Genomic DNA, 72,089 nt, shown 5'->3' on the forward strand with positions numbered 1-72,089 from the left:
ATAATTTTTTGTTATTAACTGACACGAAATATGGGATGAAAAATAATAAGTTATGTTTATTAGATTGACTATACACACAGTTTATTTAGGAGATTACAAGAGAAGAAATAGGAAACAAGAGACATAATAGGAAACTAACTTATTCCAAAACTAACTTATTCCTAAATCATAAAACTATCTATTTACAAAAATAGGAAACTAACATAATAGGAAAATAATTCTCCTATTCTATTTACAGCTTAACATTAACCATAAAACAGGTTTTTGTATATTCAGTGTACACTGGTGGTTCCTTAGTTGTGTCATTTCCTTTTGAAGAATACCTGATGACATTTATATCTTTCTTATTTCCATATTAATATTGATCATTAGATATTGTAATAATTTGATGTATTTTATTGTTGTTTTCCTTCATTGTGTGATTTGTGTCATTTAGTGAAATTTATATTTCTTTTTCCTTAAAATATTGATACTCCTCCCCACTTTTTCCTGAAGGCTCTCTGGGACAAAACTCTTGAGTTTAGATTCTTACTTCAGAAAGCATTCTCAAGTTCAAATAGACTACCTCAGGTTTGCTCTGGTTACATTTTATTTGCATCTATAGCTAATTGTAGCCCTATTTTACTTTGGAACATTATGGTCAGACATTATGAATTGTCTGCAGGAGCCAGATAGGTCTTCATTCTGTGACTCTGATGAGGGAGTCAATGTAGCATATTCAGATTTGATTACCTCATCTAAGAAGACTTTAGATTCTTTATTGGAGTTACAGGAGGTATGGTTGTTCAAAAAATTTATTGTCTATGTCATCTTGCTCAATGTTAGGTTAACTTTCTAATAATTTAACATGAAGATAATGCATGCTTATTTTTACTGAAATTACATGACTTCCAGTCTCATCTCTTTGCCTTGTGTAATTTTTCTTTTTTTTTTGGCAGGCTTTGCTGGATAAAAATCCATCAATTACTCAAGCCACAAATGGTATGGCTCAGACTTTGCCATAGTTTGTTATTCTGTGATCTGTTTATCAGGCAGTGTTCTCTTTAGCTTTTAGCATATCTCAGTCAATAAAATTAGGTTGGGATATCTTTTTCCTTTTTCCTTTTTTCTTCTTTTGTTCTTTTGCCTCCCAATGAAAATTTCAATGTTCTATGGCTATCTGGACTAATTTATTCATGGAAGTTCTTTAGAATATATTCTTTCAAGTAAGCTGATAATAGCTTGGACATATATTTCTACTTCTGTTGGAGACTCTTTTCCTCTCTGATTGGATAGAGCTTTTATAGTGTGTGTGCATTGCTTCTTCTGCCTCTAGTCTGGTGTAGACAGTTTTAATTTTTATACAGCATTATACATTTCTACTTTTTGATCAGCAATTGTACATCTTGGAGGGATTGCTGGTTCTTCTTTGTATTTATTATTCAATGAAATGAATATGTTTATTTCTGATAAAAAATAATAGCATGGAAATGCCTAAAGAAGTAAAAACCTGTGGGTGCACTCTTTTCTTTCTTCTGGAATTCTGCTGCCTTAGTTTCCTTAATCTTGCCTACACAGCTTGTCATTCTTCTTATTCCTAGTGACATTTCAGAATTTTTAACTTCCTTTCCAGTGTGCTGTTTATCAGTCTCCCAAGTCTAATCCATGATGTACAGTTGGCATGAAGAAGAGAATGAATGGAAATTTAAATTCAGATTTGAACTAGTCAGTGAAATCAGTTTTGATGTGTTTTCTTGTCCTAACATGTTTCCTGCTCTTAAGGTAATCCTGGGCAATCTTCCAAGGGTTTAGAAACTTCTAAGAACTTGGATGTGAAAGGTGATGAGGAATGGCAACAGATTTATCAAATGCATTCCAGGTGAAGTTATCATCCCCGGGAAAATTATATATTCATAAGTTTTTCGCATATTTGTAATCACTTCATTAGAAAAATTACATATGCACTTTGGCATCTCCAAAGAAAATTTCTGGGTCTGAATCTATTAGCTAAAACGCATTTTCTTGCATATGCAACACATTGGCATTAGAAGTAGGTATATTCTTGAATCTCCCTACATATTGCCTTCAAGTTTACACTTTGGCACTCTCAGTTGGATGCTTTGGTGCATTTTGTTCTGTTTGTTGTCTGAAAATGTTTGACAAACAAAAAAGGGCTTTTACATAGAAACCATACAGAGTGGGCAAGATGAGCTTCTTTGAGATTAATGAATAATGAGTTCACTTGGTCTTGAAATGAATGGTTGGAAAATGCTGCCACCTGAGTTTGAAAACAATTTCATCTGTTTAGCATTTTCTATATTAGAGTTTATGCCTGCATGCATTTTTAGGCTTATGCAATTAACGTTTCTTAATTTTGGCAGTTTGAATTAACTGAGTTGAATGCTGGTATTTGTAGAATAGCTCCTTTCAGGGACAAATCGATAGACAAATGGCAGAGAAAGACAGAGGTGTCAACTGGTGCTGCTGCTATTAAGGGCAAATTGCGTGCTTTTAATCAGGTTTGCCCCTATTACTGAATAGGTGTCCATGTCCTTTGAGCTGTACAACAGGACTCACCTGATTCTCCTTTCCAATCACAGAATATCAGTGAACAAGTTGCTGCTTATATGAGGGATCCCAGTAGAATGATCAAGCAAATGCAACTGAGAAGGTCAACAGTTGGCATATTTGGGGCCGTAAGTTCATATATATCCCAATTTGCTTAATTTGATCAGTAATACAGATGTTCTAACAATTTGAATATGAATGATTTAAAATTTGTGCGTTTGCTTATTACCATGATTTGTTAATCAGCAGGTCCCTGATGATGTGGGCAGTTCTAGAGAAGAGGTAATTATTCTGTGCCTATGGTTGACTTTATTTGAACTCTGGTTTGTTTTTAAATCCAATACCCCACCTACATCAACCAGAAGAATGGAGAAAAGAAAAATGAGAATGCGACAATTCACATGACAATGGTCCACACATGGATTCTCCCTCCTTTGGCAATTTGCATAGCATTTGAAGGCACAAATTCATTATTAATGATCCATCACCATGACTACTCTATTTAAATTGCTAGTATCATTTGCATTGTCAGATCTGTTTTTCTTCAACAATGTTATTTTGGTCAATAGTTTTCTACCTTCTGATGCAATGTGAAACTAGAGTTGCCACGGTGGCAATTCTTGGTGGGCTTGAAGGCAACCTGAACCCAAGAACTTAAAGATTTGAACAGGTTTTACAATTCTACCTCAGGGTGGAGGTGTTCAACCCAAGCTCAGATCGGGTCATGTTGCCTGAGTTGGGTCCCAACCTTGGGGTGGTGGTGTTCTCAACCAGAGCTCAAGCTAGGTCAGGCTGTGTTAGATTTGTTTAAGTTGGTGATTGCCTTTTACATCTTACAATTGTCTGTTGATCAAAATAACCTTAACCTATCGCCATGGTGTCACTAGATGGAAGGTTGAAATAACCTCGAAAAACAATAAAAAAAACTTGCAACAAGTTATCATGAAGTAGTATAGTTTTATGTTGTAAGTGATCTGAAACCAATTAGAATTAGGAAATACTTTGTTTATAATTTTATATCAGATTTTTTTCCATAATTTTAAAAAAATGCCAGATGGTATGGCCAGCAATTTCTCTTGGCTTTACTTAAATAGCTTTTTAACCTTAAAATCTCATCTGCTTTGAAGCATTTTAGTGTATAACCAAACACAATGCAAAGCAGAGCTTTTAATCAGTCCAGAAGCTGTATCAAACGAGGCCTTAGTAAAGTGTGTTTGGAAGTCCGAAGTCCTATGGAAATTGGATATATGTTAATAAATTTTCTGTACCATTATATTCCTGTGAGAGTCACTTTAGAACCATGATCACATGATGGTAAAAAATTTGAAATTGCAGGATTCCATCAAATCCTAAAAACTGATTGTAGTTCTGGTGATGGCTTCAGTTTTTTTGGATAACCCAATTTTTAATGATGTTTCTTTGCCTTAAAATGCTGTATAAAAGAAAATGAAGCCATTAAATTCCACTGGACTTGGAGATGAGGCTCATAGCTTGGTGCTAAAATGTGATGGCCATTATTAAATATCATGCCATCCCTTAGATCTTTCCTGCTTTTTCAATGAAGTGTGAAAAATGAAAATATGTTATTTACAGAATATGATGTCCATCATCAATTACCAGACAAAATATTGAATTGTTTTTCATCAAGAATACTAGATATTTATTTGATCCTCTTAATCCTGATCAGGAAGTGCATGCTGATGGCGACCCTGAACTGCTGGATGATTCTGAATTTTATCAGCAATTACTGAAGGAATTCTTTGAGACATTTGATCCAAATTCATCTGGTAACATCATCTGGCATCTTGTATATACACATGATTTGTGCTTTGTGACTTGAATGTGAGAGTACCATAGCTTTCAGAAAGAATCAATTTGGATATCTCTGGATTACATAAGTTTAGCTAGGTATCCTGGTTATCGGGCTTTTATATGGTTAACTGGTTGGACAATGAGAGGGGCATTTTTCACCTTTATTGTCTACATCTATCTGAAGAACAGTGAAGGGTGTTCCTCCACTATACTTTTCTATGGGCTCTCTCAATTTTGGGTTGTTGAGATGTTTTTAACCCTTTACAATGGGTTGTGATTGTTGAATGTTTTCTCATTGCTTCATCTGCAGAGACAGCCTTTTATGCTTTGCAGAGGCTAAAAACCAAGAAAAGGAAGATCGTTGACCGGCGTGCCTCAAAGAGCCGCAAAATAAGGTAATGTTATTTGATAAAGACCCTCGTCTCTACTTTCCTCATGTTCTAAAACCTAGCATTTTATGATGCAAATGAATGATACATATATATATATATTTTGCAGGTACCATGTTCATGAAAAGATAGTAAATTTCATGGCTCCTCAGCCCATGAACCTTCCTCCAATGGCTCCTAAATTATTTGACAACTTGTTTGGCTTGAAGACCACCCATCAGCCTGCTTCTGCAGTCTAGCAGTTGTCCGGCATCAAAAACACATTTGCTTGAAATTTTGTAAGATGTTAGAAGTTGATGTAAACAAACATATATATTTCAATGGTAATTCAACCAAAGATGTACGAGTACAACACACATCATTCAACATGTTATAGGGATTTTATTCACTCTCCCCTTGGTGTAAGATGGGGGTAATGAATTCCCATTCCCATTCCCATTGGCAATGAATTACATGTCTTCACTTTTAATTGAATTCCCATTATTATTTTTATTATTACATGATGGAAGAAATAATTCAAGCAATTTAATTGAAAAACATATATTCATATGAATTAAATTTGGGTACTCACAGCCAAACCGCCATGTTTTTTTTTTTCATTTATGGAAAGAAACTATAAATTACGAGTATTTACACATTTGATCGAAAGTAATACCTGTTTAAAACTTCAAATAAGTAATTTTTTTCTTAAATTATTTTATATTTTACTTTAATCGCATCCCAGTAGTTTATAAAAATGATTCTAAATTTTTTTTGATGAGAGTGAGTTAATTTTTAAAAAATGTAAAACATTTTATATTTTCATACTTAAACTTTATTCATATTTTCATTTCTAAAAGTGACGTATTTCATTTTTACTATTAATTGTTACACTTTCATAAAAGTAATTGGGAAGGAAAATATAAAAATAGATCAAAAATTTATATTTTTTAATATTCTTTATTATGAAAAATATTCAAAAATAAAAATTAAAAAATTATTATCATATAATAAATGAAATAATTATAGTAATTTAATTGGAAAATAATCTAGAGCTGTGTTCGGGCAATTGATCATGGAGGAACAAGCCTTTTTCACAGAGCCAAACAATCTCCGCCTGGGCTCTGAAATGTCAGTAAAGCCCTGCTAAAACCCTAAACCCCTCCCAGAGCCCTAAGCCACCATGCCCTTCCTCTCCACCATCACCATCACCTCTCTCTGCACCTATCTCTCCCGCCAACTCAGCTCTCTCCCAAAGAACTCAAACCTCTCCCACATCCCCTCTAAGCACAGATCTCAAGCCGTCCTGCTTGCCCAAAAGGCCCTCACGGACTACTTCCACTCCACCAGGTCCTTACCCTTCCTCTATGCCGAGCACATTGGCAGGAATTCATTTTATTCTTTATACGATCCCATTTCGAAGGTCGAGTTTTCCCTTTCCTCCTTCGCCAAGAGCTTTGAGAGGTTCCTCAGGTACCATCCCATCAACGAATTTGAGTTTTTCTTTGAAAGCATTGGGATAACCCAGAAAGAAATTTCTGGGTTTTTGCCTCCCAACAAATTCTTCTTTGCGGAGGATGGAAGGATCTTGAATGCGGCTGGTGCGCTTTCGGGTTTCGGGTTTCCATGGAACAAGCTCGGGATACTGTACAAGGCGGAGGCGTCGATTTTCGATAAGGATTCGGATGATTTATCTCGTAGGTTGTGTCGGTTTAAGGATTATGGGCTTAGTAATGTATCTGTTATTGGAATTTGTTTGGCTTTTCCGTTTGTTTTGGGTGGGAAGGGTGATTTAGGTGTTGAAGCTGGTGCATTGTTTGATGATTTGAAAAGGGTTTTTGTGGATTTTGATTTGGGGAGTTTTGTGGAGGAAAATGTGGATGCTTGGTATGAGATTTGCAGGAAAATTAGGCTATTTTATGATCTTGGTTGTGAGAAGGGTAAGATTGGAGAACTAATGGGGAGGAGTAGAAACATTTTTCTCGAGTACTCGGAAGAGGTTTTAGTTAGAAAGATGGATTTCTTTTGTAGGTTGAATGTTAGGAAGGCAGGTATTGGCTTGTTGCTTCTAGAGTGCCCAGAGATTCTGAGTTTTGATTTGGAGGCACCAGTAATTTCAGTGATGGGTTTTTTGAAACATTTTGGATTGGGGTTACAGAAGTCGAAGTCTGTTGCCCGAATGTATCCATATGTTTTGGGAAGAAATAAAATGGCTAATTTGCCTCATGTGATGAGAGCATTGGATCTTCATGAATGGTTTTTTGGTATGATGAAGAATGGGAATCATCGGCTGCTGGGTAATTATGTTTTGAGTCATCCTGATGAAGACTTGGATGAAGATTATAGAGTTGGCTTAGAGAAAATTCAATCGTCAAGAACCCCAGCTCACACAATTAATAAGCTGAACTTCTTGCATGGAATTGGGTATGGGGAGAATCTTTTGACCATGAAGGTCTTGGAACATGTGCATGGTACTAGCAGTGAGTTACAGGAGCGGTTCAATTGCCTTCTCCATGCAGGACTTGAATTCTCAAAGCTCTGCACAATGATAAGCTTTTCGGCAAAGATCCTAAACCAAAAGCCAGAAATTCTTGAAAGAAAAGTGAATTTTCTCATCCAGGAAATGGGGTTATCTTTGCAGTACCTTGATGTTTTCCCAGCATATTTGTGTTTTAACTTAGATAACAGGATTAAGCCTAGATATAGATGCCATGTGTGGCTTGCAGAAAATGGTTTGTGTACAAAAAATTACTCACTTGCAAGTATGATTGCAACTAGTGAGAAAAGCTTCATAGCTCGCCTTTATGGCATTCATCCAGCTGTTCCCAAACTTTGGTTAGAGTGTTTCTCGCCCCAAAAAGACCAATGATAGTTGGCAAAGGACATTGGCCTTACAATCCTTTTACCAGTTTATTGTGAATGATGAACTTATTATTGGTCCGTATGGTCTAGGAATCTCACTATGACAATTCAGGACCATCATTGTGAAACGATACTGGGAGATAACTTGTTTCAAAATCATTTCATATTTGAGATTATCACAAGATTAAGTGACCTGTCATCGAATATGGTGGATCTATTTCGGATCTCCACCAAGAGTAGCAGCTTTTATTTCCTCTGCTCCTGCTTCTCAGCCAATACGGGTATTGAATTTTAGCATTGTCCTATCTGTTTCATTGAAAACCCCATAAAATAGCTCATTCTTAGTGTAGCATTTGAATGATATAATGACATGTGTTATCAGGACTAGGTTTTGTATATCATCTGTAAGCATTTGTACTTATGACCCCAGCCATCAAATGTAAAAGATGCTTGTTGAACACAGGAGTATGAATTTGTAAATGGATTTTTTTTTGTGCATTTATGAGTATCTGCTTGTCAAACTCAGGTAGCAGTAGGTTCTTCACGATGAATTTGTAGAAATTTTAGCGTCATCACAAACATATCCATTTTAGTGTAATGTCCTATTATGTTATTTATTTATTTTGGATTCCTTTTCCAGTCAGTGAAGAGTCAGGGGGTGTTTGAACATAGCATACTAAATAGGATTTGTCCTCTTTCTTTTTTATATGATTTTGAAGGCTGTTCTTGAAGGAGATCCTGAAAAGGATCTAGCTTTCAGGGGCTATATAAGCAGAATGGGATTCTTATTGATTTCATTTCCATGTCAATTCTGATCCTATGATTCCAGAATTCTGAACGGCTTCATAGAAAATTCAAATTTGGTTTATTCACTACCCTGTGTAGCAGTGGATTAGATCAGTGGGCTCTTAAAACTATATATCTGAATACTGGATTATGGACTAGGAAATAATAATGAGAAGAATGTGAAATTGGGTTTTTGTTGCATTTTAACTTTGCTACTGTTGCCTCTATGGTCTGCCATTTCATTATTTGATAGCAAATGGATTGTCAAACTAGGAAAAAAATGTAATTGAAGCAGAAACTACTTAGAAGATTTTCATGCATCTTAGACAACGATAACCCCAGTCTTGATTATGAGGACTATCTTGAAGATTTACAGGTAGTCCTTGGGAAATGATTTATTTCGGTCTCACCATGGAAAACAATGCCCTCATTTTCTTCACTCATCACATCCACCAGGCCAGGTCCTCTTGCCAGCAAGATGAGCCATGGCCACAAGCTCTCCTCCTTTCTTCATTTCTTCTTTTCCTTTTTTTCTTTTTCTTTTAAAGAAACCCAGCCTTGAAAGTCGTCATCAATTTTATAGTTCAGAAAATTGTAGGTGTTGGCTGATCCTTTGTTGTTTAGTTGCCAAAATCTCAATCCTTTTTGTTTTTTTTATGTTTGGTGTAACTTCTTGAGGCATTACCAGGTAGCTTTTGGCAAAGCAGAAGGTGGATGGATACATATATTTTTCAGATGATACAACAAGCTAGTGCTCAACATTCAGTGTAAATTTCCTGCCTTCAAAATGTTTATTTTCCCACATTATGGTTGTTGTGAAGTGTTGCAGCATATAACAGGATTCTGGGGAAGACAGCTCTTTGTTCTAATTATTTTCTAGTGGGAAACATTCTAAGGTTTTTGCAGAAGTGCATATCTTGAATCTTAGCTTTAGTCTGAAGCCATGCATATGGTAGAAAAAGTACACAACCGTGAAGTGTAGGCACCAGTTTTTTTATTTTCAAAAAAATTCATGGTACTGTTTGGCCGTTGTTTCTTGTTTTCAGCTTTAAAAAATAAAGTAAAATAGAAAATAATTTTTAGAGAACAAATAGAAGTTGTTATCAGGTTTTTTTTTTTTAAATAAAAGAACATAGAGAAATGAAAAAAATTAAATAAAATCTGACATATATTATTCTTTTTCTCCTACGATCCAATGCCGATACTGGTTTTTTAAAATTTCTTTTAATTTCTCTAAATTTTTTCATTAAATAAATAAATTCAAAATTAAACTACTGGATATATAAAATTTATTAATTGTTAAAAATAATTTGAAACTCAAAAATTGATTTAATTAATAGTAAAAAGTTGTGGAGCTAAATTATAAAAGTTAGGGTTATGCTAGGGCACCGAAAATCACTTTTCGGTAGCATGCCCACTTTTTTTGGCTAATAGGATTAAGACACATGGCATGCAAAAAAAAAGAAAAAAGAAAAAAAAAAGAAAACCAATTCTTAATCCCATGCAACACACATTTTTATACTTATTACAATAACCAATTATATTTCAATGACCAATTATAAAATCATGTTTAATGTAATTATTTTGTTTGGGGAATTTCTTTTATGAAATAGAAAAATAAAGAAAATTTTGGAAAAAGAAATTGCAGTTTATTTATTTTTGTAATATAAAGTGATTAAACCCAAGTGGTAAAGATAAAAATTAAATTTAAAATAAACAAAAAAAAAATTGAAAATAATTTGGTGATATAATTTATAAATTAAGGAAAAGTAAATTTAATTTATTTTAACATCAAATAATTTGTTGACAAAATTTGATGAATAAGTGTGAAAATCAATATAATTGGTTTATGAAGTGAAAAAAATGGGAAGAAATAGAAAGAAATTTTATAAAATATATATTAATTTAAAATTAAATTAGTTGTGTACTAATTATTAATTGAGAATAATGACTAAATTATTTCTTAGTGTTTAAATTGAATTACACGACAAAATTGGTTGAAATATTGAAAATACGAAAAATGTATAATCACTAACAATATGGAAAACCAAACCCTTCATTGATTTTTTTTTCATAAATTTCCATTTTGAATTTTTTTAGGTTCCATTTAACACTCTCAAAATGTATTAAACTTATCTAAACAATATCTAAGTGATATGAAATCCCAATTTAAAATAAAAAATCAAAAATCAAAGAAGTGGATAGTAGGGGAGGGCACGAAAAATGTGAGATTCCCTCACTAATTTGTTAGTATTTATAGATTTTGATTTTTTTCAGCCATCATTTAAACACCCACTAAGTGTAATGAACGGATTTAAACAATATCTAAGTTATACGAAGTCCCTAAACATTTTTAACACATTATATAAGCGGAGAATGGAGAGGGTTCCTCACATTCTTCGTACCTTTGCTAATTTTTGAGTATTTTTGGATTTTTATTCTTCTGAAAATCATTTGACTACTTCCTAAGTGTAATGAACCTATTTAAATAGTATCCAAGCCATATGAAGTCCCCAAAAATTTAAAAAAGTTTAAAGAAGTGGAGAATGGGAAGGGTACGAAGAATGTGAGGATAATCCTCACATTCTTCGTACCCTTGCTAATTTTTGAGTATTTTTGGATTTTGATTTTTTCGGGCAACATTTCAACACCTCCTTAGTATAATGAACCATTTAAACAATATCCAAGCCATATGAAGTCCATTTTTTTTTGAAAAGTTCAAAGAAGTGGAGAATGAGGAGGGTACGAAGAATGTGAAGATTCCTCACAACCTTCGTACCCTTCCTAATTTTTAAGTATTTTTGAAGTATGATTTTTTCAGGCATCATTTGAACACCCTTTCAGTGTAATGAACTCATTAAAATAATATCCAAGGCATATCAAGTCCCAAATTTTTTTTTTAAGTATGAAAGAAATGGAGAAATGGGAGGGTACGAAGAATGTGAGACATTCTTCGTAACCTTCCTATTTTTTTTTATAGTATTTTTGGATTTTGATTTTTCCGAAAATCATTTAAGCACCTCCTAAGTGTAATGAACCTATTTAAACAATATTCAAGCCATATGAAGTCCCCAAAATTTTTAAAGAGTTTAAAGAAGTGGAGAATGGGAGGGGTACGAAGAATGTGAGGATTCCTCACATTCTTCATACCCTTGCTAATTTTTTAGTATTTTTGAATTTTGATTTTTTCGGAGATCATTTGACCACCTCCTACATGTAATGAACCTATTTAAACAATATTCAATCATATGAAGTCCCCAAAATTTTTAAAAAGTTCAAATAAGTGAAGAAATGGGAGGGTACGAAGAATTCTCGTACCTTGCTAATTTTTTAGTATTTTTGGATTTTGATTTTTTCGGAGATCATTTGACCACCTCATACATGTAATGAACCTATTTAAACAATATTCAAATAATATAAAGTACCCAAAATTTTTAAAAAGTTCAAATAAGTGAAGAAATGGGAGGGTACGAAGAATATGAGGATTCCTTACATTCTTCGTACCTTGTCTAATTTTTTAGTATTTTTGGATTTGGATTTTTTTGGAGATCATTTGACCACCTCCTAAGTGTAATGAACTTATTTAAACAATATTCAAGCCATATGAAGTCCCCAAAATTTTGAAAAAGTTCAAATAAGTGAAGAAATGGGAGGGTACGAAGAATGTGAGGATTCCTCACATTCTTCGTACCTTGTCTAATTTTTTAGTATTTTTGGATTTGGATTTTTTTGGAGATCATTTGACCACCTCCTAAGTGTAATGAATCTATTTAAACAATATTCAAACCATATGAAGTCACCAAAATTTTTAAAAAGTTCAAATAAGAGAAAAAATAGGAGGATACGAAGAATGTGAGGATTCCTCACATTCTTTGTACCTTGTCTAATTTTTTAATATTTTTGGATTTTGTTTTTTGTGGAAATGATTTGACCACCTCTTAAGTATAATGAACCTATTTAAACAATATTCAAGCCATATGAAGTCCCCAAAATTTTTTAAAAGTTCAAAGAAGGGGAGAATGGGAAGAGTACGAAGAATGTGAGGATTCCTCACATTCTTTGTACCATTGCTAATTTTTTAGTATTTTTGGATTTTGATTTTTTTGGAGATCATTTGACCACCTCCTACTTGTAATGAACCTATTTAAACAATATGCCAGTCATATGAAGTCGCCTAAAATTTGTAAAAAGTTCAAAGAAGTGGAGAATGAGGAGGGTACGAAGAATGTGAGTATTTTTCACATTCTTCGTAACTTGTCTAATGTTGAAGTATTTTTGAAGTATGCTTTTTCTGGCAACCATTTGAAGACCCCTTACGTGTAATGGACTCATTTAAATAGGTTCCAATCCATATGTAGTGTTACCTAATCACATGCCCAAAAAAACTACTTTTTAATTAGTCGAGAACAATCTATGCATGAATCCAACACTTTAACATCTTACTTCATTATCTGTTAAGCGATCGACCAGATAAATGCTACCGGTTTACCCATATTCTCAGTCGGTAGACACTGCCATTTCTTACGATGAAGCACCAAAATGGCCAGTTTCTACTGGTTCCAGAACAAATATCAACCGCTTCATATGGTGGTTGACTAGTACACAAATATCCTTTACATGTCATTTTGGTTTTTGATCTGGTGATTTGTACCCTCAAATGGTATTACCCAATTAAGACATAGATTGGTCAATTAATGGTAGTGATCCAAACCCCGAGTTTTTTATATAAGAGCAAAAAAATTATACAAATACATTTTTCTTACCACCACTGCGTTGGCTTTTCATATGTCGTAACATAACCTTATTCATCATTCATGAGATGATATCAGCCCACCTTAGAATGTATAAAAGAACATTACTTTGTTTTCTTCATTATATCAACAATTTATGCTGCATAAGTAATCTTGTCAGGCCTACATAGTTCTTTCACCAATTTCTCAAAATCATTAGGCTCAAGAGTTAAATTTTTATCATTTAGATCACGAATCAATTATAAGCCTTCTCTTATGCTCCCTACAATACACAAGCTCTTCAGCATGCATGAAAAAACATCTCGTTTAGCCATTTGAGAACGCCTAATCATGTCATCTGCAATACAAAAGCCTTCCCATAATGTAATTGATCATATGAACATATGAACATAACATGTTGTACCTACTCACATGGCAAAATAAACAACTTTTTAATAATAGTAGAACAATCTATGCATGAATCCAAAAATTGAACACCTTTGTACATTATATATGAATCGGTCGACTGGTTAAATGCTACTGGTTGACTCATTTTTGTTACCAGCAGACACTGCCATTTCCTCTAATGAAGCACCAATAGGGCCAGTGTCTACCAGTAGGAAAAAAATTATAACCGCTTCATATTTAATAAATTAATGGTTGTAGGATGCGACTTAACACAGTCAATGAATGAGAAGTTGGTCTACCAGATTTCAGATAACCACATAGCCTCTGTATAGCTTCTGCAGCTTTGAAACCTTCCACTTCTGGCCACTTTTTTGCTTCATATAAACAAACCCTTTCATTTGGAATGTCTAAAATTTGACAAAGTTCAGCGACATCAAAGTTGATCTGTATACCATTAATGGTTGTACTAATTGGTCATTCATCTTCAAATTTCATATTGCAGTATAAACATTTCACAACCCTAGGATAAAGAAACTTTTTGACGGAGACAATAGGAAGCCAACCCATTCTCGTGAAAAGCATATCAAAATGGAAATAACTGAGCTTTAAAAAATCAATGTTTCTACCCGGGATTACGATCCGATTGGCAAAATGAAGATGAAATCTTTGTGCTAACTTTGGGGTTGTGAACGTAGATCAATCAAAGGTGGCCTTCTTACGAACCTCAATAGTTTCTTCGATGATCGGTTGTTTCCCTTTGTTGTCGGTGCATGGTGCTCCCTCCGAGGTCTTCTGTTTGCTGTCGCTGGTCCATTGTCGGTCGGATTTCTTCCATTTGGTCTCGGGCATCTTTGCTACCTCCGTTCTCTTCCCTTTGCTACCGGTGGAGGTTGGTTTGGTCGGTGCTCGTTTTGGAACCATGGATATTTGGTTTAGGCTTGAAGTATTTCGTGAAGATGAAAAAGAAGAAAGTAGAAGACGGAAGGGTTTAGGGTTAGAAGTTGGTTTCGCACATCGATCGACTTTCCTATTATATGGAAAAGCATATAGTTTATCAACTCACACATTTTAATTAAATTATTGTCTTACATAGATGAAACATTATATTTGCTACAATATTAATTTAATATTTTCCATATAAACTCATTTAATTTATAATTGATTATATGAAAAAAAAATCTTTTGATCTACCTTAATTAAATTAATTGAGGTTATTTTTACAAAATTTATATTAAGGACAATATAATATGAGAAATTAAGTTAATTAAATCAAATTAATTAACTAACCTTTTTGATATGTAGGATATAGTATGATAATTTTATCAAAATATAGTCAGGTTAATAGATTAAAATTTAGAATAACAACCATATACTACGATAGTGACATTTAAATTAATTATGGTTGTTTGACAAACATTTTGAATAAGTAGGATATAACATGATAAGTCAAATAAATTAATCAAACTGAATTTATTAAAAATTGTCATAAGTAGGATATCGTAACATAGCTCATTTAAGTAATTAAGTTTAATTAACTAACCTTTTTCATATGTAAGATATATTATGATGCCTTAATTACAAATAAAGCACGTTAATTGATAAAAATTTATATTAAGTAGCAAATGGTATGAAAACATAGTTACAATAAATAGGGTAAACAACATTAAGAAATGTAAATATTATCAATCAAATCCATATCTCCACTTTATATTTTGTAAAGTTATAGATATATCCATTTGAAATGGGTGTAATCATCCACATTAGGCTAACTTTCCCTCCTGCCTATAAATGTTATATTTAATGTCACCTAAAAAAATGATGCAAAAGAGGTAACTTTCAACCACCATGTGTACCATTGTGGTGGTTGGTTTTCTACATGTGGAAACCTATTAAAATATGTAATAACTTCATGAACCAACCAAATAGATATTTTAGTATATATTTGGAAGTGAACATATTCTAAGGAGGCTAGAGAGTGAACGAGGTTCTTCTATAGCATAGCTTACAAAAAACATCCAGAAGATAAATCTTCAGGTGAAGCTGCATCACACTTGCACTTTCCATTTTCAAGGTATGATCCTTAACTCAATAAAGATTTGCTAAACAAATCCATAATACATTTTTGAAACTGAATGCCCTCAACTTTCAAATGGACTGGGAAAATATTCCCAAAACCTAATGCTGATTTTTAAATGATATATAATGATTTTAAAAAGTTTGGATTTTGATTGTCTATAGCACATTGTTAGTAATATGCATTAGTTGACTTTTTAATTTTGAAATCATGGGGAAATACACAGGTGTGTAGTGTATATCGGTTGAATAATTTCTCAACCGGTTTAATTGTTTCTTCAATCGGTAGACACTGCAAAGTGGAAGCATTTTGAAAATAAAGACCAATAGGTTGACCAAATTGAAACCGGTCGAATTGCTGATGGCAACTTGTACTAAAAAAACTCGAGAATGGGTGACTTATGCATTATAGGTTTCTCTTCAAGTATGCAATTAATTGATACGAAAGTGATACAATAATTTGTTAAGGTATTATTGCGATGATTTTTTACATGATTTATAAAATGTAGGTGATGCAATCGGTGATGGAGAAAACAATCAAGCAGGAGTTTGAAGTGAAAGATGAAGATGTCGTCAATGATGATGCATATACTGGTGGCACTTACCAGCTGGGTGGAAACGGTTTGAAAGAGAAGGTGTTGAAGGGTATTTCTATTGAAGAAGTCTACAAATTGCAATTCAATTGCATAGATGAGGTTGAAATATTTTACAACATGTTAGCCAAAGTAACCAAATTTAGTATTTGAAAAGATGATTGGAAGCGAGACAAGAATGGAGATATAATATCTCGAAAGTGGGTGTGTTCCAGAGAAGGACATCGAACGAAAAAGTTTATTGAAAATGACAAGCCACAGCGTGAGCCATGATCGTTGACTAGAGTTGGATGTGAAGCTGCATTTCGTATAGGCTTGAATAGAAAAGATGGAAAGTGGATTGTAAAGGAATTTATAGGAGGACATAATCATAATTTGGTCGATGCTATTAACACACAATTCCTTCGGTCTCATCGAACAGTAAGTAATCCAGATAAGGCATAAGTTGATGTTTTGCGTAAAGTAGGTGTTAAAACCACACAAATTATGGACTATATGGTCAAACAAGTAGGGGGACATTAGCGTGTTGGTTTCACACAAAAAGATATATACAATCACGTTGATGCAATGCGTATAATTGAAATTAAAGACGGTGATGCAGAAGCCGCGTTGGCTTACTTGTGTGGAAAAACAGAAATGGATTCTTCATTTTTTTATAAATTCAACGTCGATGAAGAAAGTCAACTAGCAAACTTGTTTTGGGCTGATTCAACTGCTTGAATGGATTATGTGTGTTTTGGAGATATCCTAACATTTGATACAACCTATAGGACAAATGCCTATAAAAAGCCCCTAGTAGTATTGGTTGGTGTTAATCATCACCACCAAACTGTGGTATTTGGTTGTGTGTTATTGATGAATGAAAGTATTGGTACATATGAATGGGTGTTGGAGACATTTCTTATTGCAACGAAATGCATTCACGAATGTGCATATTAAGGATGTCACAAACATCTTTGCAAGGTGCATGTTCATGCGTGGGAATGTGGAAGAATTCGAAAAGGTTTGGCATGAAATGATTGAAAAGTTGGGTCTTAATGAGAATTGTTGGGTCACCGAGATTTATGGGAAACGTAAAAGATGAGTTGAGACGTATTTATGTGGAAATTTCTTTGGAGGGATGAGAAATACACAAAGGTGTGAGAGTATGAATGCATATTTAAATAAATTCTTAAAAATTCGTTTGCGACTATATGAGTTTGTACAACAATTTGATAGGGCGATAATGAGAATATGATAAAACGAGGCAAAGGTAGAGTTCGAGTCGAACAATTCTTCACCTGTGCTTTCAACCAAACTATCTATACTTGAAAATCATGCTGCGACGGTATACACAAAAAAACCCTTCTTTAAATTTCGTGAGGAGATGAAAAATGTAAAGTTATTATTTGTGGTAGCCCTTGTAAGTGATGATTCAATGTGGGCATACACATTCTCTAAGTTTAGACAGTCGAACTTAAAATGGAAAGTCCAATTTTGCCCGAATATTGTAACATTAAAAATGTTCATGCATGATGTTTGGGTCAATTGGCATCCCTTATTGCCACATGGTTGTTGTTATGAAGGTGGAGCATTTGGAAGAGATTCCTCTTTCATGTATTTTGAAGAGGTGGACAAAGTTAGCAAAGGTGCATACAAGATCAGCACCAATGAATGAGACAGACAACGACATGGGTTGCTTTGTACGATATTCTTCATTGAGTTCGATGTGCAACAAGCTCTCCTACTATGCGTCAGATACGTCATCTTCATTTCTAGAAGTGAAAAATGAAATAGAAAATTTAACGGTGAGAATGGAGGAACTCTACTACAAGTCCTAAACAAGTTCATGATCCAAATATTGTGAAGACTAAAGGAAATCCAGGCAAAGTTGCAACAAATTTTCAAAAGGGAAGACGGTATAGTCGTTGTAAAAGAGTGGGTCACATAATTCGAAATTCGAAAGTGTCTAGAAGCTAGAATCCCTCATACTAGTAATCAGCGTGATAAGGTATGTCAGATTGAATAAGAAATTGCCGCTAAGACAAAGTTTTTTAGCTGTACTTACATAAATAACTAACATAATTGTTTTCATTGCATTATGAGTATGTAGCATGAAAGTAATTTGTCTTCCCAATGTGACATTCAAATGGAAATGATGTCTTCAACAAATTCATCAGTTGACATTCAAATGGAAATGATGCATTCAAATGTATGTACAATAGGCTTGTTATATAACAACACAAACTTTGATAACATCTAATTCAATAATAATTGAGAACACTTAATCATTGAAAAATGCAGGAAATGGGAGGGGAGCATTTGTCGAATGACCGATCTGAAATTTATATAGTTTTGGTGTACTTGGCAATGAAAGCTTGGGAATAAAAAACACTTTTGACATGAATTTGAACTATGTATTACTTAATGATTTGGTTGAAGTAATTGTAATGGAATTGAACGACTCAATTTTAACAATGGAATGTGCATGTGCAGATAGCAGGATTTCAGCAATATGAACAACTATGACAACACCATGTCAAGGTGGGGATCCAAATAAATATCCAAATGAAAAGGACATGCAACATTTTTTTTTCCTTAATGGAGTAAGGGATGGCAGGTATTAAATCAGTATTTATATTAGTTTACGTTATCACTTTGGCTAATATGTACTTTTAATTAATGAAAAGTCTGAATTCCGATCCAGAGTCAAGTTGATTGATAGAATGCAATATCCCCTACATTTATAATTTAATTGATAACAAGTGATAAAATGATTGGTAAAATGGGAAACCGATTCATTTATATCATGTCCAAGAAATAATTGCGCATACGGATATAATTAAATTCAAATGTGGTTAAAGTTTGACAATTAGGTGGTTATGAGTTAACTAAAGGAAAGTAATTGATATGATGTAATTCATATGAAATTGGTAAATATTGCGATATAACTCAAAATGGGTAAACATAGTTTGGTAATTTGGAATTGTAGTTTTCATCACTTCCAAACCTTTTAATTGAACTTAATGGCTTAATCACCAGTGTTTACTGAGTGAAAAGTTTTTAGTACCACTTATAAGTATTTATCGGATGGTAGTTGTACTCAGAAATTGCACAATAGATTTGGCCTCAACCAGTTGAGAATTCTTCTCTGCCGGTAGTCTCCATTCCTCAACCAGTTGACACTGGAGAAAAAATTTCTCAACCGATTGAGAAATTTCTTCAGCCGATCAGTTGAACTCCTCGACCGATAGATACTACATCCAACTTTTGTTGAACCGATTATTAAAATTCCTCAGTCGGTCGGGACAAATCCTCAACCGGTAGACACTACATCCATAAGGTCATTATTTGGTTGAGGAATGTTCTCTACCGGTTGCCATAATTCCATGGCCGGTAGACATTGGACTAATTTGAACCGGTCGACCGGTTCTTACCAGCTTTACGTCATCCCTCAACCGGTCTCCACTGCCTTTACAAGTCGTAGCTATAATTCACACCTATTAAAAATATTAGTCGTCTAACCTATACTCCTATTGGTACTCACTATATAATTTTGAGCATAGATAAATGAAACTATATATATATATATATATATATATATATATATATATATATATATTTGAAAAGCAACCCAAACTATATAGGGACAAAAAAAATCTAAATACCTAAAAGATCGTACAAAATCAAACATGTCGAAAATGAATGATGCTTATATATTACAATTTCATTTTGCCTACCATATTGAAAGAAGAGTATAGCATATTCAAATAAAACGAACTTGATCATGAACCATGTATGGTCATCCAAGGTCACAATTTCCCAATAAACATGATGATATGTGGAGATGGAAATGATAAATATTAGAAAAACAACAAATATCATAATAATAATTTTTTCATTGCTTGTGTGGACATCTTTGTACAAACAATAGCCACAATGGTTTATTTTTCTCTGTTTCCCTCATGTAAAACTAAATCACTTGCTATTTCCCGACGTATTTTAACAGAATTACATAAGTCAGAGGCCGTCATCGAATTACCATTTTTGAATGTCTGCATATGTTTAATGACACGCACTCCACAGTCCCACCTAAGAAAAAGATAAGAAAAGCAAAACAACTTATTGAGTGGTTGTATAATTATAGCTCAGATAAACAATATTAATGTGAGTTATGTATTCATACTAACCCATTATCTTGGGTCGGAATCGAAGAAGCCCAATCAATGGAGAATTGGAAGATATATTTCCCTATGTCATACAGTTTGAAGAACGTTTGACAAAATTCAACCTAATTTATTTTGAAAGTGTTAGTAAATGTGGAAGAGAAAAAAAAACAAATTAAAAGGAAAACAAATAGCTAAAAGCATACCACTGTTTTGACACTCTTAAACCGGAACTTATCCCGTCTCTTTGATCGCAATGAATCCAAAATTTGGATATGAGAGTTTTTAAAGTCAATGATGCATAGATACCAATGACCGGGGCAATTGTCATGCATTGGAATAAATAACTGTAAGGTTAGAAAAACAATATATATGAGTTGGGGCACAAAATATCTACTATATTATAGGTGAAAACAATATCTATAAATTTGATATATGCAATTAAACATTATAAATAATTACTAACCTTCTCGCAATCATCCAATTCGCTAATGTACTCACGATGGATGCTTTTCTATCAAAAAAAGAATGAGGACTCATGCACAAAATCATTTGCTAATAATAAAATATAATACGAACATTAGTATATTGTACTTAATATGTAAGTAAACAACAAGAGAAATATGAGCTTACTGAAAATGTCATGGGAAGATAGCATCTTATACTTTGTATGCTTATGAATTGCCTCTCAAAATAATTTAGTTTTGATGCTTCTAGATTTATTACCTGTTGTTAAACAATAACTTCAATAAATTTATTTAATTAATAAAACACGCATTTGATATAAATGAAGTAGGTACTTACAACATCCATCAAATTTTGTTTAGGATGTAAGCACTCAAAATCTCCACGAACTCCATGTTCATGATCAAAGTCAACAAGAAGCTCATTAAAATAATAATATGTTAAAACATTCTTGACTAAATTGGAACCATATGAAGGCTAAAATTGTAACAACACATCTATGAATGTTCTAGACACTACAAACCTTTTTGACAATGCTTTATTGAAAACATAATCAGCAACAAAAGATTGAAGTACATTGAATGATTGAGCATCCACGACGTCTTCATGAATGGACATGGGGATTGACTAAATCGAAAACAAGACATAATTATTAGCTATATATGTTGAGTATAAAAAATAAGAACATGATATTAAACTATTTGTATTATACCTCTGATACTTGACGTTTTCCCATCTTCCTTAAATTGTGTACAAACGGGGAGACCTTGAATTTACTTGGTTTCCTCTCCCTTGATGTACGTGTTTTCATGACATGCTCGGGATAACCACATAGTGCTTGGAATGGTTCCTAATATGGAAAATGCCATTAATATACATCTATTTACTATGTAATGGTTAAGTAGTTGTAAAGAAAATAATTTTTTCTTTTATATGATACATACATTTCCATAATCTCTTCTACTCCTTTTGATTGGAAGTGGTAAAATATCTACATTTTCATCCGAAATGATATGCATTTCAATTGATGTAGCACATGCATCTTCATTCTTTCCATTCAAGTCCTCAATGCATAACTTCTCAATTGACAAAGTGTGAAAATAATGTTCATTTCCTTTCTTATTATCCTTATCTTCCAAACTTCTCTCACATAAGAGAATGTCATTCTTCGTTCCCTCCTCGTGCATTCTCAAAGATTTTTCGCTTGACCCAAGGAAGAGACCTTTCAATGTAGTATATTTCTCCTCAAATTCAGTCAACTTTTTTCACAACTACTACTACTTGCACCATGACACAAATCAATTAGATGTGTCTTTAATTATTGAAAGGTTTTATCCATCTCCATTAAGCTTCCACCATCAACCTAGTGATATATAGGAACTTGATTAATAACATGATAATACAAAGGTTCACTACTAATATTGATACTCACGATGAATATTGTAAAACTTAATTGTTTAATAACATCTTTGTTTGGATTGATTTCAAATTTCTCATCTTCCTCATTTTCCCCCTCCATTGTCATCGCATTTCCATCAACACAATCTCTTATCTCATTTTGTATCACCCATATTTTGACCTACAGTATATTCATCAAAATATAACACATATCAGATTAAAAATCACTAAAACTTAAATCAATATTAAACGACTTTCGAAACTATAACTTACATTGTCATTTGCATATCCACCAAGTTTTTTCAATTTTCGTTTCATGTCTAGTACTTCATCATCTCCCCAAGCAGTAATTCGAGGAGAAGGTCGAGTATATAGTGGTAGAAATTTCTCTTTGAATGATATATGCTTGTGGTAGAATAACTACGATTATATTTGACATAAATATATAGTTAGTTCACAAATTTTATTATAACAAAATCGAAATTCACTATGATGTAAATAAATTACAAGGACATTACCATAAAAAACAATAAGCAACCGCAAACCCCACTTTGTTGTTTCCTCTTAAACTTTTCAATCCCGTGCATAAGATAAGACAACACAAATTCAGTCCAACTCATCTTCTTTATTGAATCGATGTCTTCCACAAGATGTAAGAAAGAACGTTTCACAAAAAGCTTCATTGTTGGGCATAATAATGCACCCAACACAAATAATACAAAACTAACTTTGAAATCGTTTCCACCTTCTTTATCCTCCCTAATTTGATTTTCTAACATCACTAATGGCAATCGCCCCTTTTTATCACAATATTTTTTTACATAAATCATTCTTATGGCTAACATCTTTGTTCATGCCAATCTTCAACCCTCTTGCCCCCAATCCCATAATAAATTCAACATCAGTGGAGGATAATTTGATACAAGTATTATACAACTCTAACATATAAGTGTTCGGATTGAAACTATTTATCAACCAAAGACATAAACCATGATCAATTTTCCTACATCGAAGTTGCAAGAGGCTACCAAATCCTATTTCTTCTATGACTGCTCTTTGCTTTGGTTCTAATTCTTTAATAACTCTAATCACTCGTTCGGGTGAGTATCGAGTCTGAAGATATAACTGAAAAGATACACAAACATCAAACATGTTTACATTAATCTAATTTGCAACAAATACATAAGTAATGAAATTAAATATTCATTACAAAAAATTTACCTTTGGAACCACACCCTTTTAAAGTGAATATTGTTTTGAACTTTCTTTGGACTTTGACATGAAATTTTTTTTTCTACTTTTGAAAGTGCATTCCACTTCTTGCCCAATTTTTTTCCTCAACTACATTAATTGGTCATATACTTTAAATTCTAATTTTAAAATGTAATTATAATAGACATAACAATATTACTCCTTACATCATCATTTATCTTTACTCCTTTATCATTTTCTTTGATCATGGCCAATTGATCGTTACTACAAAACAATTTCAAACAAATTTAACTATAACAACCACAAAAAAATACATTAAAAAACATATTATTTTACATATTTCTATTTTCCCTTACTAGTAATGTATCCAAGTTCCGATAGGCTTCTTTGGATTTCTAACAACTTCAACACCATCGCGTTCACTCCTAAAAATCAAATCAAATCATTTAAATCAATTTTTATAATATGAGTTCAGATATAATAAATCAAACATACTTTCACCACTGCTACAAAATCCTCCCTAAATCTCTATACATTTTAAATGGTCACAAAATTAACATATAATTTTTTTTCAATCTCTAATTATGGATCTAACCACATCATTTTTCATTAATGTGATCAATCCATAAATCTAACAAAAAAACATGAAATATAATGAATACAATATTGTAAAACACATTATCAATACTCACATTTTTTTCCTTAATATAGAACTCGACAAATAATTACGACACAACTGCCTTTTGATTAACAAAAAATTGTGTCCTTTTTAGCTTTCTTTCGTTATTACTACACGTCTTCTTCTTCTTCTTCTTCGTCTAGCTATGTCTTCAATTCGGGTCTTCAAACCACAAAATTTAGAACCCGAAAACACCCCTTACACCTCTTAAACAAAATATAAAATATGAAGAAAATACATGGGTTATGGAGAGGAGAGGGGATAACGGGAATATCGCACTCTTTACTTCAAAACCCCAAAAATCCCAAATCTGAAAATTAAATATGGACATAAATAGAGGGGGATACGGAGAAAAGACAGAACTCGAAAAGATGCCACTCGAAAAGACTACAATATCTCACCTGAAAACACCCAACAACACGAAAACATCCAACAATACACGAAGACAACTGAAAGCACCCGAAAATAACAGCCGATGGAGATGAACGGAAAACACAAGTACCTGGAGAAGAGCTGAGTATGGAGAAGAGAGGAAAATATGGGGAAACTCGGCAAAAAAAGGAGAAAACAACTACCCGACCCGACTGTGGACAATGAGTGGAGAAGATACCAAATTAGGGGGGGAAAAGGGGAAGAGGGGGAGAGAACAAGAGGGGAAACAACTACCCGGTTCGGCTATGGAGGATGATTGGAGAAGATAGCAAATTAAGCAAGGGGGGAAATGGGAAATGGGTGAGAGAATAGGATGGGGAACAACAGCTACACGGCCGACTATGGAGAATGATGAGTGGAGATGAGAGCACAGGGACACGACCAATTATGGAGAAGAAAACGGTAGGTTAAGGAGGAGAAGAGAGAGGAAAAACGAGAAAATAGGCTGAGAGGGGAAGAAAACAAAAGGGAAAAAATGGGAAAAACAGGAAAAAAAGGTTGAAAGGGGGAGAGAACAGGAGGGGGAAGTACCCGATTTTATTTTTTTTTCATTTTTCATTTTTCATTTGGATGGTTGAGATTTAATCTCTTTTATCTAACGGCTCAAAAAAAAAAAAAAAAAACGAGGCATGCTACCTCCCCGACACTGTAGAATTTTCCTAAAAGTTATAAACTAAAATTCATTTTAAATGACGACGATAGTGTCTTCTTTGTATATGATAATATCTTTGTAAATTTTTTTTTTCATTAGATAAACAATCTTCAAATCAAGTAAGATTTAAAGCATTGGATTCATTAGCAAGTATAGTTATTTTTAGAAATGATTTAAAACTCAAAAATTGATCCAATTAATATTAGAAATTTATGGGTAAAAATTGGTTTAAAATAATTAATATTTCTCTTTTACATAGAATCTTACTTCTTTGATTATTTTTCATTAGACAAATAAACTTCAAATTAAAATACTTAATATGTTAGATTTAGTAATAAGTTTAGTAATTTTTTTATAAAAAAAATTGAAACTCAAATGGTGACTCAATTAATATAAAAAATTTATGGATCAAAATTAGTTTAAAATGACTTTATTATTTATTTATAAATTTTCAAGGAGGAGAAATTAGCTTCAAATCAAATGATATTTGTATAGAATTTATTAATATGTTTAATAATTTTTAGAAATAATTTAAAACTAAAAAAGTAGATCTAGTCACTACAAAAAATAATAGATTAAAATCAATATATATTGAGTTATGATTTTATTATTTTCTTGTACAAACAACTATTTTTTTTGGAATTTCTTACTAGGTAAATAGTTTTTATATCAAGTGGAACATAACTCATAATTTATTTATTTATTTATTTATTTTTACATATCTTCTAATTTTAAGAATAATTTGAAATTTAAAAAATTGATCAAATTAATTACAAAATAAATCAAAGCATTCCAAAATAATAGAGTACTAAATGTTTGCATGTAATGAAAAACTATAATTTATAATTTGATTATTATATTACTATTCATATTTTACTAAAAACTATATATATATATAATTTTTTTATTCCTTTGCCCATTCCAAGCTAATGGGGGATGGAGAGTGAGTGAAATGAAATGCATATAACATGTTGGGGTGATGTTTGGCTTTTTGAAAGTTGAAAGTAATTGAAGGAAGGAGAATAAAAGAAAAAACACTATTAAGTTAAATTTAGTTCTATTTAAATCTAAATAAAAGGAAAAACAAACACCACCTTATCAAGAGTGATTTCTTTTCTCAACTATTATTTTATTTTATTTTTATATAAAAGCATTTACCAAAGAAACACAATTGGTACACACTAAAACCACTACAGATGAAAAGCACTTTCATCTGTATACCGTTTAGATGATAAGTCCTCTGTTGCCATAGCTAACACTATCTGCAGGACCATGACCATGGAGTCTGCCACTAATACCAAACATCAGCGCCCAGCATTTCTAATTATAAACCAAATGCATCCAAAATTTCAAACCCCTCACCACGTACATTTCCAATCATCCAAACAAACATGAAGAATTTAGTTAACATAATAACTCTGGTTTTTAAAGGCAAAGACTATGATTCTCTCCCAAAGTATCATTTAGTACCAACCTTTAAATGCAAGGTTGCCCTATAAATTTAAAAACCGATATCCCAAATCTGATAGTGATTGTGCAGCCAAGAGCACAGGCTGTTGAACAGGTAACACATTCACTACTATAGAGCAGGGGAAGAGACCTTGGTGATCCTGGAGGATTGATTTTGTTGTGATGGAAATGAAGCTTGGCAAAAAAATGCTCTTAATGTTCATGCATCGTCATATCTGCAAACTAGGATTTAACCATCTGCGTCAGTTCTGAATATATCTCTGAAACATTGCATTTATTATTGACACATCAAGCAAAGCAGTGTGCGAGATTTATAGATCTGAAACATGAGGCACCTGTGAACAATATTTCTATCTTCCCAAGGTCTATTTGGCTTTCCATGAGAGTCAGGTAGGTAGGTTTAGTTTCCTTTAACAATAACAATGTTGTCCATCATATTTTAGCTTTCGGAAGGTTACCACAAAAAAACCGATATCCACATCAACACCAACTACTCTGGTTTGTGTTTTGTTATGTAGTATCTGCGATTTTTTTTTGTTGTTTTCGAAACTGGATTGTTAATTGGATGTATCTCCAGTTCAATTCACTTGTTCTGCCTTTTTTGGCTTTGAACTGGCATTGGACTGGACCGGTGAGTCAGACTGGAGAATTGGCTAACCGGACTGAGGAGGGCTTGAATCTAGGCCTTTTCTAAAAAGGTGGCACTGGGTTACCATCAGCCAAACTTTTCTTCTATCGTGTTAGTGGCTTATAATAAATATAATCAATATTTAGAATAAAGTTATCTTCCACATGCATTTGTAACAAAAACATAGTAATATTAAAAAATTATTTTTTTAGGCAAAAGAATAATATTACAATCAATCTTTTTATTTTATTTTATTTATTTTTATTTTTATTTTATTATTATTTTTTTTATTTTTATTTTTTTCTGATAAGTAAGGAACCTTCCATGGTCAAACCCTTAGGATTCTTCATGGGGACCCAAGCCTCAAGGTGTTGACAACCTCCAACAACTAACACTAGGTAAATTCAAGGTATCATCAGTAACAGAATTCGAATCCAAATCATGTGCCACTTGCTGGGACTATACTTTCCACTGTTTGCCTTGACCAACTGGGCTACCCTAGCAGGTAATAATATTACTACCAATGTCTAAAAAAAGGTACACTAAAGTACACTGAGAGTATACAAAGGTGCCAAAAAGGAAAACAAATAGAGAAAAACAAAAACCACCTCTCTAGAAAAAAAAAGAAAAAATAGAAGGAAAAAAAACAAAAACCACCTCTCTCGTATTAATAAGAACCCAACCAATCAACAAAATCTAGAATGGACATAAAGACACGATCTAAAGACTTTCTAACCCAAATCCAAAGAGAGCACATGAAAGAGTTCTTGAGAGCTTGATCCAATTGGTCTTCATTGACAAAAGCTCTATGATTCATCTTCTTCCAAATGGCTCAGAATAAGTGTAAAAGAGTTACTCTCAACACCTTCACATGCTTCTTCCCCCCCAAAAGTCCCTGCCAACTTAATAACATTCATCTAACCATAGTAGACATCACCAGCTCAACTTTAAACAATGAGAATAAGTGTCATAATATTCTCATTTCAGCATAATGAAGAAGGATCTGATAAACTGACTCCTCATCTACCATACAAAGATTGCATCTATTCGCCAAAGTCTATCCCCTTCTTTTTAATTGATTTATAGTTAGAATTCTCCATTATCATGCTTCCCAAACAAAGAATTCTACTTTCGTTGACACACATGGGTTCCACACTACTTTTACTGGAAAAGTTGCTTCTCTTTCTAGCTGCAGGAAAAGAGTAAAAGGTTTTAATTTTCTTCCATATCAATTTGTGTTCTATACTCCTCTTTACCAAATACTTCTGCAGTTTTGCTAAAAAAGCCTCAACAATTTCTAACTCCCAAATCGTTAAACTGTCTTGGGAAGCATAGATTCCATTGCCCTCCCTCACTTATCTCTGCCCAAATATCTCCAACCCACGCATCTTTTAGTTGGCTATGGCAAACAATAACAGGAATGTGATGCTCAATGCTTTGTTGCTACACCAATTATCCATCCAAAACTTCACCATTCCTTCATTTCCCACCTCAAAATAAGTTCTACTTTTAAGATCCTCCCACTCTCTCCTTAATGCTTTTCATACCCCACCGACTCCATATCCATCCCTTACTTACGGAAGCACCCCCCCTTCTGCTTCCCCATACTTTCCCCCAATAACTCATTTCTCTATGGGCTCCATCTCTGAAGCGTATCTCCAACTCCACATCTCAAGCAGCACCTCGTTTAGAATAGCTAAATCTCTTATGCCCAAACCACCTGTCTTATTATTCATACACAAAATCGATCATTTCACTAGATTAGGTTTTTTCTCATGGGTTCCCCCTTCCCAAAGGAAATCTATTTGAAGCTTCTAAAGTACCAAACACATCCTCTTTGGAATGACAAACAAGGACATGCAGTGTATTGACAAACTAAATTGAGTAATTTTAATCAAAGTTAGCCTTTCCTTCTTTGAAAGATATTACCTCTTCCACACAAGCCTTTTGATGAATCTCTTTTCCACTACTTCCCATACTGCTCACAACTTAACGGAAGCACCTAGAGTAAGACCCAGATATGAAGTAAGTTCCCCATTCTGCATCCCAATAAAGAAGGGGGTCTCTCCATTAGGGACCCTCCTGATTGGAAAGAGCTCACTTTTTGTCATACTAACTTTTAACCCTGAGACCACCTCAAACCACATAAGGGACCGGCTTAAATATATCATTTGCTCTTCACAAGCATCACAAAAAATGAGGGTATAAACAAAAGGTGGATCACCTCTACCCCTCACTATCCTTCCTATCTTGCCTTAAAACTTGACATGAAGCCTCCCTTCCTCCTCATCTTCAAATAACTACTATGTGTTTCTATCACTAAAATAAACAGGTAGGGAGAAAGAGGATCTCATTGACTCAATCCTCTTTAACTTTGAAAAATCTAGCTCTTGAGATACACCATTGAATCCAATCAATCCATTATTATCTATGAGCACTATTAACATGAATTCCCAATTGACATGGTTGTATGCTTTCTCTATATCTAGCTTGCAAAGCACACCTCTACTAGAGCCCTCTTAGCATTGAATCTAATGCCTCGTTTTCAATTTGCACTACATCCAAGATTTGTCTACCCTCTATAAAGGCTTTCTAGGCATTGAATACCACTGTTTGGATAAGTTTCTCGATCCTATTAGTCATAACTTTGGTTGAGAATTTATACAAACAGCCCACCAAACTAATGAGTTTAAAGTCTTTTAAATTATCTACTCCTTTCTTAGGAACAAAAACTGAGAACATAGCATTTCAAATTCTCTCAAAGACACCATGCTCATGGAGTTCCTCAAAAAGAACCATCACCATGTTCTTCATAAAGTCTCAACTAAACTCCCAAAAAGCCGTGGAGAAACCATTGGGCCAGGAGCCTTATCCCCACACAATCTTGCCAAAGCCTCATAGACCACCCCTGAAAAAAGGTCTCTTCAAACACCTTGCTTCCTGGCTTTGAATGAATGATAAAATTAAAGCTAATGAAGTGTGAATAAAATGTTAAATAATAAAATTTTATTTCACTCTTTGATATATGATATATTTTCTTAAAAATTAAATATTACAATTTTTTCTATTTAATAAAATAAAAAATAACAATACATTTACATTGCATGCTTATCATGATTCAATATGATAATATTAAAGATAAAAGGATGAAATATTTTAAGTTTTTTAATTATTATTTATATATAATTTTAACTTATAATTATTTTAAATTTTAATAATATATAAATTACATATTTATATAGTCATATTACTATCACAATATTATTACCGTTCAACCACTGATCGGACCATTGAACCATGATCTGATAGCTTTTCTGATTCCATGACCAATCTAGTTATGAAAATGTTGGTTTTTACCATATGCATACTTCAGACTAATTTTAAGATTCAAGAAATGCAGTTCTGCAAAATTTTTTGAAAGTCTCGAAGTGGAAAATCAACAAGGACAAAAACAGTTTTTTCCAAAAACTTGTTATATGCTAGAACACTAATACAACAACCAAAAGGGGGAAAAAGACATTTTGAAGGCAGGAAATTTACACTGAATGTTGAGCACCAGCTTGTTGCATCAGCTGAGAATATATGTATTCATCCACCCTCTGCTTTGCCAAAGCTACCTGGTATGCCTCAAGAGATCAACCACAAAAAAGAGAAAAAAAAAAACAAAAAAACAAGAATGGGAAAGCAAAAAAAAGAGAGATTTTGGCAACTAAATAACAAATAATCAGTCAACATCTACAATTTTCTGAACTTTAAAATTTATCGCCAACTTTCAGCACAGGATTACTTCTTCCTTTTGAAATCTATTCCAATCCAACTTCTCTGAGTTCTACTAAATTTCAAGAATATTTTTATTTTCAAATGTTTTCTTTTTAGTACATAAGATGCAGACAAACTTCATGCTACAGACTTCAGTTTTGACCATGAGCTCTCAACCTTACAACACTTACACCATGAGAGCAAGTAAATAGTTTCTTAATAAATTAAAATTTTTGAAAGAAATGACCAATTACATTCACTCAAATTCCCTTCAATTAGATATCCTCCATGCCATTTTTACCCTTTCTTTTTTGGTGAAGTAACAGGCAAAACTTAATCCTCCCCCAAAAGAAAAGGCTGCCCTCACATGAAACCTAATATTCCATCCTATACCTCTAAAAGGCATGCATACCAAGAGTTTAGCTATGTAACAAGGAACTACTATCACAAATATTTATGAAAATGGATTTACCTGCTGAGCACTGCCACCAAATTGGATTTGCCTATGGTTTTGTTCACCTTTCCCACCGTAAACCTGAAAAAACACAAAATCAAGGAACTTGAAAAGTACTTGCCAGGAAGAGTATTCTACAGAAAAAAAAAAAAAGGAATTTAATGAATGAATAAAGCTCAATCTCTATCACTAAAATATTTCAGAGCATTTTTTCTAAAACCTGTCATGATTCACTATCCATTAACAAAAAACAAAAGAGAGCATATTTTTATTGTGCAAAATTGTGGGACATTAGTTTCTTAAAATTGAACAGGCCTGAGGCCAAACAGCCTAGTTTTAATACATTGGTTCCTCCCAAACAAATTCATTATTAGAGAGTGACATTAGTGTGAGCATGTTTCTATCATCCAAGCAATGCATGAACTACTATGATGCAAGGAAATACTTCAGGAAGAAACAATATGTACCACAAACATACAAACTAAGTAAGAAACACTTTTGAATGGAAGGCAGAAGCAACAGCAACAAGAATTTGCATGTATTTGTGCTGCAGGTTATCTGTTGTTCATTGTGTTGAATTCTTCATGCAGTATGGGAATAACAAACATTTATAAAAAATAAAAAAAAAATCCTTCCAAAGAACATTTATTAGTAATAATACCAAAAAATCAATGTGATTCCAATGAAAAAGACAGGATTATTTAAACATTGTTGTGTAGGGATGTACAGAATTAAGACATGGATTCTGATAACAGATCAGAATTACCTATTGATGAGGTACAAATAATTGGGTTAGCAACATTTATTTTTTTAATTTCTAAAAGCAATCTGTTGAGTTAGAAAGTAATTGTAAATATTTTCAAACAGGTTAATAATTCTAGATCTAAGAAGTTCCTGTACAAGCCAAAGAAAAAATAAAGAAGGAAAAATCACTCATCTGATAAGCTTAAATGTTTCAACATATTTCAATGAGCAAGGATCAAGTGCAACTCCCCATACATTTCAGTTACTAAAGAAGCTTCCCTTCAGTCCATCATACAATTGGACGTGAAAGATCATTGAGATGATCAATTCAAATAGTTCAGATTATTCAACGACTGCAAACTACCTTCATAGTGGCCTAATGACGATTCTAAAATTACATCAGAACAGCGAAAGCAAGCAGAAATTTCTTCCCTCATTCAATCCAATTAAACCACTATTCATTAGGCAAGTGCTAAACCTAAAAATCTTAGCTAAATATCCTTGCATAAGAATTATAAATTTACATACCTTGATCATCGCTCCGGACTCATTTCTGATCCTTGATATGTTGGAGCCACATCTGCCGATCAACCCACCAACCAATGTTTCCGGAATCATCATGTTCAAGGTTACATAATCAGCTGCAAGATTGGTTGTCCTAAAGATGATGTGGTTATAAGACAAAATATTAAGATTCATACAGTTGCAAAATGTGGCAGTTGGAAAAGACAGTTATTTTGAACAGAAAAACATTGAATAACCTGAAGCTGGATCCAAGTATTGTTGACTTGTTCGATTTGTGTTAGGATTGTATATCGGGCTGATGGAAATCACTTGTCTGGGTGGGTTTTCCCTAAAAAAAATATTGAATTGACGTATTTATTAGGATTTTGAAAACCATGCTGAAGAAAACAATGGAAAACCAAGTGCAGTGAATGAAAATTCAAGGAAAACCTTAGCTGACAACCAATCTCCTCCAGAGCCTTCAGTACAGCAGGCACATCACCAGATATCTAGTATAACATGAATGTTGAACATAACTCAGCAAAAGAAAGAAGAAAACAGGCATCCTAAGCATAACCTGATTTAGGCAAAAGAACAATTTATTGAAAACCCAAAAATAAAAAAGGTTGAACATAAAAAAACTATGACATAACAGCAAGCTCAAAAACTCAGTTCAATTTAACAATTACAAAGAAAATGAGCTCACCTGTACCATGCGATCAGAGTCATGAGCAGATGCACACAAAGGCAACTGATTTTGAGGTAGAATTGTGATTGTGGCACCAGAGGAATTCCTCAGTTTTTCAATGTTTTGTCCAGACATCCCTATCAAACAACCTGCTTGAGACCCAGCAATCAGAAGTCTTATTGCATTGGCTACCACATGTCCAACACCAACTTTTAAAGCATCTGTATTGCTATCATCTTCCTGTATGGTTACAAACAAAACCATTCATTTAATCACTATAACATATAAAGCAATCAGTCAACCTTAATGGTTCATTTTTGTCTTGTTTTCTAACAAGTTAAAAGATCCAAACCCCTGGGTTGGTTATGAGATACGTCAACATTTAGAAATTTGTATCATGTACATTGTACAAGAAAATAAGAGATGCAGCTGTGATTATAGAAAACAATATAACTTCCAAATACTGTAATTCATCCTCCAAAATATAATATAAAGAAATAAGAGATCTTATGTATTAAAAGAAAATTTTCCAGCTATTTGTCAATATTTCTGTAATCATGGATTTGTAAACCATTCTAGAGAGACAATTGGACTAATTATGAATACATCCTTTTTTTTTTCCTTTTTTCTTGTCTTTTCCTTTTTGATGGCTAACTTCTTTTTGGGCATGCACAGTTAAACATGGCTGCCCATTTATTTCTGTATCATATATTTTATTAAGATTGAAGAAGTTAAAACATGTCCATTCTTAGGGGATTTGAGCTATTTATTTCAGTACATGGAATTTAACCTTTAAACTCAAGATATGACAAGTTCTTGAGCTCACAGATGAGTAGTGCCGACAAAATAAATTTTAATCATTTTTCCTTAAATCTAAGAAATCTTCTCCCCATTATGGATCCATGGAGGAGAATAATAAATTTGACAGCTGCTGACGACGAGTGGATCTATTGGAGCTGGCAAGAATATCTTCAAACAAGGCTATTGTGTGTGTGTTCTGACAAGTAAATTCTTTATTTTGTCCCACAAGGACTTGAACCCCAAACCTTCCACAACCCTATCCCAATCCCTTACCACTTGAGCCAAACATCAAGAGCATCTTTAAATAGGCTGGTTTGTTTGGCCACCTAACAAGTATCATCATATCTGTTGATGTTTGTGAACTTCTGAAATGGTCAAGAGATGCCCATGTATCGTAAAAATCAAAATTTTCAAACACAAAAGCTTAAAGCGAGACAGTTTTGTTCCCATGAAGCGAGACGAAAGCCTTTTGAGACCCTAATTTTTATAATTAATAAGTATGTAAAAATATAATAAATAAAATGTATAAAAAATAAAAATAAAATATAAAAACTAAAAATGTATAATTAATAGGTGTAGGAAGTGGTCACAGGTCAAACTAAAAACAATAAAAAACCCAATAAAACAAAAATAAAAGATGAAAACAAAAATATCTCAGCTCTACCCCAAACAAAAAAAAAAAAAAGATGGAAAAAGAAAAACAAAAAACCGGAAGGTGTGGACTGAGAAGAGAGGAGAAAGGAAAAAGGAAAGAGGCGTACATGGAGCAGAGAAGGCACTGATTCTTGAGACGAGATGGATGGGGTGCTACCAGAGGGTGGGGGTGCCATCGGAGTGAAAAGCAATGATTGTGAGGTAAGGGTTTCACAGAGCTAGGGTTAGGGTTTTTCTTCAAATTTCTTCTCTATGCTCAGTTTTCACTCTCTCTATGGGATTGCCAAGTTAAAATGTTCAATTTTTTAAACGTGGTCATCTCATCTGCAAAGACCTATGGAAATGTACACCTCAATCCAGAGGCATAAAAGGCACAACAGCCAAAGTGCACCTCTGCTATACCTTGCTGTGAACTTCTTCTTCTTTTTCTTCAATGCCTCAAGGTGTTTTTGCCATGTATTGCCCTGAGGTGCACTTAAGAAAACGCCTTTGAAAACCCTGGTAAAAATTTTGAACCATATTGACAACAATATTCCTGGTTCAGAGATGCCCACATTTTGTAACACTCCATGCCAACAAACAACATAGTCAAGATCGACTCTAGTTTAAATATGCATAGCAAGACTTAAAATTGAGAAGAAAAAAAAAGGACATGAAAGAGGTACTTCTGGGGTTTCATTAAATAAAAAAGGCTGCTGATAAAAAGAATCAATAATGATTTCCAAAATTCACTATGCACTGATGAAGCTTTGCCAAGTCAAACAGTAAACTTGCAAAGAATCACATCACCTTCAGGATTAAACTGGCTACTTGCAGGAGTGCATTCTCTGCATCAGAAATAACATTTTCACTGTCTTTAGAACTTATTATAATCACACGCTCTTCATGACGCTGCAAAACATAAGAAAGAGGATGTAAATACCATTATAATTAAACAAATAAAAAGGATTCGGGTATGCCACCAAATTGTTTTAAACAACAGTTTCAATTTAAGATTTCTAAGATTATTAATAGTCTTTTTGCTCACTGGAAAAGGGAATAATTACTATCTCGAAATTAAAAAAAAAACTGACTACAGAGAAGTAACGTTAGGAGAAAAACTGATACTTCTTGAAGAATGAACTAGCTCGAACACAACTGGATGAAAAGTGACCAAATAAAGGGCTATGCATACACTTTACATTAGCATATTAGCAAAGAAAATCTGAACATGGTCAAACCAAATATAGAAATATCCAAAACTGAAAGTTCGAAACTTTTTCCTTTAAAAATATCCCAGCAACCAATCGGATATGAAACCGTATGCACCCCAATACCATGAGTTTCATTTCTGTTTCTGAGAGGCCAAAAGCTCACCTCTACTAATCAAATGGTTTTAGTATTTAAAAATCTAAAAACGCAAACCTTCGGAAAAATTTTCCTTTCCTGCATTTTCTCTCAAACCAGACAGTGTCAAACCGCATGGATTAAAAAAAAAAGGGTCTAAGAATCAAAGTTTTAACCTCTTTCGTTGCCTCAATTTTCAAGTAATCTACTAATAGAAATACTATCAGATATCCACACTATACAGTGATGCTAAGCAGTAAAATGGTAAAACATGGGAAATATGTAAGGCCAAAATTTCCATCTTTTTCTCTTTTGTCGCATTTTCTCAGCAACCAAACAGAGCCTAACTCAAATCAAAGAAACCACAAAAAACTCACAGCAATAGCATCGGCGATTTTGATAGTGGCCTTGGTCTCTTCTCGAATCTTCTGGATTCTCGATCCTTCTTTACCGATAACCTTCCCGATCTGTCTTGAAGGAACCACTATCCGGAACAACACATCCTGGTTCTTGGCCCGCCGCTTTGGCGACCGGTGATCGTCGGCTACTTCTCCGGTTGCCGAGGCGATGACGCCGCCATCGTCGTCGCGAGGGCGCTTCATCGAAGTAGGCTCAGATGGAGCTGGGGCTTCGGACTGTGGGATGGGGGTTCTGGGAACTTCGCCTTCTTGTGCCATTGAAGTCAGGGAACTCCGGAAGAGACGCAATGCAAAAGCGGTCCTATGTATGGCCTATGAGAAGCTGCAATTCGCAAGGGTTTTCTTTAGAGTAATTGATATTACTGTTTTACCCTTTGTCTTCTTTCGTACTCCTTTCCCCACTTGATTTTGATTTAATTTTTCTTTAAAAGAAGATAGGTTTTATACATATATATAGTAGCACCCTTGATTCCATACCTTCATCCAAATGTTAAATATACATTTGTTTGTACTTTTTCAATGGGGCTAATGTGCACGTTATCTAAGCCACTATCATAGTATAAAAATGTGGGATCAATCATAATCCATCGTATACATAATTAGTTCTCATTATTTTGTACCCAAACTTTGTATCGTTATTTTGTACCTTGATTCATTTTTTTATGTATTGATTTCATTATTTGTATTCTTATTCAATGACTCAAATTTTATCACATATTTTCAATGGTCACGATAGTAAATTCGATAAGTAACAATTGAAAATGCATAATTATATATTATCCTATCTGTATATACACTCATTTTATAATACAGCTCTCATTATGTACTTAAACGACTTAGTTAAAAAATTTGACATAATCCCTAATTGATGCCGTAAATTTTCCTAGAAGATAATGTAAAACTAAATAATATGAGATTTATAACCTCCTCTCCAACATTCTCTATATAATTCTAAACTAGTTCCTAGAAATAAAATGCAAACCCTTTATTATCAATATCATGACTATCAATGACAATTTTGAAATCATCTCATTTTTAATTTTCGGAGTTTTTGAGGTATAATTGGAGCACCCATAGTAGGCTGCCCCCATCAAGGATAAATATAAGATGGAGATTATGTTAGTATTTGAGTCTTATCCTAACCAGAAATGGAGTCAGATACATTTTCCACGGTGAAAAATGGTGGGTGGTGCAATTAGGGGATAAATATCATACGATAATATTGTTAGCATCAAACCATATTTGGAGTTGTAGAGATTTTATTAAGTGAAAAATAAAATCAGAAAGTTATAGGTAAATTTAAAAAGGTTTGTTTAACGACAAATTAGGTGGTTGAAGGGTTAAAGTGAATTAGTTATTTTTTTCTAAACTAAAATACTTGAATTTATGCTTTGGAAAGACAAGGGATGCTTGACTAATGGAATCAACGCTCAAGCGCTAGAATCGTTTAAGTGCTTATCCAATGTTCAAGCACCTGAGGTGCTCAAGAGATGGTTAAGTGGAATAGATATTGATCCCTAGGTCTGTGGACTTATATATGTTATCCAAATCACTGAAAAATATATGGATAATAAGTGTGTAAAATAAATATACAAATAAAATGAAGTAAGCAGAAAATTGAAACTTACAAATAAGATTAATCGAGGCTAGAGTTTGACTCTATATCCTTAAGAAGAATTTGTCCCACTTAGGTGCTTATGGTTCATTGACAATCGTCTCCCAAGATACAATGATTACTTTATTATGATAATAACACTTCAAATCTTGGTGATCTGTAATTTCTTGTATACCAAATATTTGGTAAAAAAGAGAAATGACTACACTTGAAGCTAAGGAGGACTTGAATGTTTTAAATGACAATAAAGGAGAAAGAGTGGAGAGAATGGATGGATGGATGGATGAATGAGAAATGCTATAGGAGGGGTCCCTATTTATAGATTTGTTGGTGACTTATTCAAAGATATGTATCTTTGAAATATTAGACACATCCTTTGAAATAAGTAGTATCCATTTGGAAAAAATGTGTCCTAATTTTCATTAACCTATATAAATATTCCAACAACCCTCCACATGAATGGAAATTGTCTTAAAAAATGCAAATGACAAGCTAATCAATCAAGAGAGTCCATCTTGGAAAGTCATTGTGTCAAGATAGGTAGCTTGTGACTTTGAACCTTCCTTAGTAAAATATTATCGGATTTACTAGCTAATCAATGAACGTGATGTCTTGAACTGTTCAATTGTTAATGTAAATCAAGACAATAATATCCATACAATTCATTTCCAAATCACCATTGATTCTCATGGTTGTGTTCATTTTGGCCCTAAACAGCTCTTGGTTTCATGAGTGTTATAGAGAATTTCAACCTTAAAAATTCTCATAGAAATGATCTTGTTTCATGCTCACATAAGTGATTCCTATTAAGAGTATCCTATAATATCTCACTTGTTTTCCAAGCTATAGGACTCATTAAAAGTAAAGCTTAACCTAGTTCACACTGCAAAAAAAACACTATTTTATCATAGGAATAGGTAAGGGAGATTATCTCTTTAATGTTTATTTTAGTCATTCATAACTTAGTTGTCCCTTTGAACTTAGATCTTGGGATCTCTAATCTACTAGGTTAGGTTACCATTATGAAGACTTTTTGGTCATAAGCTTTAATCCTATTTCCCTCGATAAGTAGTGGTTCTACTTTGTCATTGCCATTGATGGTCATCTCTTATCCCTATCACCAACTTACCACCATTTTAGCTTGTTCAAAGTCCTCATGTAGTGGTTCCACTCAACCATTGCCATTATTTTGGCCCCATTTCATGTTGAAGCTTTGGGGAAGGATGGACCCACCATTTTTGGACATTTCCTAGCTCACCATAGAGTCATCTACCTTGTTTTTAATGCCTTTATGTAGCCTATCACTTAGTACAACATGAGAGATACACTTTTATTAATTTTTATTTTTAAGTAATGACAAATAACTGTCATATTTTGAAATAGAGCTTTAAGCATTGCATGTAATCTAAAGTATCACATGTCATCTAAATATTGTTTCATCATATTAACTTATTTGCCTACAAATAGACTAGACATGTGTTGCCTTGCCTCAACCAACCTCTAAGTTTAGTCACTAAACCCCTCAAAATTCTCAAACAACTTGGTTGCTAATGTGGAATTAGTTTGCATGCACCATAAGATGCATCAAGTCTGTATTAGAACCTCAAACCCTAATATGGACTTGTAGAGTTATATTACATTGAAATGCTTCCTTTTTGAGTGGATATAAAAGATGAATGGGAAGCAATCACTAGGAGTAAAATTGATGCTCACCTCGATGATAGATTAAATATCAATATATGCTTTCATCTCCTCATTCCAGCCAAAAATGGATCGACTTATGTTGCCTTATCTCAGCCAACCCCTAATTTTATTCATCAAATTAAAACTAAAATCATTCCAAAGTGCTTGGTAGCCAATTGGAGGTTTCACTCAACCACCAAGGTTCATCAAGTCTATATAAGAATGTCTATCAAACCTTATTCTCAGATTTAATTAGTGAGCAACATTAATACTTATTAAGGTGTTGTTTCAAGGATATCACTTTCAAGGAATTGTAAGATATTGATGTATGAAGTAAAATAAGAAGGAGATTAGCAAAGTGTTAATGCTTTGAATTTTTTGAAACTGGAAGATTAATTGATTAGTTATATTATATATTGATTCTCTAGTATGTTGACTTAAGTAAAAATGTTAGTCAAAATTTCATTGGTCATAAAATATTACAATAATTCCACATGACAAACAATGTTTAAATAGAAATTTTTTTTGTGTTATTTAAGAATTTATGGGGTTCAAGAAGACCAATCCCATAGTGATTCTATCTTGACAAGTGGAAAATCTATCGATAATGGTCATTTAATTTCCAAAGACAGAAGCTTTTAGAGGGTGCATTTATGACCACTCCCAATTATGTATGTCATAATAAGGTATCCCCTTGTATAGGGAGTAAATGAAGTTTATATCCTGATGAGCCGAGTATCATCCATGAGGAGTGACATTAGGTTGTAGGGGAAATGGAAAGATCATGAAAATGAAGGTATTTTTATGGGGCAAACTCTTACAGTTAGTTGTTTGAAAAGGGGTTGATTGATCTTGCTGAAAACATGGATAAAATTTAAACGAACCATGACTAAAATTGATTCAAAAGATTTTTGCACTAGTGTTGAGGATTGTGCAATCCTTTGGGCTCCCTTATTTCAATAAGTTACCTACAGGTATTCTCAACTAGGAGATATTCAACACAAGCACCTATTCTTTTTCCTTCTAGCTATCTCACCCTTGTGATTATACCTCTAGATAGTGTCTTTAAAGCTTCCTATTCTTTTCTTACCATCGATAGCATTAGAAGCTCAATTAGAGCTATCTCAAATCAAAATGGTTTTTTTTCATCAAGTACTTGACATACTCCAAATCAGACTCCTAAATTCTAGTTTCCAAGCATTAGAGAGTGGTTTTGTAATCAAATGCTAGAGGGTCCAATCTACAACATGATATTGTCATTAAATAACCAAGTTGAGAGTCATTTGACGGGTACAAGGGAGGTCCTAGGAACCCTTCCTCCATAGCCTAAGCTATTACTCAAAAAACATGAATTAAACACTAAAACAAGTATAAAAAATAGAGCATTGATTGGTTTTTGCCATTAATACCCAAAGTTAAGATTTAATCTTTACCAATAGAGAGGAACTATAGCTAAAAGAAAATACAACAAATATAAAAGTGTTTGAGACATCACACAACTCACTTAAACCATTCAAAACATTACAAGGTTTTCTATTAAGACAACAATCCCCAAAGGTTGCAGAAACATTTGTAAAAATAGGAACTCATAGTCACATAGATTAATCATACATGATTAAAGGATACTAACAATAGGAAATCACTATAAAGAACATACCTGTTTGAGCCATGATAAAAAAACGTGATTGATTGTTGTAACCAAGTCTTCCTCTCTATGATCTTGATAATAGCTATGGTGGGTCTATGGGAAAACAGATAAACCCTTTTTATCTAGATTAGAGAGGGGACTTAGCATAACTCAAATTGGATTCTCATTGGGCCCTTCCATAATGGGCTTCAATGAGACCCATAGCCTACACTTGCCACTCAACTGAGCTTCTACTCAAAAGATGCAAAACCCAATCCAAAATGTGATCACTAGTTAATTGGGCTTATTATAGAATAGACTATCCATTAACCCGTTTTTGCAAATACAAATTATTCAATTAATGTTAGCCCATATAAAAATTTTCCAACATTCTCCCACTTGAGCTACATTAATTGTTTTTTGAGGATTCATTAAATTCATTTTGAAAATAAGACTCTCGGGTTAAATATAGAAAAATTTATTTTGTGTGGCCACACAATTTTTTTTTTTTGAAAGAAATGATAGTCTATAAATAACATCTTATTAAACTTATCCGGTTCAACATGGTCTTAATATTGGACTATAATGGTCTATATGTTAATCTCAACAAACATAATGCCCCTTATAGTCACGAATATTTATAACCATATCGACATGGATCGTAAACCCAGTAGTGTAGTAAGAAATCAATGCCAACATGTGATCATCATCTATATGCATTGTTTCTTATCAGTCCTCATTCCAATTTACCAGCAAAATGAAATTGTAATTGCAATTTCTCAACAAAATGAAATTGCTGCAATTTCTAAACAATATGAAATTGCTTGACTTTAACAAGTCATATGTCACCAACAATGCACCACAAAATCTCAAAATAGTGGTATTTGTGACATCCAATAGTATACAACTGTAATTCTTAAGGTTCAATATCTCAAGATACCATGTTGTATGTAATTCAATTACGACATGCTATAATATAATACTTAATTATGATGATCATAATAAAAAGATTTTAATTTTGCAAGTTGCAGAACAATAATGATCAATGTTTGCATAAAACAATAATTGAAATAAGGGAAATCACAAAAGCTCCCATTAAACCAAAGAATCAAAAGACTTAATGACACCCATATTCACAACATGTTCCTTGAACATTATGGGCTTTAAACCTTTGGTTAGAGGATCAGCTAGCATGGACTCAGTTCTTATGTGCTTAATCACAATATCTCCTTTCCTCACTAAGTCCTTGACTGTAAGGTACTTGATTTCCATATGCTTAGAACCCGTACTAATCTTATTGTTCTTAGAGTAGAACACAACTACATTATTGTCACAATAAATCACAATATCCATCATTCCTAAAACAAACTCTATGTCTGATCTCCATCTCTTATAGTTCGACCCACTTAGAATTTCAATTGTAGCATTATTGTTGTTCACAGCAAAGGAAACTGATTGACAAAATTTTGCAACTAGATCAATTATGGGCAATAGGTAAAAAAAAAAAAAAAAACTTAAATAATCATAAGCAATACAATACAAGAATCAATTGTACTATCATAAACTCCCCTTTGGGCAGAGTCCACAATAAACAACTATTCTCTAAGCATGAAGATCAACAAATAATTCATTAAAATTTATTTCCTTTGGGCAAATAAATTTATTAAATTATTTATCTCATTCAATATCCTCATGTTGTTAAATTAATTTGCATAATAACAACCTTTGGACAGGCGATTGTACAAATTAATCTAAAATTTTCCCCATCAACAAAATAGGAACTCATAAACTTGCAAATTTTAATGGTTAAATCACTTTGGTAAAATAACCTCAACAATTCACATGCAACGTTCCAAAATTGGGTAAATTAAAAAAAATTGCCCAACAACAATAGTGCATATTAGCGATATATATGCATATGATCAATTATAGTTGCAAGAATTTGAACAAAAATTTTTATTTATTTATTACACTTTAAATTAATTATTTAACTAGTTTATGAGATTTAGACCAAGTAGGAGAGTATGCATGAAAAAGTTTCAATCTAGAGAGAGTGAGTACTACACTCCTATTCCATATATATTAGCATAATTTCTGGTAAATTCTCAATAGAAAATTATACCAAAAAAATAATTTTAAGCTAATTAAATCACATAAATAAGTAATAATTATTTAATAAATATTTTTGACCCCCAAAAAATAAAATAATATATTTAGAAAAATAGATTACAAAAAAACGAGCGCACAGGAAAAAACGGGGCTCAAAACGGACACCGGATGAGGTTATATGCGCCTCACACACTTGACTCGCGAGTGGGGAATGTGTGACACATGTGACACGTGTGGCATGTGCTGGAGGTCATCTTCAACCTCCAGCATTGGGTCCAAAATTCTGCAATATGGGTCAAATGACCCGGTTGCAACCCGGATTACAAACAATTGAAAAAAATGTTTTTTTTGATCGGGATCTTGAGGGCTTTTAAACTTTAGGTTGTTTCTAACAATTCTAGGACATTTAATCATAAAAAAAACAACTTAAAGATCTTCATAATTGATTAACAAAATTTGGTTTTTCATATCTCCATAGCCAAGATTGAAAAACTCTATTTTAACACATATTTCGGCCTCATTTTACATGTATTTTTACATTAACAATATAAGAAGTCTCTTTACAACAATTAATTAAAAAAAAAAAAAAACTTCTCAATCTTGCTCAATTTTTTTTTAAATAAAATGAATTTTCTAAGGTTCATACCCATATTTTCAAATTTTCAATTTTCACCAAATTGAGCAAAAAAAAACCGAAATTGATGCTACATATCAACTATAATATATGTAAACAACAAAATTTAAGAGTTTAATTTGAGTAAAACACAATAATTTGATCAAATAAAATTTTTCTTGAATCTTTAAACAAGAAAATTCCGAAAATTTAAAAATTTAATTACTCCCAATTTAAATAACGAAATTGCACATATGATATATCAATTTGAAGCTTGTGACAAGAGGAACAAAAAGCCTAAAGTTTCACAATCAAAAGAAACTAAAAAAAACATGCACATTCATGGATCACATATTTGGCTTTGAAAAGAAAATAAAATAAGAAACTAAAAATTTTATTTTCAATTTCCAAATGTAGATTCTAAATCATGTAAATCAGGCTCTGATACCACATGTAAAAATAGGAACTCATAGTCACATAGATTAATCATATATGATTAAAGGATACTAACAATAGGAAATCACTATAAAGAACATACATGTTTGAGCCATGATAAAAAAAACGTGATTGATTGTTGTAACCAAGTTTTCCTTTCTATGATCTTGATAATAGCTATGGTGGCTCTATGGGAAAACAGATAAAGCCTTTTTATCTAGATTAGAGAGGGGACTTAGCATAACTCAAATTGGATTCTCATTGGGCCCTCCCATAATGGGTTTCAATGAGACCCATAGCCTACACTTGCCACTCGACTGAGCTTCTACTCAAAAGATGCAAAACCCAATCCAAAATATGATCACTAGTTAATTGGGCTTATTATAGAATAGACTATCCATTAACCCGTTTTTGTAAATACAAATTATTCAATTAATGTTAGCTCATATAAAAATTTTCCAACAACATTCTCTACTAAGACATCTCCAAGTTATTTTCCAACAACTCAATAGAACCCTAAAACTCCTTAAATAGTGTAAAATTTTCTATTTACAAAATATGCGCATATCTCACTCCGACCTATTATAGTTTTCTATAATAAGCTCAATCTCTTTGTCCTGTTGTTCTTAACCCCCTACCAAAAAAATAAAAATAAAAATAAATAGATAAAAAATAAAAAAGAAAAAAATTCGAAGTCAAAGGGAATCGAGTCCACCTTTTCCTTTTTTGACAATGTAATCTTCCTTTTTTCGTCCTCCATCCACTTGCATAAAGGGAAAAGTTTGCTACAAGCATGAAAGGCCACGTTAGAGGTTTAATGTGAATTCTCTCTCCCAATGAAGTATAAGTGTCAGTTACATTTCGTCTTCGTTTCCTCACTCCCTCTTCAGGTTCCATTTCCATTTTTGTCTTTCTCTACTCCCTATCTCTTCAATTCTCTGCAATTCCAAGGGTTTTCAGCTTCTGGGTTTTCCTCAATGGGGCTTTTTCCTACCGCTAAAGCCGCTTCTGAGTCTCTCTCAATGCAGCGTTTTCCCATCTCTGAAGCCTCTTCTTTTGGGTCTCCCTCACTGGGGCGTCTTCCACCAGTTGAAGCTGGATCCTCTAAGAATCGAAGCACAGCCGGCCGCTCTCAGCATTGTAGCCCAGACGGACCATCACAGCACTGCTGCCCAGCAGGACCGTCGCAGCGTTGTAGCCCAGCTTGGCAGCATGGTAGGCTGGCTGGACCCTCACAGCATCTTTGCCCGGCCATGCCTCCACCCAAGCCATCAAAATCTATGCGAAGCCAGAGGCCATTCAGCCCCAAAATGGAGAGTAATTTCTCCAGCGATGCTTGCCTGGATCTGAAACACCACGACAGCTCCAATGAGGAGTTTGGGGCTACTGAAAAACAGCGTTCTTCTTCAAAGATAGTGATCTGCGTGGGTGGAAAGAAGCTGAGTGCTTCTGAGGATGTTGCGGAGGAAAAGGCTGCAGGAGAAGGGGAAGAAGGAAAAGTAAATGAAGCAAGAGAAGAGGAAGAGCAAGTCCAGGAGAAGTGGAACTTGGTGCCGAGAAAACCTGAAGGAAAATGTATAACTGGAGCAGGAAAGGAGCCACAGTGGCCTCAAGGGAGTCCATCACAAAGGACTCCCAATAAAAAACACTCTAAGAAGGAGAAGCGGATTAAACTGTCAGTTGCACTCTCCAGGAGGGAGATCGAAGAAGATATGTTTGCAATGACTAGATCAAGGCTGTCTAGGAAGCCAAAGAAGAGGCCCAAGAAGCTGCAGGATATGGTGGATGTAAGACAATCTGCCTCAATTTCTGATCTTTGATCTTGATGAATTTGGCAATTGGATTTTTTAGGGGCCTTCAATTGTGGCTAACGTCTTCTATTTTGATGCTTTGCAGCATCTTTCCCCTGCCTTCAGCTTGCAAACTGTTACTCCCAGTTTATACAACAGTAGAGGTATAATTTCTTGACGGGTTAATTTCTGTTTGGGTTCTGAGAAAAATAAATTCAGAAAAAGAGTACAATTACTTTGAGTCCTTGTAATTTTTTAATGCTATTTTATTTTTTGAAAGAATGAAAAACCCATTTTGTTATTATGTAAATAGCTGTATTCATTGGATTCTTAATTTGAGTTGCCTATTGGAATAAATTTCCTTTCTGGTTCCAATCAATGAAAGATGTAGATTCCAAATGTTAATTACTTTTCATTTGCTTCCTAATTCTCAACCACCCATCATTGCATGATTGGAGTTTTTGCTTAGATTTCTTTGGCTTTCCATTTTGAACTATGCCACTAATCACTTGATTGTGGTCTTGCAGGTTAGAGAAGATGGCAGCCATAGTTTGTACTTCATGTATCTCCTGCAGGTTTAATTGAAGTGCCCTCTTCTGGTGTATCCCACCCTAAACCATTATATATGAATGGAAGGGTTAATTTTAACTATTTTTTTGTGTAAACATATGACCTTGTATCAAACCCTAAATGTGCACACAAATGGATGAAAGGGTTAAAAATGTGTCTATTTCAATTGTGAAACCTATTACATTGGTGGAAAAGTAATCTCATTTACTTTGATGTTAATCAGTAGTTGTGTATATGTTTCTTTGTTTTAACTATTTCCCTGTATTATTTTTGCTTGGTGTTGAGAAGTTGGAGAAGAGTCTTTGAGTTTTCAGATGGCATTTATTAGACATGTAACAAAGAATTATTATTGAATTTTTACACCTCATATGAACATCCTAGTTACATAAACTTGTCCTTTGTTAGTATAGTAAGATGAGTGTAATAATAATAAAAAAAAACTAAACCTATATGAAGGGAAGGATAAAAAGTGTGCCAATTTCTTGGATGGCTTAATTCATTGGAGGAAGATTGTTGTTATTTTTCTTTGTGTTAAGTAGATCTGGATGTTATTTATGTCTTACATAGTTTGAATGTTATTTTACGTTATCTCGAGTCTGTCTATGTTATTACCAGATTGTTAACTACGTATCAGATGGGCAATATTTCCCAAACTTGTTCTTTGTGAGTGTAATAAGCTGAGCATAATTTATAATGTGGAATGAGAATAGTAGGACATGAATTGCGATTATAGTATTGAGATTCAAACTTGCAAAGTAATTTAGATTTTTGATTCAAATTATCGTAACAATTAACATTTTCCTTCATAGATCACATAAATAATGAATAGATTTGACTCTAAATGGATAAGAATGGTTACTATACCTTTAAAGAATGCACAATGGCAGCGTTCGAGTTTTGAAAATTCTTACTATTACTAAAATTTCAAATGTAGTTGAGCTCTTGAAACTACTGTTTCTGCAGTCAGACTTTCTTTCCTCTATCTACACATGTTTTCTCACTTGTTTGGTCTCTGGCTGTATATTTTTCTGTGTGCCAACTCATGAAATGATGGTGTTGATAAGTTGATAAGAACAATGTTATTGCTACATTTTTTGTTGTATTGTGGATATTCTCATCATATGAGATGCTCTACAACCACTATCAACTTCATTATAATGTCTTTAGTGACAAGAAAGACAAAGAAGTTCATTATGATGCACTATTTCTGAGCTTCCATGGCTTTCAGGTGTATTCCTTTCGCTGTTGCTGAAATGGTTGGCTTGTTCAACTATATGAGCTGGTCTGTCAGAAGAATGTGTCTACTGTTCTATATAAGACCTTGCTAGCCTAGACTGCCTCTATGTGCCAGAAATTGCTTCATTAGACTAGCCTGCCATATCATCGATCATATGATAGCAAGTGGAATATGAACCATGAGGAAATGTCACCAAAGTGTGAAGTAGAACTAACTAGCAAACTGCCACATTCTAGATTCTTAAGAATCAGAAACAATAATGGTCCCAGTATTGGTTTTGAGGGTCCAAATCTGTTAATAAAAGAAATTCAAATTACCTTCAAAGATGTACAAAAACCCGAATTTAATTGTTTCGCTGATAAGTTTCCTATCCCAAGTCATGAATAAAATTATAAATATGAGAAGTCAAAATTTTCATAACACAAGAATGTTGTTCTTTGTTTTCACAGAGAAAAACGAAAAACTTCAAGAGAGGACATTTTGAGAGAAAACTCTTTTCTTTTATTAAAAAAAGAGAAGATTAAATTTCAAACCCCTTTTTTTATTTTTTATTTATTTTTTCAGTAGTAGTTTCTGGGTAGCCAAAAAACTCCCAAAAATTAGTCCCTCCACTTTTAAAAATATAGGATCGGGTGCAGCCTACTTGGGACCCAGACCCATTTTCAACAAAATCAAATGACTTTCTTCCTTTTCTTCTCTTCATTTTTGAGCCTTCCTGGATGTTTTTGTTATTTTGGTTTCTGAAACAATGAAAGCTCATTTCTGACTGTGTACATATATAGCCCCGCGTCTGCTAGATGGGTAGGTTGAGTTGCCTATACAATAAGTTTCCTTACTTTGATCCCCATGCATTTAATTTCTTTTCTTGTACTCCTTAATTCTTAATCAGACACCAAACACCACATAATTGAACCTTTTCCTTGGAAGGTATTGGTCTGGCGTTTTAGCATATGGAGCCAATTTGATTATGGTGCTTGCAGATTATTAGACAAGATTGCAGGTACAAAATTGTTATAGACACCTCAGATTTTTTCTACTAGTTTGAAGCTCTCTCTTTTATGCTGCCAATTAATCCACTGGCGGAATAGGGTTGTCTTATTTCCTTTGTGTTTACTCTGTGGTATTTTAGTTTGTATTAGCTAGTCCCCTATGTAATAATTAATATTTCAAATAATTGTGAAATAATGATACTAATTATTTAAAAAAAAAACACACACATCTTGGACAAAAATGCCCCCATTCTTTTTTCTTTTTTCTTTTTTTCCCTCCAAGCACTTATCCACCTATTTTCATCTCACTTTTTTTCCTCATTGTTCCCTTGTCTCATTTTTTTCATCTTCTCTTTGTTCTATTGTAGTAAAGAAAGTTGGGTTGGTACTTTTCTCTCCTCTACTCTTCATTAATATATTTAATAAAGTTTTGTTAACTACCATCTATATAAAATATAAAAATTAGGATTAGTAATAATTAAATATACAATTATGAAAAATAGGAAAATTAAAATAAAACTAAATAATCAATTAGAATGATAGAAGATTTGATTTCTTTTGAAAATTCTTCATTTTCTTAATAATAATATATGAAAATAAGGAAATTGAAATGATAAGATAAATATATAAGCAAAATAAAAAAAAAACAAAAAATGGAAGAAAATACTGATTTATGTTTAAAATTCATGATTTTATCAATAGTAAGCTAAAAAATATAAATAGTGAAATTAAAAAATAATTTTTTTATTTAAAATAAAAAGACACAAAATTAATTCAATATAGTTAATGAAATCTTAGTTCATTCTAATGATTAAGTGAAATTATAAAATTAAATTTTCACTTAAAAGAAAAAGAAGAAGAAGTTATGTTAAAGAAATAAAGATAGTTGTTTCATCTTAAATGGAAAAGTATTAAAATAAAAATAATATAAATGAGCAAAATTTTTATTAAGAGAAATGTAAGTTCTAAAAAAATTTGTTTTTATTTGTATTTTAATTTTTAAATATCTTCTTACTGTTATATTATTTTTATTTGAAAATAGCTAATAGAGTCCTATTTGAATTATAATACAATAAGATAAGGTGATTGGGTAAAATTATAAATAAATTGTTTATATAAAAGAAAAAGTGAGAAAGTTAAGTTAAAGATATTATTAAATGAATTAAATTTGAAAAATAAAAATTTACAGTTTTCTCTTAAATAAAAATATTTTAAAAATCAAATAATGTGTTATAAATTTCATTACAAAAGAAATATAACCTCTAAAAAATTTGGCTTTTATTTATTTTTTAATTTTAAGTATCTTCTTATCTTATTATCAAAATAGTTAATGGAGTCCTAAATTCTAATACCATAAGTTAAGGTGATGGGATGAAATTATAAAATCATTTTCTTATTTAAAATAAAAAGAGAGAAAGTTAAGTTTAATATACTATTAAATGAATTAAATTTTAAAAACGGAATAATGAAAATTAACGGTTTTATTTTAAATAGAAAATATTAAAATAAAAAAATAGATAAATGAGCTATAAATTTTATATGGAGAAACATAACTTTAATTTGGTTTCTATTAATTTTTTTTAAAAAATTCTAAATACATTTTTTTGACTTTAATTTCTACTTTTAATTTCTTTTTATCTAGAAATGGTTAGGAGAGTCTTGGTTGAATTCTAAGACTATAATATAAGATAATTAGGTAAAAGCTTAAAATAAATTTTTTGTTTAAAAGAAAATGAAAGAAAGTTAATTTAAAGATATTATAAAATGAAATTTAAATTTAAAAATCAAAATTAAGGGTTTTATCTTAAACAAAAAATTAAATAAATGGGCAATAAATTTTATTAAGAGATTATTTTTTTTATTTTAAATATGTTTGTTAACTTTTATTTCTATTTTATTTTATTTTTTTATCTAAAAATAGCTAAGTCTTAGTTGAATTCTAAGACTATAAGAATTTTATAACTAATTTTTTATTTAAATGAAAAAAAGAAAGAAAGTTAAAGTTAAAGATACAATAAAATAAATTAATTTTAAAAATTAAAATGAATAGTTTTGTCTTAAATAATTAATATTAAAACAAAAATTTAGATCAATGGGCCATAAGTTTTATTAAGAGAAACATAAGTTTTAAAAAATTTAGTTTCTACTTATTTAAAAAATTTTAAATATATTTTTTAGCTTTTATTTATATTTATATTTTTAATTTAAATCTATTTTTAAATTTTATTTTATTTTAATATAAAAATAGTTAACAAAGGTGCTAGTTGAATTCTAAGGCTATAAAAATTTATAGTGATCATCACATTTGAGAAACCTTTTATTTTGAATGATGTGAATTAAACAATATAAAATTTTAAGATAAATTGGAAGTAATTTTTTTTGGTTACTTGAGATGTTACAAATTCTAAGTGAAGGTAAATTTTTTATAATTTTTTTATATTAATGCATTATGATACTTAATGTCTGAGTATTCTAGTTTTTTTTTTTTCAATTCGTTCTTCTAGCAGGTTCTAGAATTGGTTAGAATACAAAATGGTTAAATAATAAAAAGTTGAAAACCTTGATGAGTATGACATTATATGATCTAATTATTTTTGGAAAAAAGGTGGACAACCATATCATAACATCCTTGAATGGATTTTTTAATTTCATACAAATAATCTACCTATAAATATTTGCATAAACTAGGTTTAAAACAACAATACTCTCATATTGGTGTCTTTTAGACTTGAGAAAGAAAAACACGAAGAGCTTTTCTACCATTATTCTTGTTCTTGTTGTTATTCTTCTCTTGACAAATGGTAAAATTATTTATGAACTATTGCTTTTTCTTTCTTCACTTCTTTAATCGAAGCTTGCAAAATTATGAATTAAATGCATGTATGGTTGATCATTTGTATTTCAACTATTTTGACATGTTAAAACCAAATTACTAAGAATTAAATGAAAATTTTCTTAACTTATACTTTCTTTGAACATATTTATTGGGTATGAAAATTATGTTTATGAATGTTTAATTTGATTCAATTTTATATATTAATTTATTGAGAATGAAGATTATTTATTAATAGGTGGTTTAACAGTTATGTGATGGAATTGACTTGTTAAAACAAAATTAAAATAACAATATATTATTTTATCTTAAATCATTTCTTGATGGTAGCAATGTTGAAAAAAAAAATGTCACTAAAGACTTACCTTGATGAGACAATAATAGTCAACATAATGCATGTTGATGGTAATACGAACCTACATTGACAACAAAACAACAACATCAACCTGCATTGATGACATTAGAACATCAACATATGCCTATGGTGATTGCAAGAAGGTGTCAATGTATCTTAGACCTATGTTGACACCTCGATCAATGATGGTAGTCCTCACTGTCAACATAAGCCATGTTAATGTTGAAATACTGTCATCAAAGCCCTTTTTTCTTGTAGTAAATGCTTGTGAAAATGAATTAAATGATGTAAACAACTAACATTATTTTTCCTTCATATATATATATAAATGATGTAAACAAGTAACATTATTTTTCCTTCATATATATATATTGTTAGGACATTAAGATAGTGACTTAGTATTCATTGAAGATCAAGTGTGGTTGTTTATCCAATCGGGAAGTCACAGGTACGTCTAAAAAGGTTTGACTTATGACAAGTTAAGTTTCTAAGAGATATAAAGACAAACAATGGTTTTTTAATTAAAGAAAATTACTATTTTTTTAATGAATTTTGAAAGATATAGGGGACACTTGAGCGGGTAGAAGCGCTCAAGTGTTGGGATCACTCACACACTTAGCACTGCTCAAGCACTTAGCACCACTCAAGTGCCTAAGGTGCTTAAGCGGTGCATGGTCAAGTGTGCTCGAGCGCTTATGTATTTTCTGTCAAGATTTGAAAGCTATTTTTGAGCATTTCACGCAAATCTCATTGAGAAACCTATTGATACCAAATCTCTTTAGGTTATTTGCCTATAAATACCTCATTATAACCCTCTTAGGGTTAGAGATCTTAAATTCTTTAGGGTGGGTTTCATTGAGGGGAAAACCTAACAAGTCACACCATTCTTGATCTCTTATTTGAAGGATTCAACTTTTGAATCTTGGGTTGAAGACTTTCATCCCTTCAGTGAGGCTAAAGTGTATTCATTGGAGCAATTGGAGGTTGCTGCGTTTCAAACATGAATCAAGTTATAGGTACTAGAAAGTAACTCTTTAAGGTAAAACGACTAGGTAAATCTATGTAATTTGATATGATATAGTGGATTTAGATTAACAGTCTTAGACCTTGTGGTTTTTGATCTCCATAGTTCATGTAGGGGCTTTCCAAGTAAAAATCTTTGTGCCTCATTGTGTATCTTTATTGTCTTGTTTGCATTGCCTATAATTGCAAGATTTGATAATCTCTAACTACTCGTAGGGAAAAGGTAATTATAACATACAAATATTTATTTAATTTTGTTTAATACGCCCACTCACCCCCTAGTGAAATTTTTGCACAATTAAGACAACATATAGGGTTTATATGAAAACTCTTAATCTATTAGACCATGTTATCAATACTCTCAAATGAAATAAAATTTTAAATTGGAAATTTGTAAAATAAAGTTTTATGCAATTGTTCTTATTTAGAAATAAATATTTAATAATAATAATATAAATTTTTTTTGTTGTTACCTATACATTAGAACTAAAATTCTTGAACAAGAAAGCAAATAATTAGTATATTATATTACAAATATTATATCATTACCCATTAATTCACATTCAAATTCTAGAATTATGGCCTGACTCTTTGGGATTACAATTAAACCATTGTTTTGAAATTTGGGGTATTACAAAGTGCCTCATGGAGCGGTTAATAGGTGTTTGAACTTTAGACTTAGATTGAGTTACCATAGTATATTTTGAAAAGCATGGTTCAATTAGATGTAAATTAGGAATAATGGGCAAATCCATACGTAAATGAATGGTCAGAGGAGATTTGACTCAGGTTATAATTTTGTAAAGTAGCATTATTAGGAGTTGAATGTTTCTCAAAATTAGGACTGTTATAGAATAGGGATGACAAAGAATTAGAGTAGTATAAAATTTAGTTGCAATTTTTATTGATTTTAAATGTAATAAAAATTAAAATTTTTTATCAACTTACTTTTTAGGAAATTATTAAAAATGAATTTCAAGTTTTAAAACATGGTTCTAGACTTGGATGACCTATATGAGTGATCCAATCTTGGAAGATGAAAAATTCTTTAACCAGTATTTATTATCCCCAAATCCTAGGTTTGAAATTGGATTTGTTAAATTCTCTAGATTTGTTTATCAATGTTTTCTCAATTAAAAATTTAGTTTACCAATCCAATCAATTTTTCATTTAAAGGTGTACTTGATTTAATTTAGAAAAGATTAATTAACCTTTTTAGTTTCCTTAGGATGATAACCCAAAATACTACAAAGTTGTGGTAACTCTATCTTTGGTTTATTTTTTAGCCAAGATCATCACATATTTAAGCTTTAATATTTTATTTATAGCAGAGATTTTCGATCTGGATTGCCTTTCATTGATATCTTATGCTCCCTTGAATCCATTAGTTAACACCTTAATATTGATATCACCATCCAAGTCTAGACAAGGTTTGAAGGACATTCTACTACACTTGGTTAGATGAATTCTTCAACAGGCCATTGAATGCTTTGGAATAATTACGGGTTTGGTGTTAGGATTTATAACACATGCAACTATAAAAGCTTTCACGAGTCAACATATGACCATTACTAGTAGCTATTTATTAAACCATACAAGGATTTCAATTTACATATCAAGATAGATTAGACTCAGGGCTATCATAGAACACTAGAAGTTTTTTTTTTTCACTAGTATAAACATCTTCTTGTTAGAAAATTCTATGTATGTCTTTTTTAGTCATGACAATTTCTTCTATAATTATACGATAACCTTTTTTTTATTTTATTTTTAATCTTGTTTGGCTTGATCTAATCCTCTTTTAAGGCATAAACACCTCAAAGTCTATTATTTTCAAAGTTCTACTTCTATTTAAACTATCATAACCCGAGAAAATAGAAATTTTGATAAACAAATGATTGATTTTCCATTTCCTATAAAAAAACTTAATTTAATCTTCTTTGTGTAAAAGGCCATGTTCAAGAGTAACCTAATGATTGGATCCAAGTGTGTTTTTTGAAGAATTCATAAACTATTGAGAAATAATTAATTTGAAAACAAAAAAGGTTTCTTACTAATCCATTACAAAAAAGATATACATACATGTTACGGAAAATGTAAAAATGGAGAGGCTACATATGACTATTTAAATGGTAAAATATAAATCAAGGAGGGATTTCCAAAGATGCAAAAGGCTTTGGCATTTGACTCTAGCTAGGTTCACTACTTTTCTTGTTGGTAGACCTTGGGCACTCTACATATTGCAATATTTGATTTAAGATGATTTGTAATTTATAATTTATTCTCCCTTTCTTGACTTTGATTGAGGTTCAACATAGGTATTTGAATCAAGAGTAGAAGACTACTTTACTTCAATGATGAAAGATCTCTTATATTTGCATGAAGGCGATATAATATTCAACATAACACTCTAAGATTAATACAACTCTCCATGTTCATATTATGCTTGAGAGAGATTCTAATATAGACTTGATGCACCTAGATTATGCGACTAATCCTGCCATCTGCTGCCGTATATTTTGGAATGATTTATACGAGATTTGATGCTTTATGGTACATGCAACGCTAAAAGTTCTTGTGTCATAATATAACCGTATTGGTAGTTATTTTTTAAATGAAAAAATTACAAAAGGTTTTCATTCGACGTGTTGAGAAATAAAGGTGAGTGATTTACTTTCTTAAAACATAAAAGTACATAAATAATGTAAAGCATTTTTATCTACAAATTATACATAAACGTTTCAAATTATTACAATTTTCTATCGTCGATCTGTCTCCTTTTTCTATTTCTATATCAACACATATACATGCAACACTAAAAGCTCTTGTGTTAGAATATGACTGTTATTAGTAGTTATTTTTTAAACGAAGAAACTATAAAAGGTTTTCATTCGATGTGTTGAAAAGGAGTAGTGTGTGATTTACTTTCTTAAAACATAAAAGTTCATAAATAATGTAAAACTGTTCTATCTACAATTATACATCTACGTTTCAAATTATTACAATATTCTATTGTCAATCCGTCTCCTTTTTCTATTTCTATATATATCAACGCATATATACAAGCAACACTAAAAGCTCTTGCGTTAGAATATGACCGTTATTAGTAGTTATTTGTCAAACGAAGAAACTATAAAAGGTTTTCATTCTACATGTTGAGAAGGAATAGTGTGATTTACTTTCTTAAAACATAAAAGTTCGTAACTAATGTAAAACTTTTCTATCTACAAATTGTATATTATGTTTCAAATTATTATAATTTTCTATCATCGATTTGTTTCCTTTTTCTACTTCTATATCAAGGCATATACATGCAACACTAAAAGCTCGTGTTAGAATATGACCGTTATTAGTAGTTATTTTTCAAACGAAAAACTATAAAAGGTTTTCATTTGACATGTTGAGAAAGAAAGGTGTGTGATTTACTTTATTTGAACTTAAAAGTTAATAAATAATGTATTTATGTCTACAAACTATACATCTACATTTCAAATTATTACAATTTTCTATCGTGGATCCCTTCTACTTTAATAATGAAAAACTTTTATGTCTTCAAATTATACATCTACATTTCAAATTATTATAATTTTCTATCGTTCATCCCCGTACTTTATCTATTTCTTTATCAACACATATACATGCAATGCTAAAAGCCCTTGCGTTAGAATATGATTGTGATTGGTAGTTACTTTTTAAATGAAAAAACTATAAATGGTTTTCATTTGATGGATCGAGAAAGAAAGGTGCATGATTTATTTTCTTAAAACTTAGAAGTTCATAAATAATGTAAAACTTTTCATTTACAAATTATGTCTAGATATCTAGATTTCAAATTATTACAATTTTCTATTGCAATGCCTCTCCTTTTTCTATTTCTTTATTTTTATCTTCAAAGGAAGACTAAACATCTCCTAATCCATTATCTTCAAGCCAACATCTACATTTTAATAACCAAAAAATAAAAATAAAAATTGAAAGAACTTTACAAAAAAACCATTAAAAATTCCCGTCCTTAACACCCAAAAAGAATTAAAAATAAAAAATAAAAACAAAGAAAAAGAGGATTCTTTTTTGTTTGTTTTTTCCTGAAAATTTAATTTTCTGGTCCCTCCACCTTGCATAAAGCGAAATATTTGTTTCAGGTGTGAAAGGCCACGTTAGAGGGTGTAGCGTGACTTCTCTCTCCCACTCAAGTATGAGTGTTAGTCATATTTCGTCTTCGTCTCCTCACTCCCACTTCAATTTCCATTTCCATTCTGTCTTTCTATGCTCTCTCTTTCTTCAAATCTCTGCAATTCCTAGGGTTTTAGCTTTTGTGTCTGCTTCAATGGGGCGTTTTCCCACTTCTGAATCCTCTTCTGGGTCTCCGTCAATGGGGGGTTTCCCCCCCTCTGAAGCCTCTTCTGGATCTCCCTCATTGGGGAGTTTTCCCCCCTCTGAAGCCTCTTCTGGGTCTCCCTCAATGGGGCGTTTCCCCCACTTTGAAGCCGGATCCTCTCGACATCAAAGCCCAGCCAGCCGCACTCAGCACTGTAGCGCAGCCCGACCATTCCCTTGTACCCCAGCCGGGCCCTCTCAGCATTGCAGCCCAGACGTATCCTCACAGAATCGGAGTCTGACTATGCTTCCTCCTAAGCCACCACGGTCTATGCGCAGTCCTAGACCATTCACTTCAAGAATGGAGAGGGACTGCTCCACCGATATTCACCAGGATCGGAAAATGGGCTGCAGCTCCACTGAGGAGTCTCTACCTGCTGAAAAACAACCAAATTCCTCTTTGAAGATAATCATCCGCTGGAGTGGAAAACAACCTGCCGCTTCTGATAATGCTGCTGAGGAAAAAGCTGGAGGGGAAGAACCCAAACCAGAAGAAGGCAAAGTGGAAGAAGAAAAGGTAGAGGATCAAGCGGAGAAGAAGTGGAACCTGCGCCCCAGAAAACCCATAGGAAAAGGTGAAGCTGGAGCAGTACAGGAGCCGCAGTTGCAGGAAGGAAGTTCATCACAAAAGGCTCCCAAGAAGAAACCTGCTGAAAAGAAGAAAAAGCCCATGAAGTTGTCGATTGCACTCTCCAGGAGGGAGATTGAAGAAGATCTATTTGCAATGACGGGGTCCAGGCCATCTAGGAAGCCAAAGCGGAGGCCAAAGCAGGTGCAGAATATTGTAAATGTAAGACAATCTGCCTCCATTACTGGTTATGTCTTTGATTCTTCTTTGCTGGTTATTGTTTAATTGGATCCTTTTAGGGTTTGGAATTGTGGCTAATGCCTTCTATTTTAATTCTTTGCAGAATCTTTCTCCTGCGTACAGATTGGAGTTATTTACTCCAACTTCGTACAAGTTCTGAGAAAATTCAGGAAAGAAAGTACAACTAATTGGAGCCCTAGGTATATCTTTTATGTTGTTTTGATTTTTGAACAAATGACAAACCCGTTTCTTACGGTGCAAATAATTGTAGTCACTGGATTCATTGATTGAATTGCATGCCTACTAGAATCAGTGAAAAGTCCGGACTTCAGATGTTAAATTTTTTTTTTCTTAATTGGAGTTTTTTTGCTTATAGGTTCTTTGGTTTTGTATTTTGACATATACAGCTAATCATTTGGTTATGGTGCTTGCAGGTTCGTTGCAGCCATCATTGTACTTCATGTGTCTCCTGCAAGTTTGATGGCCTCTTCTATTCTATCAAACCCTACTCCATTAAATATGGATGAAAGGGGAAATGTATCTTTTTTTTTTTTTTTGTATCAAACCGTAGTCCATTAAAATTTTGTCTAATTCTTATGTAGCCTAATGCATTCCTGGAAGAGTAATTTTATTTACTTTGTTGTTAAGTAGTTGTTTATGTTACTTAACTTTGTTTAAACTATTTCCTGCTGTTATTTGGCTTGGCCATAACAAGTTATGGAAGAGTTCTGGTTAATTATCAGATGGGTTGATTTATTAGACAAGTAATATAGATAATTATTATTGATGTTTGCAGCTTATATTTTAGAAATTCGTCAATGAACATGCTTGTTAAATAAACTTGATCTTTGTTAGTACAGCAAGATGAGTATAACCCAAGGTGCATCAAACCTAAATGGTATCAAGGATAAAAGAACTAACATTCTCTAGGGTGGCTTAATGGACTAATTGGGGATCAGTTCTGTAATTTTTCTTTGTATTAAATAGTTTTGGATGTTATTTATGTGTTATGTAGTTAAAGTAGTTTCCATGTTATTGTTAGATCGGTATTTATTAGATGAGTGATATTTCACAAACTTGTTCTTCGTGGAAATAAGAAACTGAATGTAATTTATGTTGTGGAATGATAATAGTGTGATATAATTAGAGATGTATGGAATTAAGATTCACCCTTGCAATGTGATTTAGGTTTTTTTTTCAAATTATCGCAACGGATACTGTACTTAGGAGATCATATAAATAAGAGGGAATGTTTAGATTGGACTCCAAATGGAGAATAACAGTTACGGTGCTTTTGAATGATGCATGATTGCAGTAATCAAGTTTTTGGAATTGTATTAGTATTAGTAAAAGTTCAAATGCATTAGAGCTCTTAAAATAGTAGTACTGTTTGTGAAGTCTGGGTTTCTCTCTGTTAATCTGTCCATGTTTTCTCCTCCCCTTCTTTATTCTTTGTTAGTATGGTTTTGTGTGTGCAAACACATGAAATGAGGTGCTGATAACTCGATAAGGACAAATTAATGTTGCTACATTTACTTGCAGTGTAGGTATTCTAATTGTATAAGATGCTATAGATGATGTATTTATTGGTAAATTAGAGAAAGAAGTTCATTACCATGAATTGGGTTCAATTTCTGAGCTTCCATGACATTCACTTGTATTTTTCTTCCAGTTGGTTATATGATTGGCTTGTTCAAATTTATGATATGGACTTCGTTTTGTAGATTAAGGAATTAATAACAATTTCAGGAAGAAGAATGTGTCTACTGTACTATATAGTACTCTTGATACTATGGTGGACTATGCTCTCTTAGACTAGCTTGCATTTCATTGTATGTAACCAAAGTGTAGAGTAAGAACCGACTAGCTAGGTTCCCCATTGAGAATTTGCCGCTCAAGAATCTGAAACAATGCTGGTTCTGGTACTGGTTTTGAGGGTCCAAATTGAAGTTCTACAGAAACAATTACCTTTTTTCTTTTTCTTGTGTCCAATTTTTTAGTAGTGAAGGCCAGACTGTTATACTATTATAGTACTATGGAAGAGTCGGATAGATCATTCCAGCATGAAGAAAAGAGAGTAAAACTTTGAGCCTTTAGGCATGTTAGATAAGGTTGCAGGTAGCAGATTTTGAACATGCTAGTTACCTTGTGTTGAGCAGTATGAATGTTGTTTTATTTTGTATGAAGTTGCAGATGCTATTATCAGAAAGGCATGTATTTAGCAAACGAACAATATTTCAGAACCTTGTTCTTTGTTAGTGTTTCAAGCTGGCATAATTCATTTCTGGAATGAGAATAGTTTGGATGTGCTTTTTTGATGTGTGGTACTGCGATTCACACTTGTGGGATGTACTAAAAACGAACAATATGTAGAACTTGACTTTGTCTCTTTATTAATTTTCACCTGTACGTCTATGCAGAAGATCTTAGTTGATATTACATCTAAAGAGACAATTTCATTCAATGTAATTTTACACCCATTATTTGGGATGTTAACTAGGCATCTTCGACAAATTTAGTTTGTTTCTACAAATTATCGTGACAGATATCTATTGCATTATAAAAGAAGGGATCATGTACATAGAATTGACCATGAGTTGATGACAACAGATATGAGCTATATAGTTACAAATCATTAGAATTTTGTTAAGAGCTCTCTCTCTCTCTCTCTCTCTCTCTGCTGTTTATCATGTTTTCCTCTCTTGTTTACTCATTGCCTGTGTAACTGTGGTGCGCTATATATAACTCGATGGATGATAAAACACAGCTAAACTTTGCTGGAACATCATTTTTTTTTTCATCACATAAGTGCACTACATGGTTATTGAATTCATTAATTACAACCCATTGATTCTTTTAATTAGAGAGAGAGAGAGAGAGAGAGAGGAAAAGAAAAGAAAAGAAAAGATAATGGAAGTTCATTATGATGTATTGGGGGTTCAATCTCTGAGGTTCCATGAGTTTCTTATGTGCTCTTTTTCCAGTAGACTTGTTAGACCATCCTACCATTTCAATTCTTAAATTTGTTATTTTTTACATTAGTTATTATAATAATTTCCCTGATTTTCTTCCAAAAATACATTTTCTAGATATGTTATTTAAACATTATTTAGATGTTATATTTGCAGTAGTAGGTAGAAACAATTGCCTACTGTTCTTTCTAGAGTCAATTAATTTTATATAGTTATAATATAAAAATAGAAACTACACTTAGGTTTATAAAATATCCATTAAATAGTTACAATATTATTAGCATCACATTAGTGACCGTAAAAATTGCCAACTTTTTTTCTTTCAATTACTTTTTCTTAATATAAATAGTATACATTTAGATGCTATATGTATGACAATTCCTATAACGTGTATGATTTATTATTATTATTGTTGTTGTTGATGTTGTTTCATGGCTATACTAATTGCCTATAATTTTTCACCATAGTTCTTTTTTTTTTTTTTGGCAAATTTCATTTAATACTAGATATAAATGTCTATTAAAAAGAAAAAAGAGAATAACCTATTTATCATGGAAATAGAATTCTTATGGTAAGTATATAATATTTCTTTCAAAATACATTTTCCCAAATATCATTAGAACGAAATATGTACAAATAGGTAATGTTAAAAAAAATACCCATAATTATTGTTCGATATATTCAATATGAAAATTATCTAATTTTGTTAATGGTTTTGAAAGCATCTCCTTTTTCAACTTGAAAATTAGGAAAAGTTCAATGGATTTGAAAAATGATCAATTATTATAATATTGTATCTTCTTTCCTAAACTCTTCATGTCAAGGTATTAGTGTTTGGATACATAAATTTGTCTCCGCTCAAGTGGAAGCCCGTCTACCTCAAGAGCCCATGAAATGGGGCCACTTCTTGTGATGAATGCTAAAAGGGATTTTCTTATCATAAGAGTAGAGTTGTTACATGGAGAAAGGGAGACTATTGTACTTGCTTCATAAAAAATATAATCAATGTTCCTCTAAAAAGTCATCTATTATTAATCTCCAATATTCCCCTAAAGATGGCCACCTAAAAGGGCCAAAAGGATAATTTTATTAGACAGAGTAGATGTACTTCACTTTTGGTCTAGTTAGGGTTTTGATCATTTTATTGATGCATTTTATTCAAGGAAGATGACACACATTTAGTTCATTTGGATAGGATGAGTATTTGAAATTAAGGATGTGCCGATAATTGTGATACAAGCAACACTTTATATTATACATGCAAACCCTAAAAGCTTTTACATCGATACATAACCGTTATTGACAGTTATTCGTTACACAAGTTTATAAACTTCTTTCTATAACATATTAGGATATATAGAATGGATGTGGATTCTAGAATTTTTTTAATTCATAAAAGGTTTTTCTACATACAAATTATACATCATGTATTCTTTTGGAACTATGTTGACGTGCAAAGCTTTGTGTTATACTTGCAATCTTAAAGCTTTTGCGTCGATATATAATCGTTATTGACAGTTATTTGTTAAAATTTTATAATATAACATGTTAAGATGGAATGAACACTCAATCCATGATCTTGAATTCTAGAAGCAAATCTTGACTAATAAAAAGTTTTTCTACTTGATTATGACTTGAACATGTATCCTAGTGGAACTATGCCATTTTAACCTCAATGTCTTTCTTCTGCTTTACTTATATTATATTATATTTTGATGCTAGCTTAAAACAAACTACAATAAACAAACCCTAGGATTTCTATTCCCATGACAGGAGAAGGAAAAAACAGAGAACAGAAAAATCATGGGCTATATCTTTTTCCACTAAGCCCTAATTGTAAGAAAAGAAAAACCATGGGCTATACCTTTTTCCCACTAATCCCTAAATGTAAAACACCTCTTTAGAAACAAGCATTAAATCTTCCATGTAGACAATGATTTGTTACAGGTGTAAAATACCATGTTACATGTGTACGTTAACCCTAGCTGAGGTGTATATGAAGGAGTCCTTTTCCTTTTCTAACATTCTCCCCACATCCGAATTCTACTAGGGTTTCCTCTCAAGTTCAATACAGATTTTCTCTCTCTCTCTCTACAACTTTCTTCAAACCCTAGGGTTTTGTGCTATTTTATCTTTCACAATGGTGCTGGTTCCAAGTTCTGAGGCTGAGTCATCTCAGAAGAGAAGGGATCTTCCTGGCCCAGCCCATTATCAACCTCATTACTGTTCCAGTGACGAGTCGTCCTGGGAAATGGAGTCTGATCTAGAGAACAAATCAACTTCAGGGTCATCTGAAGTTTTGGCTGAGAAACCAGAACCCTTGAAAATAGGCTTTGATGATCTTGTAGAAGAAACAAAGGGAGGCAAAAAAGGGAAAGCACATGCAGTGCAGAAGACATGGAATCTAAGGCCAAGAAATGAAGCAGGAAGGTGTAGAACTCAAGCGGAGATTGAGTCTCAATTGCAAAAAGAGAAGAGTCAAGTGAAACCAAGTAGTTCCCGAAAGACAACAGTAAATAAAGATGCAGTAAAAAAGGAGAAACCCAAAAAATTCTCAATTGCACTTTCACAAGAGGAGATTGCCGAAGACATCTTCAAAATGACTGGGTCAAAACCTTCTAGTAGGCCAGCCAAGAGAGACAAGAAGCTTCAGCACATTGTTGATGTAAGAAAATCTTGTTCCACCATTAATTTGATCTTTGATCTTAACGAGTTATTGTTTGGATTTTCAGGGTTTTGAATCATTATCTAATGCTTTTTATTTTGCTGGTTTGCAGAACCTTTCTCCAGGATTCTGGTTGCATACAATAACTTCTAGGACATACAACCGCAGAGGTATCATTTCTTGACTGTTTTCTTTTTGCTAGTCTGATTTCTTTTGTGGGTTTTTAAAGAACTCATTTCTAAAATTTTGATCAAGTTATTTTGCTCTTTGAAACAAAAAAAAACTCGTTTCTGACTGACACAGTTATGTTCACAAAACTGATAGGGTTGAGTGCTTGGAGGAATAAGGTTTCTTACCGATTTAGAATTAAGAAAATGTAGCATTCAAATTTTAGCTTCTTTTTGTTCATTCCTCTTAGCCACCATACATCACATGATTGAAGTTTCTCTTAGTGGTTTTTGACATATGGAGCCAATTTTATTATGGTGCTTGCAGGTTAGGTGAAACTGCTATTATTCTTTGGTTTGAAGTGCCCTCTGTTGATGGCGTAAGGACACAGATCTTATGTGGATGATGGACGAGTACTTCAGTTATTTCTCAAGTAGCTGTCTGGCTTGGTGGAAGAGTACTACCTCACTTATAGTCCTTTGTTAAGAAGATGTTATTTTAAAATTATTGCTTAGTTCATGATATTTGTTGACCTATGATGAAATTGTCATTTGCACATTTATAAGATAGGTAATATTTCACAATTAAACATGTTCCTTGGTAGAATAAAATAAATGATGTTTTGGATTGAGAATACTTGTGACAAGCATTTGTGATGCACGGTATTGGGATGCATACTTGTTGATACCAGAAAAAGGAGGTAAAACAAGTGAGCACAAAGAGGACAGATCAACTTGCTGTCTACGGGATCCTCTCGAAGGATGTGAGCAAAAAATAAGAACTCCTTTAACAAGCCAAAGGCTCAATTTTCTTTAAAAAATATCTAAAAGCTTTTCCTTTTTCATCACAGTTTTTATTTGGATGCAACTCACTAATACCACCATCTTCCTAGGAAAGAAAATGAGAGAATCAAAATTTTTCTCAAAGTTTACGATTGTTAAGAGGGACCTAGGGTTTTAAAATTAAGCTTATTAAATAGAGATTTTGGAACATGTCTTGTCAACTATATATGAGGGAAGTCGAAATATTTCAGAATGTGACAAGGCTTCTACTGAAGGAAACATACATTAGTATCACAAATAACTAATGCAGCCAGCCTGACACGTCTTCACTAATTCCATGATATCCTTATAGAGAACTCCGGATTGAGTATCATTTATTTTTGTTGGAAAATAGATTCATATACTTTTCCAATCATATATTCCTTGAATAATGGGTAGGTCTCATTTAATTTAGGTTTGATCTAAAGGATGAGAGAGACTTGAATTAACTGGAGTGGCAGAAGTGGCTTCCAATTTCAATGTCTTCAGAAATGGAGGATTGCAATGGCCAAAATGGCTGTTGCCAGAAAGTGATGTTGGAGAGAACTAAAGGAGCAAAAGTTGAGAAACAGGTGGTGGGTTTTAGTGGCAAGAGGAAGGGAGCATGAGTTGAAGCCTCAAAAGCCAATCAGAGACAAATGAAGTTGGAAAAATAGCAATATTGCTTCATTCATCTCATATGGTATTGTTGGCCTTTTTCAAGTCTGAATTATCCCTAAGTGCAATTCAATGTGCTTTGTTAAAATATTTAAGACTGGAATAATCGTCATATAAAGGCAAGATTCATTTTTTCATTTGGCAATTGAAGTGTTTGTAAAAGACAAACATCCATGACACAAAGTAAAAGGAACAGCCATGTAAGTTCTACAAAAATAGAAGTGATGGAAAATATTTTACTTTAGCATTAGACAAAGCAATAATAGGTTGTTTCTTTGAAGACCATGAACAAAAAAACCTAATATATGATACCTAATAGTGCTTCATCTAGTGATTGATCTCCCACCAAATCTGCATCACAAAACCCGAATAGGTTAAAGGAGTTTTAGGGAAAGAAGGGAAGAACGTGGTGTAGTGTTTGTTTTTGATATTATACTATACAGTGGATCCTTTCAACTCTGACCTAGCACATGCAGAAAAAGAGGCAAGCTCCTATCAAGGTGAGTGGGCTAAGATCGTTTTTAGGGCTTGAAATTTGGCAGAAAATTTCCTTCCTCATCTTTAATTAGCTCAAATGGCCCTATGACAACAGTTATATGGTGCAAACGACCATGACTTTGCCCCAACAGTAGAGCATGAGAGAGCCATAGGAGATTATTTGTGGTACACTTAAAATGATGGGGTACCTGTTAGAGTCAATGATAGGGTAAATAATGCTAATGCCCTTGACTTTCTTGATTTTTCTTGATCATTGGTTCTACAGAGATTTGTCCCTTGGTTCTAGAGGAGTGAATCTTGATTTGCTATCATCACTGGTTGTATAGAGATTTTTCTCATGATTTTAGAGAAGTGAATGCAATTAGTTATTGCCTTACACTCTAGTAGATTTGTTTTTTCTAATAAAGACGTGAGAATAATTAGGAGAAACCTTTTGGAGCACAACTTGAGCAAGCTGGTGACACTAGGAGTAGGGAATATGGGATAGTGCTCAAGAATTTTATGCGTTCTCTTTTCTTAATAGTGTGCATTTATGGTATACTGAATTTATATTTTTGTCATCTGTGGATGCTGGTGAAAACATTGAAAGGAAATAGGTAACTTTTGTTCATATGATAAAATGGTTGTGCTATGCTTCGATAGAGAATGATATATAACTATACAATCAATTAATAGTGAAAAGGAGATTTCCATGGAAAGGTCAACTAAGTTATTGACCTCATGAAGAAAACACAACTATAATTTGAGGTGGATTCAAATTAATAATATTGGTTAACTAGATATTAGAAAAGAATTTGCTTCTTGTTGGTGTGATCTTCCACATATGATTCTTGCCTATCATTGCTGTTGACAACTTTTGATTAGCAATAGTTTGAGAGGTTTAAGTAATATTGATTGACTAGCTATTGGAGAAGAATTTTCTAGCTAGTTGTTTCAATTATTTTCTTTAACATGCCCATTTTAGTTGGCAAGTGAGATACTGTGAACGCATAACTCATAATGAAATTTTTTTAACAACTCAATTGATAGTGACTTAGTAAGAACATCTGCAACTTGGTAAAGAGATGTCATGTGTCATGTTTGAAGGGTGCAAAATACTTTTTATTATGTGAAGTTATAGTCAAATTCAACGTGTTTAGTGTGAGGGTGGAAGACAGAATTATGTTAAAGATGTAGGACACTCATGTTGTCACAAAGCAAGTGATGAGGATGGATGATAATTAAGTGGATGCTACTGTCACAAAGTAGTAATGTGATCCATGTTAAGTGAGTTGTTGTGGATCTAAAAGATCTGTGCTCAACTTATATATTGGGATGTGTAATAATGTTATGATTTTTAGAAGACCATGAGATGCAATTGCTGAAAAGGAAAAAAGAGAGAACCCTCATTGATTGTCCTTAACCAGCTCAATTTGAGTCTAAAAAGGCATATAGGTTGGTGGAGTTTCGAGAAAGATGAAAAAAAAAAAAAAAACAAGCATTTCTTTGAGACATCGAAGGATGAATTTTATGACTAAGATTGGACTTTTATTAGTGCTTGGAAGTGTTGACAAACTTTGTTCACATCATAGATGATGTCTATGGGTGTAATATGAATGAGTTAACATAACCCAACTCGACGTTTGGGTAAGCTTAGACAATCACTTTCAATACTTGGGTTCGGTTTTTTCAACTTGATCTCAATTTGGTTAGGCTAGAACCAAGGTTTGAGCAACCCAAGCTTAACCCAAACCCGATTTAAAGTTTTTATAATATTTATAATTTATATTATCATATATAATAATATTCATTTTCTTTTTAAATTTTTTTAGAAAAAAATATCAAACTAAATTATATGATATACTTTTTCATTATTTTAGAAAGATATATAGATTTATTTTTACATTTTTGTTGATATCTTGAAATTTTATCCTATTTACTATTATTTTTTTTTTATATAAATATATAGATTTTAAAAAAAAAAAATTATAAATGAATTTTGAATTATGCAACCTGATCAACACAACCAACCCAGGTCTAATCTAACCATCCTAAGTTTAACTCCACCAACTTGAATTCAACATGAGCTTAGAAGAATGAGGTTAGTTTGAGCTTAGATTATCTTGGGTTAAAGATCAAGTTGGGTTGGGTTGGGTTTGGGATGATCATTTTTTTAATTTGGGTTGAGCTTAGGTTAGTCATCAACTTGACCAACCCACCCAAGTTGTAGTCCTATTGATGTCAGGTCTAGTGAATGTGAAGCACTAGAGGCTCTCTACTAGACATCAGTATTGTTGTCATAAGAGAAATTGGTTTCTTTGAGAATCTCGAGAGTTGAGATTAGAGCACAGTCTTATCATTTAAGCTTTGGTAAGGGGATCTCTTATGTACTTGCTTTATGAAAGATAGATGCTATTAGGAAAGTGCCATACTTCTACTCTAAGGAAGCAATTGAGAGATCCAAGAGCCTTTAATACAAAATCTGTGCTTAGAATATGGATGATTAAATTGAGTTGAAACTCATAGTTCCTTGTGATACTGACATTAGTTGTATATACTAAAAAGGAATGATTAGCTTTGCTATAGAGTGTAAATGAAGTAAGGCATGAGAAAGACATTCAAGCCATTTTTGAGGGGCTTGCTTGGACCTATAAAAAGAAAGAAATTTAAACAATTCAACATTTATCTTTCAAAAGTAGTCAAAGGGAATAAATCTAGCTTGTTGGAGATAATCTAAAGGAATAATTTAGTGAATAATTCTGGTAATGATAGCAGTAATCTTCTTGGTAGTGATGACAATATTCAATCTCTTGTTTTGATCCCTCACCAAAACTATATGATTTTTTTCCTTAATCAAGAAACGGTTAAGAGTTAAATTCAAGGCTACACATATTGCCAATAGTAAGTTAACTTAGAGATAAGAGTTTTTATTTTAGTTTTGGTAGAACTAGAACATTATTTAATCATAAATTACCATGCTGAGTTTTAATTTAGTATTTCCAATATCTCTAATCCTGAACCACATATCTTGTCCTTTATAAGGTTTACTAGTGTTTGAGTTTACTTGAATTGTTGACCAAGTGTTATGCAGCACCTAAATCAGTGTAATAATTTAGATTTGCAGTATCTTTTATGTTCATGGCTACCAAGGCTTGAAAAGGATCCTCATTTTGTCATGCATAGTCATGCCTATACCAACAATCCATGGTACAATGATTAACTTTCCCATAAAGTTGGAAAATGAGAGTACCTACTTTTTAAGTGAAGTTATCATCAACCTTTTGTCCATTGTTGTTTTACTTCTACTTATTTTGTGCATTATGGATATTGGTGACATTTTGAGGCTTGTTGAAATTTGGGTTGAAGCCTTGATTTTTGTAATTTCATCTTAATTTCCTTTAAATTATCTGGGAAAGGCTCGATCATGAGATCCATTTCTTCCTCCTTTGAAGTTTCTTCCATGACCTTGATATCTGTATTAAGAAGGCTTAGTTCGACATGTGGTTTTTCTTCTTCCTTTTATGATATGATTGTTTGTTCATGACTTTCAATGAGAGAATAATTTGGTTTCGTAATGGATAAGGTGGCTTGGCTACCATTGCTGGTGTCATAGACATGAATTTCACTTCAAAATTTTCATGTCTGTGTGGTGCTTAAAGGCCCTCTGAGCCAGTTTACCAAAATCCACATGAGATTGCAACTAAGAAAAACCCACAAAGTCACATGAGATTTACAGGGCTCAATTTCCCAACTTGTATTTTGTTTTTTTTTTTCTCTGAATAACAATTCAACTTAAGAGTTGTACCTCTTATCACACATTCGTGTTGTTGCTACTATAATACCTTGTCATTTCTAAGCCCTCTTCTTAGTATAACAATGAGTCATGGCATTCTGCCCATGACTCTTTATCTCCATGCGTAAGGCATTGCGCCCTTGTGCCAAGCATTTACCACTACATCTGAGTCGGCTTTGTTGCTATTACATCATCATGCCTACTCTAATATTTCTATCTTGGTGCAACAATAGACCATGACATTATGCCTATGGTTCATCAAGCTACCTCATTGCACAAGGCATTGCACCCTTATGCCATTGTTCAAAGGGGAAGACAACATCACACCTTGTGTTGTTGTGCCCATAAGTTGCACACCATCACATATTGTGGAGCCCTTGTGTGGTTGCTAACAAGGCTTGCCTATGTGCCTCACTTATGTCAGAGGCCTTGTATTGAAGCCCTTAGATGTGGCCATGCCCATGCCAACTTGCCTTCCTTGAATCACTCAACACCCCCTTTCTCTCTCTCTCTATCTCTCTCTCTCTCCCCTCCCATTTTTCCCATCCATGTTTAAAAAGGTATAATGAACACCATTCTAAAATTGAACACTTAAATTTTGGTTGACTTGGGGTCATGCCACTTGTTGCCTCTCACTAGCCCAGCCGATATGATAACTTAGAGACAAGGAAAGGGTTTTCACACTACAACTTTACGTGAAGGTGATACATGTGGATGAAATAGGATACTTACTTTGTTTGCTTGGGATGATGATCAACGTTCCTCTAAAAGGTTGGCTATCATTAATCTTTGACATTTCCTTCATGCTAGATGACAACCTAAACACAATAACCTAGTATCAATATGATATGACTCTACAAGTCTAAGTAGGACTCAAGATATTCTATTGATATAGATTTAGATGCACTTTGGTTAATTTTGGAATGGTTTGGGCTTTTATGAGTTTATATAGATTCCATGAACCTCATTCAGGTAAGATGACACATAAAATTAGTCCATTTTGTTAGAATGGGGACATCAAAGGATGAAACTTAGTTACGATACATCAACCCTTTATATAATACACGCAAGGCTAAAAGCTTTTATGCCAGCATAGGACAATTATCGGAAGTTATTTGTCAAACAACTTGTAAAATTTCATTCTAATACATGTTACGAAATAATGAATGCTCAAATTGTTTCTTGAATTTCAGAGTGACAATTTATTTTCTTAAATAATTTTTTTACTTAAAAATTGCACTTGCATAATTCAACATCTACATCATATTTAATAGTCTACATCATTTTTTGTAACTTCATTCCCTTGCATCTCAATAATCTGATTATCCTTTTTGTCAAGGCTACTTTAAAAACAGTCATTTTTTATAACCTCGATATTTTGCCTTTCATTCAATTATCTTTTCCTTTGTGGCCAATTTAAGAAGGTAACATCTAACAAAACAAACTTAAGATTCTTATTCCAAAATAAGAAAAAATAAAGAAAATAAAAGGAAGAAGAAAAAAAGAAAAAAGAAAAACAATGGGTTGCATTTTTTCCATACTAAGGCAAAGTAAGTTACTTTCTATTGACAAGCATTAAATTCTCCTAGTAGACAATGATGTGTTATTGGTGTAATAACTACCTTGCAAGTATGCCTTAACTCTAATGAATGATATAAAAGTATCCTTTGCTTACATTTCCCTGTGCCTCATGACTCAAGGGTTTCAATCTCAAGTTTAATCTTCTCTCTCTCTCTCTCTCTCTCTCTCTCTCTCTCTCTCTCTCTCTCTCTCTCTCTCTCTCTATATATATATATATATATATATATATATATATATCTAAGAAGAGTCCATGTGAGACATAGGTTTTGATTCAAAGAATGG

The 72,089-nt window shown here is 32.7% G+C and overlaps 5 protein-coding genes across 12 annotated transcripts in view; 4 read left to right on the forward strand and 1 right to left on the reverse strand.

The window, feature by feature from the left end:
* The window catches only part of LOC100249550 (uncharacterized), an 8,198-nt gene extending 2,981 nt beyond the window's left edge, over positions 1-5,217 (forward strand). For 2 of the 4 annotated variants that reach the window (XM_010663075.3, XM_019225397.2), the window contains exons 5-14: positions 496-570; positions 665-775; positions 939-981; positions 1,762-1,858; positions 2,396-2,498; positions 2,580-2,675; positions 2,794-2,829; positions 4,235-4,334; positions 4,670-4,754; positions 4,858-5,217. In XM_010663075.3, coding sequence (XP_010661377.1) covers positions 496-570; positions 665-775; positions 939-981; positions 1,762-1,858; positions 2,396-2,498; positions 2,580-2,675; positions 2,794-2,829; positions 4,235-4,334; positions 4,670-4,754; positions 4,858-4,987 — 876 coding nt within the window. In that variant the 3' untranslated portion in view covers positions 4,988-5,217. The remainder of the gene's footprint in view (positions 1-495; positions 571-664; positions 776-938; positions 982-1,761; positions 1,859-2,395; positions 2,499-2,579; positions 2,676-2,793; positions 2,830-4,234; positions 4,335-4,669; positions 4,755-4,857) is intronic. The other 2 variants (XR_009467853.1, XM_010663076.3) reach the window with 2 other exon arrangements.
* A 566-nt stretch (positions 5,218-5,783) lies between these two features.
* LOC100244389 (transcription termination factor MTEF18, mitochondrial) lies at positions 5,784-9,393 on the forward strand. The gene is made up of 2 exons (XM_002272858.4): positions 5,784-7,870; positions 9,064-9,393. Exon 1 carries the CDS (start codon positions 5,911-5,913, stop codon positions 7,594-7,596), a length of 1,686 nt encoding a protein of 561 aa, XP_002272894.1. The 5' UTR covers positions 5,784-5,910; the 3' UTR covers positions 7,597-7,870; positions 9,064-9,393.
* A 10,613-nt stretch (positions 9,394-20,006) lies between these two features.
* On the reverse strand, positions 20,007-37,030 carry LOC100256424 (uncharacterized). Of its 5 annotated transcripts, XM_059743077.1 has the most exons (18): positions 36,568-37,030; positions 35,654-35,755; positions 33,428-33,649; positions 33,172-33,230; positions 32,979-33,070; positions 32,746-32,858; positions 31,492-31,554; positions 30,801-30,877; positions 23,756-23,824; positions 22,461-22,607; positions 21,734-22,368; positions 21,502-21,639; positions 21,129-21,416; positions 20,958-21,050; positions 20,791-20,838; positions 20,531-20,671; positions 20,349-20,449; positions 20,007-20,250 (listed from the first exon to the last, which is right to left on the reverse strand). In XM_059743077.1, the coding sequence occupies exons 1-10, from the start codon at positions 36,865-36,867 to the stop codon at positions 22,508-22,510; spliced, it is 1,197 nt and encodes a 398-aa protein (XP_059599060.1). In that variant the 5' UTR covers positions 36,868-37,030; the 3' UTR covers positions 20,007-20,250; positions 20,349-20,449; positions 20,531-20,671; positions 20,791-20,838; positions 20,958-21,050; positions 21,129-21,416; positions 21,502-21,639; positions 21,734-22,368; positions 22,461-22,507. The 5 variants fall into 5 exon arrangements, with proteins under 5 accessions (XP_059599060.1, XP_010661374.1, XP_059599061.1 ...); XM_010663072.3 differs by lacking the exons at positions 20,007-20,250; positions 20,349-20,449; positions 20,531-20,671; ... (3 more) ...; positions 21,502-21,639; positions 21,734-22,368 and adding an exon at positions 22,706-23,312 and having other exon boundaries at positions 22,534-22,607; XM_059743078.1 differs by lacking the exons at positions 20,007-20,250; positions 20,349-20,449; positions 20,531-20,671; ... (4 more) ...; positions 21,734-22,368; positions 22,461-22,607 and having other exon boundaries at positions 23,602-23,824.
* Positions 37,031-45,583: 8,553 nt separating this feature from the next.
* On the forward strand, positions 45,584-47,270 carry LOC104881805 (uncharacterized). The gene is made up of 3 exons (XM_010663070.2): positions 45,584-46,478; positions 46,588-46,645; positions 47,009-47,270. The coding sequence occupies exons 1-3, from the start codon at positions 45,669-45,671 to the stop codon at positions 47,011-47,013; spliced, it is 873 nt and encodes a 290-aa protein (XP_010661372.1). The 5' UTR covers positions 45,584-45,668; the 3' UTR covers positions 47,014-47,270.
* Positions 47,271-57,669: 10,399 nt separating this feature from the next.
* LOC104881804 (uncharacterized) lies at positions 57,670-59,459 on the forward strand. The gene is made up of 3 exons (XM_010663069.3): positions 57,670-58,655; positions 58,777-58,873; positions 59,108-59,459. Exons 1-2 carry the CDS (start codon positions 57,684-57,686, stop codon positions 58,831-58,833), a joined length of 1,029 nt encoding a protein of 342 aa, XP_010661371.1. The 5' UTR covers positions 57,670-57,683; the 3' UTR covers positions 58,834-58,873; positions 59,108-59,459.
* The last annotated feature ends 12,630 nt before the right edge of the window (positions 59,460-72,089 follow it).

This window comes from Vitis vinifera, chromosome 15 (genome assembly GCF_030704535.1).
Source record: "Vitis vinifera cultivar Pinot Noir 40024 chromosome 15, ASM3070453v1".
Lineage (NCBI taxonomy): Eukaryota > Viridiplantae > Streptophyta > Magnoliopsida > Vitales > Vitaceae > Vitis > Vitis vinifera.

Coding starts and splice junctions, on each gene's coding strand:
- LOC100244389 (XM_002272858.4), top strand. CDS start 5,911: ATGCCCTTCCTCTCCACCATCACCATCACCTCTCTCTGCACCTATCTC.
- LOC104881804 (XM_010663069.3), top strand. CDS start 57,684: ATGAGTGTTAGTCATATTTCGTCTTCGTCTCCTCACTCCCACTTCAAT. Junction 58,656..58,776: donor AGGTGCAGAATATTGTAAAT/GTAAGACAATCT, acceptor AATTCTTTGCAG/AATCTTTCTCCTGCGTACAG.
- LOC100256424 (XM_059743077.1), bottom strand. CDS start 36,867: ATGGCACAAGAAGGCGAAGTTCCCAGAACCCCCATCCCACAGTCCGAA. Junction 33,231..33,427: donor ACTCTGATCGCATGGTACAG/GTGAGCTCATTT, acceptor ATGTTATACTAG/ATATCTGGTGATGTGCCTGC. Junction 22,608..23,755: donor GGAACTTGGATACATTACTA/GTAAGGGAAAAT, acceptor ATATAATCGTAG/TTATTCTACCACAAGCATAT.
- LOC104881805 (XM_010663070.2), top strand. CDS start 45,669: ATGGGGCTTTTTCCTACCGCTAAAGCCGCTTCTGAGTCTCTCTCAATG. Junction 46,479..46,587: donor AGCTGCAGGATATGGTGGAT/GTAAGACAATCT, acceptor GATGCTTTGCAG/CATCTTTCCCCTGCCTTCAG.